The sequence below is a fragment of the Varroa jacobsoni genome, unplaced genomic scaffold (genome assembly GCF_002532875.2).
Source record: "Varroa jacobsoni isolate VJ856 unplaced genomic scaffold, vjacob_1.0 scaffold_656, whole genome shotgun sequence".
NCBI lineage: Eukaryota > Metazoa > Arthropoda > Arachnida > Mesostigmata > Varroidae > Varroa > Varroa jacobsoni.
This window is the reverse complement of record NW_019213558.1, coordinates 27,840-88,598: the sequence shown is the minus strand read 5'-3', so window position 1 is coordinate 88,598 and position 60,759 is coordinate 27,840. Positions and strand designations below refer to the sequence as shown.

Sequence of the window (60,759 nt, the reverse complement as noted above, 5' to 3'; positions counted from 1 at the left end):
TGGATTCAAGAAATGAAGTTGTCCCAGTTTAAGAAGCACAGTGACTGCTATGAGTAAGAACTGAGTTAAATCCGCATTGCTCTAATGAGCTGAAACGTGCATGTTTTTCAGTTTTCATATGGCACGGAGGTTATCTCGTTATTTTGATTATAATATATATAAGAAAAGATTATTTAAACTTAATATTTGGAACAGCTTCGATGGTTTGCAAGCACCACTATGCTTAAGAAGAGCACCTTTCAGAGAGGAAGAAGAAGAGGACTATTCTCGATCAATATTCAATACACGTTCAACATTGCTAGCAGAGAAAAATCTATTATAATTTTAGCCTAAGAACCGCTGAATTAATACAGCGTACGATATATCTAAAATGCTAACTGAATTATTTACTCCGATACCGCAAGACCATATCGCAAACCTCAGACAACAGTCTAGGACGTAGCGTTGAAGAAAGCTAAATCATTCTTTCACGCGATGGGACTGGACGATCCTGGAGAGTCAAAACTTTCATTTAGGTCGCTAACTCACTCAAGCTTTAATCTAGAAAGCGCATTAGAGGTCAGAACGTGGCGTTATTATTTCTGAAGGCGCAATTTATATCGTTTTAGATAATACCGAAAAAGTCATGGCTCTACGTTACGGCAAGTATCTACTGAATCACTCTTGGAAGCACTATTGTTCACCAATTGGTGAAAATTAATTTTAGAACGATTGGACCCACACATAACGGCCAGACGGTCATAGTTAACGCGAAGAACTTTTTTTCTGCATGGATAATTGAAGCGCGCCACAGCAGCAGCAGCTTTTCTTGGAAGTACTGCCACACATTCAGAATCAGAATCCTTTAAAAGACAAATTGTAAACGCATTGTTAGACATGTCGATCACCGCTGAGACGTGCAAAAATTACATGCACGAAATGGGCGGCCGTCTATAATGCTTTGGGTATCGGTTTCCACCGAAGCTTTATCCAGGCTAGATCGACACATTTAGCCAAGTGCCGTATCGAGTATGAGAATGCTTTTTCATTCACTACAAGCACAGAAGCCACACTAATGTATAATGCATGCGCTATACGCATTTATGTATTTAGAGACATAGAGAATTTGGCCGGGCCGTGTTTATGTGGGATAGATTTTTTGCCACGAACGAGCCTGACCATTTTCGCCGAGTAGGTCTCCTAAGGTTTTCAACGCAAAGGCAGGAACACTGGTGCATATTAGTTGAGGCTGCAGCAGAGAATTTGAGTTGATCCTAAGAGGAGCTATAGGTGGTGCTAAAGAAAATTTTTAATCGTCGAAAAATCAGCTATTTTGTACAATTTGTGGTAGTCAGAGATTTGTACCAAGTAAAAGTCATCTGAATTCCGTCGATGTGATTATGATCGTAGTGTATTGGGGTTCAAAGGGATAGATAACGGCTGAAGAAATTTGGCATGAAGTTGAAATAATCATAAGTTACCATAATACGATGTCGGTACTTTACCCAAAAAGCCAACGTAACGCTCTTTTCTATAAGTCTTTAAAATTTCTCATTAGAATTAGCAATTTCAACGGAGCCGATAAATCACTTGCAGACTTTGCAGTAAAGCAGTTTTGAGAAGAATAACAGGAAATACTTGTTATATTCCTTCGTTAGGTGCTGGATTGGGTTCATCGAATTGGGCACTTGAAACCGATCTGGCTTCAAAACGCGGTGCGGAAAGTGGTCCGTGACAAAACTTACGCTGGACGCTTACGATAGATTAAAATTGGTGGCAAAATCACACTTCAAACAGCCATTTGACGACTTACAGAACAGTTCTAAAAGAGCTGCCCATCAATATGAACTCGTTCATGAGCAGTGAATCGACCGCGGCTGAAATTAAGCACAATGTCTCGATCCAGGTAGGAGAACCAGCTAAAATCTTATCAGCAATTATCTCGTAGGATAAGGAAATTATGGCTATTATTTTTGAGGCTGGGTCTTGACCGTTCATACCGATTACCTGACATGCACAATGGCAAATACTAGGTAAGTTACAAAACACTGTTGCCGCGACACGGTTACGGTTATGCACTTATGTTACGGTTATGCCTTTAGATCAATATAAAATATGGTGAGCCATTAAACTAGATACAAATCGATACCATGTCTAAAGCTGTAGCTAAATCACACGAGACTCAAGCTAGCTATAATTCAATCTATTGCTAACACACTTGCCAACTATGCCTGAGGTAAGAACTTGAAAATAATGTATAATACATACAAATGTCAACGGGAATACTATTCTTAACGAACTATGAACATGGGAAACTCAAAATATGGACGTCGACACAAATACGATATCGCTCGAAATGGGTCTTATCATGCCACAAGAGGCAAACGATTCTTTTTACCAAAGGTTCTGCCGTTAGGAAGTATTATAGTGGCCTGGCCAGAGTAATTGCTACGCCACTTTTTTTTACATGTAGTTTCGAATTGAGGCATCATAAGAACCGCCTTACTGTCACATGGATCTATTGGAAAAGACCCAGACAAATCCAATAAGACCAATGTTCTGAAGACAGTTCGATAATTCTAATGGTTGTTCTTCCCTTCCAGCCGAGAGCACCTTCGTTACCCTTGATTGATCGAATCTCCTTGTTCTCGCTAACAAGTCAGTGGTCAATACCGGGACGGCGACGTGGAAGTCTGGAACAGACAGGAAAGGTCTGATACAGCGATACTGCTGAGAGGTGTCAACGGTTATAAAATCAAACGCTACGAATATTTAACTTGCCCGTAACTATCCCCAGGGGCCGTATATATTGTGGTAGTTCATGATAGCGTTGAAATAACAATTTAAAAGCCGCAATGTCTATATTGTAGAAAAATAAGCATCCCTAGGTTCAGCAAAAAGACCCCGCTTAACGGGATACTGGGGCTACGCTTCTTAAAATTTGTCCAAGAAAGAGAGCACTTGAAGGTACACTGATGAAGAAAAACACTTAAGTAATTATCGAGACCTCGCTAATACATTTAGCATTGAGATCAAGGTCCTCGGCCGAAAAACTATTCAAAATTTCTATAGTGTCGAGTTTTTCATATACAATAGACGCGCATCCATTACAAATACTCGTATATCTATAGCTTGGGCAGCAGATAATTGGGATCCATTGTAGTAGTTTAGGCAATGGCGTTCGCCATCATAGATTCTATGGTGGAAGATCGAAGGAAGTTCTCTAATCACTAGGACAAGCACGATATTTTGCCGACTCTCGGCATTGTTTTTCGGCTGACTAAGAATCACGAGAACGACACATTTTATCACGGTCACCATGGCCGGTTACCAGGTCTGCTACAGCTGTCTACTGATGATAGTGCTAAAACGATGGACTAATCTGTTGATGTTTCCACCAAAGAGGCCATCTGTGGTGGCAGACATGCATCGCCGATCGCCATGTTAACCATCGCCACTGGGAAAAAGGTTCTCACTGCGCTGCCAAGTCGGATTCGGTTCCTCCTGCAGAAATACAATTGTGCCAAGAGAAAAAGTGAGAGAGTTTTTTTTTTTTGGAAACGTTTTGAAAGCGAATCTGTCCAGGCAAAATGGCATCCTCTCCATCGGAGCGGTTAGAGCGATCTGAATACTCTTGCTAATTTAAATGTTTGAAACCTTTTGAAATTCAATGTTCTTCCTTAAAATCCTTTGAATTGAAATGTTGCGGCCTTCAGTTGATGTTAACTGGGTTTGTTGTTTGCCAACTGTAGTGTGAAAACGGCGTCTGGAACAAACGGCCCTGAGATTTTTAACTGAAACTCTCAATAAAACGCTTCTCTTTCAATTTTTTAATTAAATCACACATGTTGCAAGTTCGATTTTAGAAAATTGAAAAGATAAAGCCCAACAGCACCTAACAGAAGTAATTATTATCCGCTATCTTACTATACTATTTTTTTCACTTGTTTTTAACAAATCACAAACGAAAGTCTATTTGTACTAACCGGCCAAAGCTCAGTTTTTGGTATTTCGATATCTGTACATCCGCCGAAATCAAGCTCATGTTAAATCTCTTGGTGGTTTTGCAGAACACACGTACGTTGGCGCCAAATTTAAATAAACGCTTGTCAGGCACACATAAATTTAGCCAATTAAACGGGCCTGCTAGCCAATAGCATTTTCATCAATACGAAAAATTCCAAATATTTTTCCATTGAACTGAAGGAATCATGCGATTAAACTGCCATTTTAGCTCCGGTTAATGAGCTCGGTAAAGTTCGTTCTTAATCAGCTAGAATATAAAATCGAATGCCGAAATAAACCTGGAAACCAACATTTCAAACACACAATTTTCTGTCCTGCCGTAATAGGAGCTATTACCTGCCTTACATTTAACGACCTCACCAGTCAAATTTTGCTTTATTCAAGCATATAATACCGCTTTATTTATTATATTACCGCTAAGAATAGTAATAGGGAAAAAAAATATCACATTAAAACCTCCCGGTCATAGAACTCCTCCATGTACTCCACTTCGCATTTTGCGCACTATATGAATTTTATATAGTACAACGATTCTGTACAATGTACACCTAGATCAAATAGAGCAATTTTTTAAGTTAAGGAAAAGACAGAGATTTTGAATATCGTATGAATCGAATGACAGCGGTTTAACACTACTCCCTCTTATTTGTTTTTACCTTTAGGCTTTGCCAAATAATTAATTTCTCATAGTATATGGTAAAGTGACGGGGTAAAAACATGAGGGAGCTGCTTTTTTCAGAAAGTTGATTATTGTAATGGGACATACATAATAAAGTGGGGGGGCCTCATGTAGTGATGTACCTCCTCGACCGTGAGCGATATGTGTATCTAACTCTTTGGATTGGATGGAGGGAAAAGATGTCTCTGTAAAAGGTTCATTTTTACCGCAACTAAATGACAAGTAAACGTTTGAAAACAGCCATAATATAGTGTTTATTTGCTATCGGACACTGCGTAATGTTCCACAGTAGAAAATAAAACTGCTTCTTTAAGAAAATACGAAGAACGGTTAAGCTCAAGTAAAAACTTATTCCAGAGATACTCGCGTGAAGACGAAGGTAGCCCCGAAACGACTGACGAATGACGGGGTAGTGATGCAAATCTGGTGTTATATTCTCATCATTACATCTCTGCAGAGTAAACGTGAATGTCTGATCAAAACTGGCCAGCTCATCGAATTCTTCACAAGAACAGCTGGCTCTGATTACGTTTACTGAGCTATAATCTGCATCCCTTTAACACACCGCTAACTTCCGTATTGACAGCGAACTTCTATTTTCTCGTTCATGAATAACTCGAAAGGACACACACGATAAATGATTATCTATGCAACTTACCTTTATATATCTTAAGGTGCTTTTCACAATGCAGTGAGGGAGTGCATAATCCTCTCTATGGAGGCGATAAATTCAGATTTAGTCCCTTCAAACGCAACCTCAAACGTACGTAAGTAGTGTAGTATTATTACGCCTCCAAGTGAAAGAACCTTGACAAAAAATAACTTCACTAGTAGCTACTTTTTAATAAATGTCGACCATCTTTGGGTTGGAATCGGTAGCAGGAGTATGTTATATCTCTGCTCCACGGAGCAAACGAGCTCATTCCAAATATGAATAAGTTAATTTGAATTTGACGGGCGTTACGGCCACAGTCGTCCCGTAACTTAGCACAGCCGGCGTAGGAAAAAACAGACGGAGCCCGTAAACACATGTTAACTAGATATATAAGGACAGATATTGAGTGCTGAAGAGACGAGAATGCAATCGAACCGATTGTATGAGTCAGTTAACTTTATATAGAGACGATAATTAGGTTACGGTTGCGAATGATACTATTCTCTTGACGATAATCGGCCAATATGGTTTAGCTTTGTAGAAAGAAGAACTTGTTTGAAAGAAAGAACGAGGCTGATCTTGGCGGTAAGACAGATCTTTTTTAGCTCTTTAATAAGCTACACTCTACAGGGACAAAATAAACTCACAGTACGGTATATGTACAACTAAGTTAGGTAAACATTACAAATATTTTCATTGGTAGGTAGAAAAAACGTGTGAATTTAGCCACCGCGAACTGATTCAAATTCGCGACGGTACAGGGGAACTAAGGCAACGTGTGGACTGCTAGAATTCAGTTATTAGAACATGGAGGTTTTTTTGGATTTATGAGTATAAATTTAGGTTTATGACAATGTCACATGGCGGTACAGTCTCACCGCAATGGCTACATTTATACGGGTGGATCAGAAACAGAGAGAGGTTTCTGAACATTGACTGATGGAACAACTATTTATGCTATGCCTAAAATCGTCTAATGCTTCTCTTCATGAGCAGTTCAAGTAATAGCTACTATCAAGATTGTTGCTGTGAGTCAACGCTGTCATGAAGTGTTGTGTAAGTACACAGCCAAGAACAATGACGCCAATAACCGTGTAGACTCTAAAAGCCTTATACTATCATCGGTCTAACATAATTGCAAAAAATGAAACTCCAAGATCGATAGACTCGGCACGAACGAACGAGGGTTTTTCACAAGAGCAGAGGAATATGGCGGGTGCTGAACCGTGGTAAAAAAAAACCTTGGTAGAAGTATTAACTCTATGTAGAACGGCTCCTTGAACAGATGACCCAGTATGGGGTCGTGTAAGTTCAGCCTATTCGGCGAAATTACTATTAAAAAAAAACTGCTTTCCTATTTTCCGGATAATATGATGACACGCAACGTTTGATAAAGGTACGCTTGATAGGTCGTTGGCCTACCCAAACTCATTCACAGGTAATAAAGAATAACTAATTTAAGCTTAAGTTAAGAGTCTGCAAAAACATATTGCAGACGATTGCATGGATTATATTCAAGCGTGAATCGTAATGCGAATGAATGTCACGTGCTTGAAATTATCCAGGGTTTCGTTTGAAGCTTTAGAGCTAGATCGTGCTCGCGTACAAATCCGCGAGCGTGATCCCGTTTTTGATGCTACCTGACGTCGACCTTATCCTTTTTGAGTTATTAGGACAAAAGCTGCTTACAAAAAGCCCGATAAACTTTAATACCAGGTTCGTCTTGTAGGACCAGACACAAATACAGAGCAGTGTGTCGATTTGAGGACAAAATTTATTTCATATGATTAAAACACATGGTGGCATGCTGCTTTGCATGATGCATTGAAGGAGATCACAGAACTGGGTTTCCCTCTTTCTTCCGCGTTTTTCCTTATGCTTTTATTATCGATGAGAACGATCGTAGCATTAATGAAGTGTATTTGAAACGTGCGTTATGCTTTAGTAAAAAGTATCTGTTTAAAACAGTAATAATATTAAATATAAGTTACCGAAGTTAACCTGATCGGTACAACAAACGAAAAGCGATTTCCTCTTAAAAACACTATATTAAAGTACGCAGTGAGTACCCAGTTAGGTGCTCATCTAGAGGATGTGTGCACTAAAAGTGTCTATTTGCCCCATCGTAAGGGGTTCGCTGATTTTTACGAACGTACGGAAACAAAGTAATTAATTACGTAATCTAGTGTCTGTAATATGACTTCCATAGAGGATACGGTGCCCAGCAGTCGTCAATCATGAGAAACCGGTTTCGATTGTTATCAAGATCACTTGTGCTTTAAATATTATACTAACTTATCACATATATATATATATATAGATGTTTTAAATTTTACCGATCAAGGTGATTTAGATTACAAATTCGGTAACTTGCTTTGGTACTATTGATCGAAATATACCATTTCATTCAGTAGTAAAGAGTGTTGTAGATGAGAGTTTCCAGTCCTTGTCAAAAAATTTGTTCAATTGTAATCACCCAATCATATGGACAAATTCATTTGCTTCTAAAAATATATCCATTGTCGTAGCCCATATTACGAATATTTCCGTGAATGATACGTGGGTTATAGTGCAGCTCATTAATAACTCTTTTCTGAACTGTTACTACCACCCATCTGACAAATATTATCAAACACCTCCGTATCTTTTGCGCTACGAGCCCTTGACGCACAATTACGGTCTAAACCACTATCGGTAAATAGTTTTTGCCTTCCCATTTTGTTAAGAACGTCGCTTTGAGTATTTCATATATTGACTATCAATGGAACTGTCACTGCAGTCACTGTCCAAGGCTCCGAAAATGCTCATACCGGCCTCGGCCTATCCGCAGCGTACACTTTCATACAGAAGGTTTTGGAGCCATCCTTCCACAAGATTGATAGAAAAATGAAGAAAATTCAGGTTATTATTATTATTATTGAGTTTATGCTAGAATTCAAGTTTAAGGTAAAGCTGTGTGAATTGCTAACAAGACTATTTTGGCATACTTTTGTGACCTGGCTTTACAATAAATATATCAGGAAAGTCCTGCTCATGCGCGTTAGTGCATGCTAAATATCGGCTTATAGCTCAAACAAGCGGTAGTTTGGTATATATACACTAGGTCCACTTTTATAAGGTCAGGAGCGAGCTTCAGAAATACGTAACGCTCACTATTTCCTTAATAAACCTTTGCAATATTCGCTGCATTATAATATCACACTGATATGGATTTATATTACATGTTATGCTTCTTGAAACAATAAAGGTTGCCGGCCCATAAAATCGTATAACTTGCTCGAAATAAGATGCACAAAGTCGCCTTCGACTTTTTCCGCTAAAGCTGTTCTTTCAGTACGAGCGCCTCCAGTAAAAGCCTATTGGCTATGCGCTGTTGCAGTAGTTCGGCACCGCGTCACTTTCAACTCAAAGTAGCTTCGCTTTCTGACGTTATCAATTTTGACGGCTGTTCACTCTGAAGGGGGGGGGGGGGCGGTATTTAATCTACTTTTCGTTCGCGGTAGGAAGCAGAACAAACGTTGGTCCCAAAAGATCTACTCACGCATCTCCCTTTATCTAGACTTCGGTCTCTATGTGTTAGCCTGTGTGGCTTAGCTGAAAACATTTCATTTATTGGTGAGTGAATTCGTGCGCCAAGTACACACGCCTACATGTAGTAAATTACGCTGTTTGCTCATTGCCCTATATATACACTGATGACGAGGCGACGGACCAGTTTCTTTTAGATGCGCCGACACCGTCTTTGACACGGTCTGGGTGTAGAACGCGTACAGACGTCGACACCCGTCACATTTTGCGGGAAGACGGAACCCATTTCGTCGTATCCTGGCATGAGCGGGAAATATAACGCGGGGACAGCGTAGTTATTCGAAACACAGAAAGTTGTGGTTTCATACTAGTATCGATAGGTAATAGGTTTTTTGTACTGTTACAATGACTCAGTCTTGTAGGGAGAGTACAAACGCCAAATTGCCTTTTGTCCAGCGCAAGAAAACTTTCTCTGCAAAGCTCTCCATGTCAATACACTGAACTGTATAACGTCTTTTTTATTTTGCAGGCTTCAACAAATCGAAAAGGGCCGCTGAGGTTTAATATTCCACTGCGTCCTTTTGTCAAAGTCTCCACATCTTCACTTTGAGCGAATTATTTATTTCTTCAGGCATATGATAGTCTGTTTTTTAAGAGGTACTGCAAGTGCTGAATTAGCCATAAGTGCAGCATCGCATCTTTTACACTTCAGTGCAGACTGCGTTTAAAATTTAGCATGAAAATGAGTAACATTTGGGAGAAATCAAAGTTAATATATTCGTTCGTGAAGCAAGGTGCTTTAAAACCTTTACAATCTACATATAAATCAATATCGACCGGAAGTTAGTAAAGATATTTAGATAAACTCTATAGTAACGTAAACGCTAATTAGACGCAGGCAAAATATCGCTTAACGTCTCTATGCCTTTCAAAAAGGAACTTGGCCTTGATGGATATCGTAGCTATTCGACAGAGTGATTGAGGCATTCGACTGCTTATCTTATTATCTGCACGCGTGGGGTTCAAGTCTCGCTATTGTCAATATATTATACCTTCGTCGTTGTTTGAGGCTTGTCTGTTTGAATAGCTTATTACAGCAGGGAATAGATGCAGATTGAAATATCTGTTCTATAACTTTCTATCCTAACGAACAGTTACTCGCCAAGGTGTTCCTTGTTCTCCAAAGTGAAATCACGAACGTTATGCCATCATCGTTGTTCTAATTTTAATAGATAAGCTGTAAAATGTATGTTCATTATATTTAACAGCAACTTCCTTTTTACTCAAACATGTAACATGAAAAAAAAATCCTCTAACCTTCCGCGAAAGATTTCAGGAACACAGTTTGTATTCAGTTGTTGAATGTGTGGGATTACAGACATCAGTCGTTTATAAATACCGCCAATCTGACAAGAAAGCAGCGTTAGTCCATAGATCAAATGGGTTTATCTGAATACAGTAGCTGGTAGCGCACTTATTATCAATAGCCTGTTTTATAGTCTTAAAAACAGATCGGCCAAGATACGCAGGAAGTATGTAATCGGACGCGGATTTGTGCATTCTCGTTTTGCTTACGGACGCTGTTTTTAGATCACTGTCTACGACAGGTGGGCCGTAGCTACGAATGAGTGCCGTTTAATATGCAGAGCGTATGGAGCGCTTGGTTCTCGGTACTTTGTCTCATGTGAAGCATCATACCACTCTCTGATTGAAGCGTCGAGTTGCGGATATCGGCTAAATATGAAAAGTCAACGAAGCTTAATTTCACTTCGTTGGAAACGGTAGAACCGACAGCCGATGTGACAGCACGAAAAGTTACAATTAACCCTGTTTCAGGCTTTGGGTTTGTAAAAAGTCAGTCCAGCTGGCGCCACGCGAACCGGAACTTCCTAACCCACTTCAACTCCATAATATTTAAAATCAGGATAGACCGAGCGCTCACGCTGACGTTCCTTTTCGTGTCCGATGTTTTGCACTTTATTGTGACCGGCTGGTTAGGGCTGGCACGCCGGGGGGGGGATACGCAGTCCATTTGATCTCAGCGTTCCGCGAGAATCTCGTTGGCTTGCCAAGGTGTGGATCTGCAACGAACTGTGACGCGTAGCACTAATTCGAAACCTTAATTAGGCTGAATATGTTAAAGCGATCGAAACGAGAAGAAACGAAATCGTTTTCGTAGTTTCGGATTGCTTTGTAATATTTGTTTGGTCTGCTATTATCTCGAGCGTGAAAATTGATAAACGGGGATCTTTTTTATATCAGGCAGCGATGCCACAACAACACCTAGGGGTGTTGTAATGCCGATAACATATTTGCATTTTTGATTTTGTAATATATTTTTTGTTTGAGCGCTGACTTTCTCAGATTAACATCTGTTTTCGACAGGTATAATATTATCGATCTATTGAAAGCAATCACAAATAGAAACAGAAGACTTGAAAAAACACTAGACGTATGTAATCTAGCTGTCAATAACAAGTTGCAATATAACGGTCACCGTGGTCAAATTGCCAGATTAGCCAAAATCCTGAACCCGTGCTTTTTCCCTGCTGCTTTTTTACTTTCTCGGCACCATACTGTTGTTTAGGTTATGCCCGACAGGCGAACTTGCAGCCAGCTGCTTTTTCCAGGTGTGCCACAACTTTCTAGCTTGTTTACAGGGAAAATACTGCCGTCTGAAAGGTAATTGCTGTTTGCTCGCTGACTGTTGTCATCGTCCTCGGACGGGTGACTCGATCAGTTGCCCGTTACTCGTATCTGAGTTTGCCTGGGAAAGCTTACCACCTTCACAATCTTACATTTTCGAACTTGTCGAGCACAAAATAGTGCGCGCCTAGCTTCTTGTGTTGGTGCCGGCCTGCAGTGGGACTGTCCTTGCCCTAACTGATTTACATGGTAATACAACCCCGTCGACTGAAGCAAAAAAAGCTCCGTTAATGATCAGTGGAGGAAGTTTTTTTATTTCGATAATGTAAAAGCAAAGATTATTTTTGAATTTTCCTAAAACTTCTAAAATTCACCTTTGATGAAATAAAACCTTTCTATCGCATTCAGCTACGTGCTCCTAACCTATAAAAATTATTTTATTGGATTATTCTTCTCGATAAAGTTACGAATTGGTAGCGGGTAACCAGTGTTAATAAGTAAAAACAGAGGAATTATAGAAACACTCTGGTTAATAGCAATTTCGATTTGGAATTAACTTGCTTAACCTACCTAAGCAAAGGACAGTCATACTATTGCTAGCTAGTGCTCAGGCCACTTTTCTCTGGTAAGATAGTATTTCGGAGTCCGGAGAGTGACATATTGATTTTAATGCACGCAGCCACCGCCCCTGAGGAGGGCAATACCAACACAACGACGTGCTTGCGCCCGATATGTCTAACGAGCCTTATTTCTTCTGCCTTTAAGCTCTGCCTGCCATTAGCAGACATCAGTACACTGGCTTCAAGGACACCTCAGCTTTGTCTCGGCCTTAGCAACAGTGGCAGGCAGCGTCTATTAGCTGGCCAACCATCGTGTGCGGAATTAATGAAATGTCACTCGCGAAGCCAGTTAATTACACTGCGACGGCAACGCTTTTAAATAGCCAAACTTAATTGAGAGATCTGAGTCCACATCAAGTTTAAACAGTTCAAATCAGAAGTACTAAGTGCAAGATTTGTGGTCACTTTTTGTTAAATTTTCGAATGATTTCGTACTAAAACTAAACAAGGGTTTAGTCTGGTGTCTGGCCGTATCTTTGGATGATTCAGTTACTTATGCCATGTGCGTTGTACTGCCAGAATTTTCAACTTGAGCTGCCAGACTAGTATGGGAAGACATTAGGGCCTCTTGGCCTTTGCAACGCTCCCACAGTAAATAAAGTTCATACGTATTGCAATGCAGGATGTCCGAAACGAATTTAAATAGATGAGTGTGCAAATCGTTCACGAAGTGATAGCGATGGAAACGACGGTCTTGCTTCGATGCCTTTTCACTAAGGTCGTCTACTAACGATTAAACGAGAGGCTGACATTTTCTACGAATGTAAATGTCTTAACATGCGGACGCAAGATGACTAATTTCTGGTTATTCCGTCAACCTACTCTATTAGAAATATCAGATAAGTGATCGACCGTACGTCTGAATGTCGGTACACGTTAAGGATCGGAGTTAATACCCCCATTGAATTTCCGGACGGGGTAAACACGACCTTATTTGATAGGATTGATAGGCCGAGGCGGGTCCATTCAATGGACTGTCGATATTCATAGGCTTCCAACGCTTACCTTCGCACGCACTCAAAGTCCGTTGTCAGATCCTTATTAAGGAAGAGGCGATATTCCATCCAGTGACGAAAACGCGAATGCCACGTTACTTGACGCAACATAAACCCAAACAGAATGTGGAAACATTAACTTTAATTTGAAGTTTAAGTAAGTGTCAATACCACGAACACACTGCAGTCATCGCCATCTGATACTGCTACTGGGTTCAGATGACAGATGTATTTATATACCGGCATCAAGTGGCAAATTTAGCTAGTAGGTACTATGGAAGCGTGCGTAGATACTATGGGAGAATATACTGCGGAAGGGCGAGTATATATCCATAACGATATGCAATAAAAGCAAGCTATATAAATATGTGAACGTGTTTAAGGTTTTGGCGTAGGCATGGCAACCTTTTATTTTCAATCATTTGTCGCGTGCTATTCGCATCTCATAACTTGCCAACCATTAGCTTCGTTAAGGTCTTGTTGCTCTATTATGACCGTTTATTAAGATTAAGAAACTACACAGAAGGTCAACCTGAAGCGAAATAAATTCGTTATAAGATTTTGAAGATAATCACTTGAAACGATCGTTAGGAAGCATCATTGTCGCTAGATCGACAAACCCTTCGGTATTATAATATTATCTTATCTAATTTTGTGTTCGCGCTAAACGAATGGTCTTTATAACTCTAAATCCATCCGGTCAAGGGGGAAAAAATACTACTAGTAATACAATGCGTATTTGCTAAACCTGTGAGACGATGCGAGTATAACGATAATGGTTGATGAGATAAGAAATTTCTAACGGATCAGTAGGCACCTACGAGTATGAAACCAACAAACGTAATGCAGCTGGCAGGCATCCTTTGCAAGATATATCGTAAATCGCAAAAAACGCCACGGGCTGTAGCATTTTTTTTTTTTACTATTTTTCGCGGTATAATTGCACCATGTCGCGTTAGGGGATATCTATAATAAGCTGAATATATAAAACAGTTTAAGCATGCCGCAGTTACTAAGAGCCTCAAATGAACCATATTGTAACACAAAAAACTTAGCGAGGGGCGTTGAGCATAACGACCTCTACAAGTTGTGGTCTAGTAAACACTGCCTAACCTATCAGATGGAGCGTCGAGAAAAGCGTAGCTTGGTCAATTTATAATAACGAGAAATGACTCAGTATCAGTCGCGTTGTTTCAGCAGCGACTTCGACAGCGGCTATCATCTGAATATAGTTCATCCCTTCCGTCTCGACTGAGTTGAAGCGCTACATCAATATGAAGAGCCCTTGGCAAATGTGACAGCAGAAATCCAGTTGCCTACTTTTGCTTATAATCGTCACTGTCTGCACTTTCCTTAGACTACCAACACCTCGTAACAGTCATTCTCTCTATTCTACTGCACAATTTTGTTGCGGAATAATTGTGGGATCACAAATGGTGGGTAATAACGAACAAACATTAAACTAGTCTGACCCACACAAATAATTATACGCTGAATATGAGTTCCGGGTCTCTGGAAGAGAGCACCAAAATGCAAACAAGCGCAGTCCTCTAAAGCGTCTATATGCACATACTTCTAACGACGGTTTCAATGGCCTTATTGCAACACAATTTCTCCCGTATTTCTAGTAATATAGAACTTGTTGAAAACCTGTTCCCGCGACTATCACTAAAATTGATGCAAATTATTAGGGAGCAAACGTGAGCGTATGCAAGGGGAGTTGGGAATGCTTAAACGCCTCTTCCTCAAAGAGAGCTTTGTAGAAATTAGTCAATGAGCGAAGCAACTCTGAGGGTTTGGTGAAAGCGACAGGAACAGTAGATTGTACCTGGTAAATATGCGTGCTGCAGTGAGAGTTTCCCGGTAGAGGCTCTGAGGCTCTTCCGAATAATATTAGGCAGAGGTAGAGGTAGAGTGTTTTAGGACGGACAAGTTATCAAAATCAAAATTCTACGGAGGGTTGCTACTATACGAAACTGTTATGAAGAAGTTTGTTTCAACGTGTTTCTGTATTAAAAACAGAAAAACAAAGAAAACTTGTTTGAATGAGCTTCAATGACTAGTTTGCTTTGCATCCATTTTTGTGACTAGGACACGGTTCATGTCTCATTTTTAACGACAACCCTTTTCGTTCGCTGCGAGACGAAATTATATTTCAAAGCTGATGGTGTTCGCTAATCAACAGCACCACTCAGCGAATGATTTTTGCGATGATAGTTGGTAGATGCAGCTTTAACATGTATACAATTATTTATACGTTCGCGGGTAAAACCCCTGTGAGGGTTACGTGTGCCAGTTCGGAGTAGAATTATATCTATAACGGTATTCAAGTTAGGAAAAGTAACATGTCGATAGTGGAAATAAACGAGGTTATGCTGGCCCGGTGAAAACATAAAAAAATATCAACCCAATTAACAAATTTGCAGAATCTTTCTATTGAAAATAAATTTTTTTCATCGGCCTCAAGCAACGAATTAATTTATACAAACTCAGCTAAAAATAGCTTGTGCTAACTAGTGTTGATTAATTTCGTAATTATATTTAAAAAAAGATCCAGAAGAGTCCCTTATGCGAGATGATGCGTATTGGATGTCATTCTTAGCCAACGAGGGAAACAGATAAACAGCAATTGTGTGTGTATCTCGAAGCTTTGAGTTTTCAAACAATTGCCTTCAACCGCATCCGTTTGTTCCTTCCAATGATAGTCACATATTTGTTTGTGCCCGGAACATCAGACAAGGACTAGCCACTGCCACAGCCTTGACACTGGAGGCCATTACGATCCAACATATAGCAACTGAATACAATTCTCTAGTGGCGAGGTTATATAGTATTATTAAGTGATATGTACTTGTTTGCAGCTAACTAAAGATGACAATATAAGAAATCCAGCTGGACTTACAAGAGAAAACAGCATCCGAAGCTAATTAGTCGGTTACTGGTATGCACGGTTTAACCTGTTTGTGTGCTCGGGTCAGCGGAGATTGGATGTCACACCGTGATCAACTGCCATATCATGGAAGCAGTCTAGTTCACAGACACGTTATAGGACTAGCACGATATATGAGTCAATAAGATGAGGAAATTTATAATACGCGAATTTCGAAAGAAAGGGCAGGCAAAATTCAAAAACGGGCACCTTCTTCTCTTGAGGCAGTTAGCAAAGACTCAATGTCACAACCCAGTCTATCTAAAACCTGTTAGCATCAGTCTTTCATGATAAGATACCATTAATCTAGTAACTAAAAGTTCACTGGTTCCCTTAATAATCAACTGAGGCTTATCAAAACTATTAGATCACTTTTGAGTCTCCGTTATTAAAAACACCTCTAATTAAATCAGATTTAGGTCAAATCGTCTTTTCGCAGTGCTCATCAGGGAAATCTATTCTAAACAAATAAAGTTAAAAAAAAAAAGAACTTTTTACCATTAACTACTATAGGAATCGTTTTCTTAAAGGAAGTAGTGTTCTCGGCTATAGCATTATCTATCAGCAGGTACGGATGCATTATTTGTACTCAGCTCGTGTAGTTATGGAGTGTTTGTTCCAGTCTGGTAGTCGCGATTTAGGCGGAATATACGCATAGTCATTTTCAATGGAGCAGGACTCTAAAAGGTTTTCTATGTAGACCTAAATATCACTTGCTTTAACAATTATTGTTTTCAGCTCTAGTGCTAACGACTTGGTCTGGCTAAGACACAAACAAATCGTGAAGAGACAGAGGTACAAAAGAAACATAAATATGTTTCAATCCAACATCCACCTAGTTTCTCCATTGTCATTGAAATCCAAGTTGATTTTTCAATAAAACTAGATCAATTTAGATCTTAGTGCGGCGTGAGAGCTGGGACAATTCAATCATGATAACAAATGGACCTTTTGTGATAATAACTCATTTTCTCAGCTTTAATTGTAACCTTGTTTGTTTGCTACACTAGCGGCCTATTAGCTCATAACTGGAGAATTGTTTTATCAGCCTACTTCGCATAATCGAAACCGCATTCAATATCGCTTAGATGATAAAAAAGATCGTCTGCTAGAGAATCTTTTTGGAGCTACGATCGCTTAAAAATATCCTTCGACAGCAGCAGATCATAACGACCTCTGCCATGCGCGCCATTCACATAGAGCGCGAAATCTACTAGTTCGAGTTTTATAATAATGTTTTCGGTCATTTTTTAAAATTACTATAATCTTCACGTAAATCTGCGGCGCAATGAAAGAGCCAGGAGTACGCAGTTTACTAACCTAAATGCATGACCTAGTTGAATCGTCTGTATTGATGTAGGTGCCTACATATTAGTGCAACTCCTTCCCTACTACAAGGTTGACTTTTATATGTTATTGATTCTTGCTATTTTAGATGCATATCCTTTTTAGCTGTGATCATCGAATATGTGATGTTAACCGTAGAATCTGTTATACGTACTACTCATTGCGATGAACGAACCTGTACACGCATACTCCTATCTACATTATGCACAAAAACTTTGACCTCGCTGCTCAGCTACAATGTACCGTCCCATAACTATACCGTTATTTGTCCACGCACGGACAAGTGAGTCCGATCATCTTTGTATGACCAGCGGTTACTCATAGAAGCCTCACGACCTTGGCGATAGCCACAATTAGACGAAACGCTGCGTTAAGTCGACCCGTTGCTGATAGCTAGTTGATACCGCGTATCAATTGTATGCATTCGATTGTAAATAGCAGAAACAGACGCGAACGTATTTTAATGCAAAGAGCGTGCATGGAAGAGCGTGCTCGTTGTAAGGACACATTGCAAACAACAGTATCCTTCACTATCGTACATCACAAGAACATCTGCTGTATCCATCCATGAGACTTCATAAATCAGAGGATAAAACTACGCAATACTGATAGCGCATATATACTACAACAAGTAGAGACATACGCCAAATGCCTCATATTACTGTGATAGTATATCCCAAAACACCAACGGAGCGAACTTTCAACGTGTTTTGTAGCGAAACCATAGAAGTGCCGAGAATCCACGACAGAGTAGGCAACAGTGTAATGTCAATGGGCTAGCCGTAAGCTTTTGTATCCCTATAACCCCACAAGCGTTCTGTTCACACAAAATATGGGTACCCATGCGTGCATGTGGGTCGGAACACTTCTATAGCATCAAAAAACGGCGCAGCCTACAGATATATCGAGAGGATAAGGAAGGATCAGTTCAACTGATGGCTACACCGAATTCGGGCATAGTAAAGATTAGGTAGATCGCGAGGCATCGCCAGATGACAAACGGATCGACAAGAAAGTAGTAGTAGCGAAAGAAATTGTGTTCTATTCGTATCGAAGGGGGCGTGGCGAAATATCGCGGTAGAACAAAAGCTGCTCCAAGCCTACCGCAATGGGTACGTAGAAGGGCTCTCCTTCTCGTCCTAGATTGCTGCCTTACGCCACTCCTTGACATACACTCACACATTGACATACAGGAGCCAGAATAGTAGACGTTACCGGCCTTCTGGTGAGTGTTTCGCCCGGTCCTTCAGACGACAGTTGATGTAATAAGATCTCCGACATGACGGCTGAGCGGCTTACGATAGGGAAACGGACATACATAGATCAAGGTCCTTCGTGAATAGTCGGTGTGACTGTTTTTAGCGTGGCAAGGTAAAGCTTGCGTGCTTACACCTGTTGGTTCAAGATATAAGACAGTTTTGAGGGTACACATCGAGTGCTTATGACCTACTTGCCTCCCAACTTAATTCCTTCTTAGTTTATTTCCTAACAATGCGACCAAATCGATTGTGTGCATTCTACCTAACCTGAATTTACCTGTAAATACAATAGGTCGGTATATAGGTAAAGTAATGCTGTTTTAGAGTTTGAATTTTGGAGTATGTGTATGTGTATGTGTAACTAACAATGGCTATTTGAACTACGCCTAAGTCGATGAGATTCTCTTTAATTTGAGAAGGACAGATTGAATTTGTCTGTACCGATGTGCTACGGACGAAAACTGTCAGATATTCATCTTCAGGCATGTCGTATCGCGGTGACAAATGGTAAAAACAAGGCTATTGTACGATGGTAAATCTACGGAAAGGCTAATGCGATCTCTCTTTTCAAAAATATTCGCATTTCGGTATAGGCGATTGTTCAGTGTCGTTACCTTTAACATGGCTCCATTGCTAAGCCTGGGCTGGTTGCTGTATCATCGCAACAATCTAACGCCAAAATTTAGGACTTTTGTTGCCTGTAAGATTCTCCTACCTTAAATCGTTAATATAGTGTAAACATGTATATAAGCAACACCAAAATACAATTTTTTAACTTTCACTACCTTGTTACATATTTCAAGTGTCTAGCAAATGATAAATCATTTAATTATACTAACAAACACTAAAATAAATTCGCCATAGGAAAGAATTAGAAGAGAATTCTAAGGTGGAGTGACTTTTGGTCGTGCTTCCGCTTGATTTTTGGAGAACGTAAATGGCGTACCAAAAGGCACGTATCGTGTTTTGCTTTAAGGACAAAATCAGGTGCGTACAAGTGGCGCAAGTGACTTCTGGGAACATGCCTATAAATAATGTTAAGTATATAATTGGTACCATGATGGACGAAGGATCTTGGAAAACAAGCTTCGTTCTAGGCTACTCGTTACAGCAAGTCCTGGGCAAAAACCAAACAACTCATGCGGGATATTACCTCAAAAGTGGAGCTAAACTGAAAACAACTGCAGGATACAATTTGAAAATCAAGCTTCCCCTCACCGTCTTTTCAACTTTTGGCATGGCTGCATTATCAGTATAGAATAATACTTATAAAAGTTGGGAAAATTGCGTAATCCTGTCTACAAAAATGAGCCTGCTCCTGTGATAAGTCGCAAGTTTTGGGCCGCGATAATGCACCAACTTATCCGTAGGTGCTTGCGCTGCTTTATTTGAAAATGCGATGTCTGTATTATCTCAGCATGGTATGGTCCAGATATACCCCTATGTAGGTTTTTAGTATTTCCAAAGCTCAGGAAATAGCCTAAAGCGAAAGCCCTGACACGATAAAACGAATTCAAAGAAAAACAAGTGATATAAGCCTACGTTCAAGTTCGAAAAAACCATGTTTTAGCTGTTGGAAAAACTGGAAGCATACGTGTTTCGAACGAATGGGACAATTTGGGTTTGGGCAATAAGGACGGCTACAAATGGCCCATAGCCGATATCACGATACGATTTTTACCCAATAGTATAGTATTTTTGGTACAATTTATTTACATTTGTGGTTGACGGTTTTTTCAGTTAACCCACCTCAAACGGACAGACACAAAGATATATTCAATTCGAATCTGGACATAGAAATACAACAAGCTGAGTAAGCTAGGCTACCTGGATAAAGATGCCAAAAACATACTAAATCACAATATGGATTTTCGATATTTATTCAACTAAGAAGGTCCGCCCAAGTAGACAAACGTTAGAGTGCTAACTCAGGCTGAATTTCGCATCAAATATATAGATTTTATATCGCATGCATTTATAATAGTACAAACAGTATTATGGTGCTCAAAATGAGCGCGAGGTATCCTAAGCATGGGGAAACGATTTACATTTGCCGTCCTTGTCGGTTCATTTTTTTTTTAACTTTATTCCCTGATTAGTAGCAGTTCAGATGTGCAATACGTTTGTCTGAAATAACCGCATGCCTCCTCTCACTCAGCAGGAATATCAGAAAACAAGTTGGTACTGCAGTAAATATTCGATGTATTATTTTGAGTAGTTTCTATATCGTCGAAACCGTCTGAAGTTATTGCAGACGCTTTAAAACGTCTTGAAAATTCAAGTATGCCTACCTCAAATAAGACTCGTAAGAAAAATCCGTGAGACAAAATCAGCTACATGTACGAACACGTGTTTACCTTGGTTGGATGGAGCTGCGCAGACAAACGTATGCTAAGGACGCAAAACGTATGCCAGTGAACGAGTTCACGGCTTCGATATACGAAAAACCGGTTAGAAAAGCGGTGGGCTGCGACGTAGGAAGTATACTCTGGGTCAAAGTAACCAGTGATAGGGAAAAGTTTACTTGGGATGTGATGAGGAAAAAATATTTACTCGAAAACGTGTACGACCCATCTGAGGTAAGCCTGAATTTTCAATGGCAGACGTGTCGGCAAATGAGCTAGCTGAAATGTATATCTATTTAACGTTAACTATATAGAAATCCTTTTTTTCGTTGTTATTCAAAAATTTACCACCTTCTATTCGGAATTGCCATGCTGGTTTTTTGACTACCGCGGCATCTCAAAGTTATGCTGAATATACCAAACTTTATATTTTATATAATTAAATTGTAATAACCACGTCATAGATTCAACTAACATATTGTACGCTATTTTGAAGGACCTTTTCTACTTGAATTCTTTAGTCTTGGTGTTACACAAACGTACCAGTTAAGCAAGCTTGTAACATACAAATAGTAATATGTCATAAGGAGTATGTTGGGCAATTGCCGTGCTGTAAAATCTATGTCCGTTTATATACTCTAATTGATTTTACTGATCTATCTGATTTATAGGACGACGCTCTCAGTATCCTGAATTCAACGCAGCGAATCAGGACGAAGTAACCTAGTGATGGAAATAGTCTATAGAAATCGTACATTTCTTTTATGATATTTAAGATCTTTTCTGTCAACCGGTGCAGTGCAAGGTGTTAGCGCCTTTAACGGCACTGAATTTACACTTGCCGTTACCTACTAGTTATGCATTAGAAATATATCCGCGCACTAATGATCCCGGAGCCGAAACAACAATGCCAAGGTCATCTGCGCTTAATCGGAGGATATACTTATTATGTCTGTCTAGTGATTTGGAAGAGATAAGCATGCCTTCTAAGGTCCTCAAATAATGAACCCATGTATCATCCCAGGTCTACCTGAAGATATCGCTAAATATAAGAAATAACTGAAAATGGCTCGATATTTTTTTTCTTCGGTCGTGCGAAGGAATGCTACGATGCATGGACCTGTCGAGCTAATTAATGACCCACAGCCGAACATTGTCCGTTAGATGTTTAACTAAGCTTCGAAAAATAGCCGCGAGCAGTGATACCCATGAAGATCATATACTTTTAGTCAAATGAAAAAATCGGTGTGCGTCGATTCAATGGCATTTGTATTGATCTTATTGACTTTCAGACTGCCCCGTTACCAAATAGCTCAAAGTCTAACACGATTTAATTTATTAATTACCTTTTTTTTATTACCAATTTTTACAAGTAAAAGTTGAAGGTGACTAGCTCTAGCGTCTACTTTAGAACACGAATGCTCTCAAAAACCTATTGTAGTATAATAGAATAAGACCCTTTCTGGAAAGAGAATTTGCGGACCGTGGCTCCACCCAGCAGCTATCGGGACGATAATCAATTTCTTTTTCATCCGTTAAATTAAAATATACCGATGCATCCATGACACTTTGACCACTGGCTTAATCGCTGGTGTCACTGTCGGTTTTAGAGAACGAGGAAACAGCATATGGCCAAGAGATTTCATACGAAAGCGTACCTGAGCCGCCCGGTAAAACTGCTAATTCAGTGAGCCGCCATCTTGCAGACGCAGCTGCGTTACTTGGGTGTGTTCTGCCATGTCGATTGCATTTACTCCCTGCATAAGTTTGCTCATCGTTGTGGCCTCTTTGAAGGCTATGCGCTAGTAGGTAAGAATGTAGCGGCCAAACACTTTTTGTGTGGATGTTGTGGGTGAACTGAATTATTCACAAGCTCCCTTCACTTATTTTATTTCATTTAAGAGATGCAGAAAAAAAATTCAACGTGAGGCCAAGGCCCTCCTGCGTTCATTCGGTTTCTTTTTCTCTCGTTGTCGATCATGGATTAGATGGGACGCACGCGGCGCCTACCAGTCATTAACAGTCTTCTACGAGTTGATGCAAGAAGATTACAGTGAATATATATCACGGACAAGCGTGATTAGCTTTCTGCGATGGGCTGGCTTCACCTCATCTCCGTACCCCGTATCACTGTGGCACTACAGCCTGTTACATCTTCGTGCCGTATTCATCTAGAAGTTGTATGATATCGTTTACTTCTGTGTGCTACTTTATGTTATGAGTGCTGAGTAAAACAATCCGTCAGCCGATGTTGTAGGATCGCCTTGGCCTTTTTTGCTATTTTAATATATATCATTAAGAAGGGTACTTCAGAAAATTTTAATATGGAGCAGTTTAACTCATAGAGAATTTGCAGCTATCACTAATGCTATTCTTCATCGATTACCCTACCATGTGTCCTTTCACGCCAGTCACGTGGGTGTCTTCCTCTGCTAAAATTATGAATCAGGGACTGGGATGCTGGCGTTCTTCACAAACAGTATAGTGGCACATCTATAAAATAAAACTCGGTTTTTATATAAGACGAAATTTATTCTAACAAGTGCCAACAAGGAGAATAGTTCAAGTCGTAGCGTATGCTCTGTCACGAACTGTTTTGATTATTTATTCTATTCGAATGAATAGTTACGCACGCATTGGTAATTCTGGCTTTGTTTCGTTGGTGACGACTTACTTACGTGCTGCCGGCGGATGTAATAATAAAGGAACGTTCTCCAGACACACGGGTAAAAGAACCTGTTCCTTTATAGGTAGCCACCAGGACACTTCATGCATAGCACGATTTTCTCTATTTTAATCGGATATTTCAATGTCACCTGACGATTATTCTCATACCTAGAAGTACAGCCCCAGTAAGTCAGGTTGTGTGATAAAGACAGGTTTTTCAGCCAGATTTTTGCTAAAACAAAGAATTGTCTGAATCGAGGGCCTGGTGATAGATTAGCATCATAATGTGGTACGTCCACCTGGTTTGGTTCCGTAGATTGTATTCAGCGACCAGCATGACTTAATGCTCTATGCAGTATAAACCTTTTGGGCGCGAATTGCACAGTGTTTCCGTAATGGCGCATAAGGTAACGTGTCTGCCCAGTAAATCTCACGAAGGTAAGTAAATCCGCCTAGTATCCTTTGATCGAAGCTCAATATTGAAAGCGAAACTATTTTTTTACGTTAAGAAGGCTACCTATTTGACGCAACGCCTGCCGACAACAGCGCCAGATGTAGAACCTGAAACATTTCGCAGAACTACGTACGACGACGACGGCAGGTGACCCACGGCTATGATTCGAAAAACTGACTAATTTTGTTTACTAGCTCGAATCATCATAGCGTTTCTATATAGGAATTAGTCGGCTGAAGATCTCTAGCACGCTTGGCGATACTCGCCTGAGATGGGATTTGGCTTACCTTTAGTCTCGGTCTTCTCAAACGTAGTAAAAGTTGAACATAGCAGCTTGCACTTTTGTATCACCCGAAGCTGCTCGAAGGATTCCGAAGGACCTGAAAAGAGTTTTGTCCTTTTTTTCAAATGCAAATTATAATTATAAGACAACATCAAGTACAAAAACCCAAAAGCTTTGTTGTCTTCATTTTGTCAAAGTATAACCCGGTTGTTGTCATTCTGACTTTTATTTTTCCACTTCGCTGCATACTATCATCTTTGAATAGCCGCTATCTTGCTCCAGCACAACGCCCTTTTTATTATATGCTTATAAGATACATGGGTTCCGGAGCTTTACTTCATATTTTGTCACAGTTATCTTTTTCGAACAACAGAAGTAGTAATACTAATAATACTACATATATGTTTCTCCTCTATTTACCATAAATTATACATCAGTAATACGTTTGTATTTTTACTACTATTTATTTATATAGAATATAATTTTGTATTTTGGACAACCTCAAGGATTGATCTATTTGCTAACAAGTAGCGTCATCTCCATAATTTGCATATAGTTATCGATATAACTATCATCTATTGCATACAACAAGGGTGCAATGAAGCTCGTTAGTTAATGTTGTAGGAGCAGTAGTGCAACGATATGACAAAAGAACTATGAAGCGCTCGGACTTGAGTTCAGGCCAAGAAGGTCCAAAATGGCTTTACGTTAAACTAAAAATTTTTTCAGTGAGAGTTTTCGGGCAAACATAGTTAAAGCAAGATCAAACATGTGTGCACCTGATCATCCATAGCCTTCAAGAATTCGTACAGGAGTGGAACGACTTATTAGATCGAGTAGTTACAGCCTCAGTTCCGATATTTATGACTAAAAAAAAGATAAAGACGATTTAAAGTGCATGCTTGATTTCCCTGTTCCGTTACGTGCAGCTATTAGAGACGTCTCTGCTCTTTTAAATGAAAAGTTCTTGAGGGGCCCGCTGAAGACTTCCCTTTCACAAAATATAATCTAAGTTCAAGTCTCGCCTTCTTTTCCATTTGGCTCTTCCTGATACGAAGCGTACTCGACGGTAGACTTGCCTAACGTTCTGTTGAGAAAATGGCTAGTGATTGTGGATGCAATCATAATGCGCTTTCTTAATTGCCAGCGCACGTAAAATGATTGGAGTACAAGTTACTGGATGTGGGAGGCCGCTTCTCTAGACCTGTCAGCCCATATATAGCCATGCGCATGTTACCCAAACAGAGTTAATCATATGATGACGTAAAGGTATTAGCGAACGTATCGTACCATACATACAAGACCCGACTAATGAGATTAGAGCGTGAAAATGGGACAATATGGGAATGTAACCTATAAAGCTCGTGCATCGATAAGAGATAATCGGCAAGGAGGCATCGGCTGCCACGTTACCCTCTTGCTGGCTTTTCAGAATCGGTCAATAGTACCATCACTAAATGGTTCGACTTTAAAACGTCCGGGTACCACGGTTAAGCGTCGCATCGCATCACAATGACACTATCGTTCTCACTAATAATCCTGTCTATTTTCTTCGTTAGAGGAACTAGTGACCAATGGTTTATTTTGGCCGTCTAAAATCATCTGACCATTTACCATGAAATAAGCAACGATATCAACTCTAATGCTATGTTTAGTCCCTACGGCATTGACTAGTACGGTGACTATTGGTGCCGAAACGGGATTCCAATTGTACTGCACTACCCCTGTTGCATCCCGTCAGGTTATGAAATCCTACTGTTATGTTACTTATTGACTGGCACAAGAAACAGCTCGAGTTGGTACTTTTTTTATATTTTCGTTAGCCAATGTAGCGTTGTGTTATTGCGTAACGTTTTCCGGACGACCACATCACAACTGAGAGGAAAAACTGTTGAGTTATGAACGTTTAGAGTGTTTACGTGGAAACCGACGCCGAAATGTACGTCAGACTTAACAGTTTCTCCTATAGTACACTTCAATGCTTGCTTTTGGCAGTTCGCTTCTTTATCAGGCAGTGCTGGCAAAGCTCGCGTATTACGACGAAGTGAAATTGATAATGCATTTAAAGTATCGTTTTAGCATATAGTGGTTTGCATAGTAAAGAAGCGCAATAAGAGCAATGGCAGTGTGTCACATTCCTGTTATTTGAATTTCAAGTACTGATTTAGCGACAAAGGTTCATAAAGGTTACATAAAGTAGATATGTGTGTAAGGTTTCAAGGTACGCACAAAAATTAGGTTCCGTAGAAGAGATTGATCGCCTGTTGTTGATTTCTAACTTGCAAGAAAGAATCTGGATCATTATGTAGTAAATCTGCATTTTCGCTATCCACTTCCTCAAGCATGATGGCGTCGCAGTGTGACGGGAATGCTGATACTTTATGACGAAAACCTTCCTATCTCGTAAGTGCTAGATTTTTTACAACGCAACGCAGTCACGTCAGCCTGCAATGGCTATCGCGACATGTCTGCTATTTGACGTCAATATCCTAACGCTTTCCCATTTATACGACGTCTTTCGGCGTTCGCGTCTCGCGACTCGCATGACTGGATGCGTGTAAATTAGGCGGATGGCTACCCCCGTTTGCAGGCCAGCTACTGCATCTCAGTGGGTCCTTGTTGAAGCTACAACAGCTCGTGTTGCTTCAAAACTATTTACACTAACAGCAGTATATATCGTTCTCTATAACGGAACATATATATATATATATATATATATATATATATATATATTGGAACGGAACACCTGGCGGAACTTTGCTAAGAACACAGCCATGTTGTGGCGATTGCCAGTCTGTGTTGGCTTCTGAGGTGCTATGAGTCTAACGTTGTATAGATGTATTGGTGGGTATATAGTCAAAAATTTCGAAAGCTTTCGCTCCGGCACATGGTAAAATAATCGTGCTCATTTCAATTGTCCAAATCTTGCTAAAGTGATGTGTTGTTAATCTAAATGCTTAAGGTTTACACCGTTAGGCACTCCATCATACGCTTGGACTCCCAGCACGAAACGAAGCGTGTTCATGCCTCGATCTGAATCGTGATCAACACGAGCCTTTAAAATTATCAAGCATATATGTTACCCACTGAGCTATCAGGGGATCAGGAAACGGAGAAATCTAAGCAAGATGTAAATCTTGATCTAGTTTGTCTAAGGTAGATATTTTTCGTATTTTCATTTTTGTATAATATATAGTTTTCCCGTTAAATAGTCCTGTTTCCGTTCACTCCTTCTCGATATATAGTTATTTGATAAGTTCAAATTATTCACGATTCTCTATACGAACGGCTATTATAGAAAATCAGTTATAAGATCTGATTCTACTATGACTGTCTCGTTCCGTGCTTGATTATGTTTTGCATTTGTCTTAGTAAGTAATCCGAACTATGAAGTAAACATTTGAACAGGTAAACATCTTTCAATCACAAGCAACACCATTAAATTACATAGAAGAAGGTGAAGCTAAATAGGAACTGTTGTATTGGCCGTTCCGTTCTCGCTTCTAACAAAACGTAACTTCTAGATTATTATAGAATCCGCATTACCGAATACTTCTGTGTAACCAGACTTCAGAACACAGCACCATTTAGGAGAGGTACTCATTTCCTTCACGTTTTATCGAACTTCTGTTGACAGACAAAAAAATTAGTCAAGCCATTTTTACTAAAGCTGCGTTGTTGGCTCAGATTGACAACAGGTAACGTTTTATAATTAAATGATAACGACTACTTTGGAAATTATATCGGCTAGCATAATTTTGGGTAGACGCGCGCATATATATGTATACCGTAATCTTATATTTGAGCTTCGTGCTCTAAAATTGTTTTTAAAGAAATTTTGACGACTGCATGTTCATAATGCACCGTCCATAAAACACGATATCACGCAAAAGTATATTACGTTCGTATATCCTTTGTTGATCAGAGCTAACCTCGATACGTCTAACATCTAATTTACATGCCTTTAAGGGTTAGAATATGATACCCTTTAGGCTGTGCGGATGTGCTTGGTATTTTAGGTTCATCTATCGAACTGATTCGAGAGAACTCATAACTTCTATATTTTCATGGCGGGCCTGCACAGTATCGTTCTTACGTACGCTTCTTCGTATATCATATTGCTAAACGATTTGGGGGCTTTTTGTTGACCAGCTTTATATTATACGCGTCAGACGTTCGCTCGAAATAATCCGCTTTGGTGGTGTTTGTTTTCAGTTCATAGTTTACTTCTTACCCCCCACCTTTCGAAGGAAACAGCGTAATGATCCGCTGGTGGTATACCGAAATGGCGCGTACTAGCTAACGAAGATAGCAGTAAGGCCTTAGGAAGCCACTGTGGCTACTGTAGATCGAAGCGTTTCGGTTAAGAAGGCAGTGAGTAAGTGAGATCGGCGCAAGAATCTGTGGCTTCCAGTGCTTCAAGTGAGGCTAATTTAATAGACTTTTATTAACACCGTGTCTTTAATAGAGGCAGTGCCTTTTCAGCAGTACACCTGTCCACTGTGCAAAGATCCATTAGTGCTTAAGGCGAGGCAAATTAGGTACGAAAGCAACTAAACATATACGTATCGCGACGGGAATAAATTCGCAATGCAGGCTTCATTGTGAGAATTAGTGGACAAGGCTTTTAGAGGTACAACAAACTTTCGAAAAGAACCGGTCAGAGCTTGTTCGATGATCCAGAGCTACAACTTTACCCCTTTAAATATCTTTCGTCTAGGCTAGGCGTCACTTATTACGCCAGACCTTTTGAGACTGATTGGACCTGAGGGAATGCGATGAGTGGCATAAGTGAGCTCACCAAAACATGGAACCCTCGTTACAATGCTTCGCTTTGCATCGAGAAGCGGAAATACAGTTTCGCCATGCACTGCACTTCAGGGAACAATCGAATGCACAAATTGGAAGCGAACAAATTGGAATTTGCAACGGCTCCGGTGTTCATGCACTTTTTTCGCACCGGCCGAACTAGCTACAGCCCACGGACGTATTAATCTTTGGGCAATTCAACTCTCGGCTTTAATGGAGAGATCGGGATTAATGACCAGATTGGTAAAAATTTCCTAAGGTGCATTATTTACAATGACAAATATCATTAGGACGTTCCGGAGAATATGTCTTTTTGCAGAACAAAAACATCGCGGAATCAGTAGCACAGGCTTATAGTAAGAAAATGCTGCTGGGCCACCACAGAGTGTGGTTCCTACACGATAGCCATTCATTCCCGGAAATGAAGAGTCTGTTGCGGCTGTCTCTATTTCCAATTGCCGTTGCAGCGTTAGAGGGTCGTAAATTATCCATTGCTCTTACAAAGAAGCATTACTAAGCCGATTTTCGAAAATATATGTTTGTTCATCATAATGTTTGTTCTACAGAATTGATGCTATCAATATTATGTTCATTTAACTATCAATATCTGTTTACTTTGCAAGGACAATTAAGTGAACACGATAACAACGATATCTAGATAGATCAAATAGACAGCTCTAATTCGCTTCTGCGTGTAGCATGATTAATGGCCCATATGTTCCATTTCTAGTTTACATGATCCGATCTTATAGAGCTATGTAGGCCAACGCCACAACTGTTTTTTTTTTTTATTGATTATTTTCTAAAAATTAATGAGTTATTGTTGCCAATTTTAGGCAGTGAGATAAAGAAGTTCTTAGCATGCACACTGATACGATTTCTTGCATCTTTGGCAGCGGTGTTCTTTAATGGTAGCCTCAAGCGGACTTGAAACACCATGACGTATCCGTCACGTTTCCCTACATGATGACCAGGAGAGTTGTAACAGCTTTCAAATATGTGCCTTATTCATGTTTTGAATTAAGACGCACCAGCTTATGGATCACTTAGATATAAGGTCCTTCAATATAATTACTCTTAGTTTATCTAGCTGCCGGGAAATCGGATCTGCATAGTTATGCATACACTTTCCAACACCCGACCCCTTCGGCATAATTAACTGGTTAACCATTTACGGTGTTTGATTGGCTTTATTGTCTTAATAATACTATTTTTCCTGTTATTATGTACACTGTCAAATAGAAGCATTAAGAATGTACGCTTTAACAGACAACAACCAAAGCTATGCAGGGTTCCTTTTGCTAACAACAGTTGTAACTTCACAGAAAAAAAATTATTTCCTTGGATATCAGGTATAAACATATGACGGAAGCTAAATGACAGGTTTCAGGCCGAGCGACAAGATGATTGTCATGGATGGTCAACAAAGGTGGTCAGATCTCAGGTCCACTGTTAACCATTTTCAATGAAGTGTATTTATGCGACCTCTAACGGATTAGACTAGGCAATCTCATAAGAGAAAAAAAAAGGAAGAAAACATTACGATCAAGTGCACAGTTGCTTTTTACGAGCTTTCCGCTACAGCACTTTCGCTATAACGCTTTTTGTCCTAATTATGTCTTTTTTTTAATTAGAAATATATTCGAATATTATTCAAGAGCGGTAAATCAATGGGAGAAACAGCGGTCCTAGTTGGCCATGTCTCAATTCTCTATTTACGTACGTTTTTTGGCCACATGAACTGTTTGAATATATGTCTACGTGACAACAACAAACACAAAGTGGAAATAAACAGGCAAGTTCTGCTTGCGAGGGAAGATGAGGCTTCTATATTTCTGGATGGTACAGGCTTCTATTGTTTCCGAGCAAATCTAAAAAAAAAAAAAAACATTGATATTAAATCGAAACGATAATAAACCGCTAAATATAAACAACTTGTTAAAGTATTAAAGCAGTTGAAATACGGCTTGGAAACAATCGAGAAGACATATCGAGATACTCAAGCAAGTCGAGGGTCGAGGAATATGTGGTCTTATTTGCACAGCGCAGCTACTGACAAAAAAGAGTAAACGCGATAAACCTCGAAGAACACAAATTTTTCACCTCGTATTGGAAATACCATACCTAAGCTAAGTAAGCTCTACCTACTTTTATCTAGGATTCTTCCCAAGACAGTAGCGCTTATAAATTATATTACTACATGTATAATATCCATAAGAAACAAAAATCATCACTTTTCTGTGGCGTGCCTTATCAGGCTATTCAAGGTCTTTATATCAAACCGTGTCTACTGCGAGAACGATCACTGGTAACATGCAGAATAACGGGGACACCCCTTAAGACATCAAATTAGTAAATAGAATTGCTTGATTAGATCTAGAAGGACTATCCCGGGCGTCCTTATACATATAAACGATGGATTACAGCGCAGCTTTATTATTAACAAAACTTGTTTCTCTTCAGAGAAGAGAATAGGCTTGCTGCTTCAGCGGCTGCTAGAGTCCTGAACCGATTTTTTTCCAATACAATTGCAAGCTTATTCTTCTTATACTTGAACCTTAATCTCACCTCGCTGTAAGTCTATATTTCGTCGCAGGTATCTTGAGCAAACTTAAAATAAATAGTTAAACGCTACTTTTGATCAAAGCTGTCGTTAATTATAAAAAGTTAGCCATAAAAGAATCATCATTACGTAGACATAAGCCACAGAAATATTTTCAAAGAAAAACATTTATTCATCCAATTGGATTCTCAAAAAACAGCAGTGTGCTACGTACGTAGGCTACAAACGTCACAGAAGTCCGCTATCCTGCTAATTTTTAGACTTTCCGTTTAGGCATTGACATCACACTCTTCAGTTCCAGCCAGGAACCTCGTGAAAGGGCTTAGTCACCCCTAAGAGTCAGCACTGCAGTTTTTTTTTTCGCCGAATACTCGAAGATTAGGACAATCTTCTTGTGTAATGACTCAGTGACCGATTTATTGACGGATCGTTGCATGAAACAGTGAACATCGCCGTCCTATCGCCTATGGCAGTTTTGGAAGTTGAAGCCAGCGATAAGATACTTCTGTAAACCGTAGACAAAAACCGCATGTTGAGCTATTGTTCGATCATCAACATCCGCACCAAACCCTTATATCTCAAAGCTGAGTCTATTTCAATGTGACAGCTTGCTCTTATCTAAATTTATTTATCGGGGTAGCATTTAACTCTCTGTAGTCTAGAACAAGCCTAGAGATAGCACGCATGGAACCTTGTCAAATAATACTGTATATTTATAGTTGATTCCGCCTTGAGTCGGTTACACGTCACGAAAATACGGTGGTTTATGGTTAGAGTTTAGTTCGAATACGAAAAATAACTCATCCGTTTTCAAGTACGTCTTAAGTTAAAGATAAAAGAGCAAACTTATTATAGCGCACATTTCTATGCAGAGCGCATCTTTACAGAGCAACTACACCGGTGAGTGCCAGCCTAATACGAGTACAATCAACAGCTGTTTCTGTACATTCTGTCAATTACAAATACTTCGCGAATAAAAAACAAGAAGAAGCTTCTAAAAACTCTAACAAGACAATTCGCCATAAAATGAGGCGTATTTAAACAACGTTTTTCACTGGACTGTCGTTTTCGACCTGCAGATAACACCTGGAGCTTCTTTCAACATGGCCGCTTTCCTCAGGTAAAAAAAGTACGGCAGCAAGAACTTTTAGCAAAGTTCTTGCTACCGTACTTGGATGCACGAATGCGTGTCAGTGCCTGCTTGTGTGTGTGTCTGTATGTTTGTTTTCAACTATAGGGCATGGTACTAAACTCTGAGTGTCCATACCCCTCTAACCCAGCGTTCCGCCAAAAAGCGAAGGGAAACAAAGTCTTGAAAGTGACTGCTAATGCATATAAGGAACGTTGTGCAATTGTAGCATTTTTAATATCTTTAAAACTATGGCACGGAGCAGGCCCCTCAAATGGTCATCCAGGCGCTAATAGTGATTAGTGGATGCGTGTACGTCATGAAAAACCACGACGAATCCAGCTGTCACCCTTCACGTCGCCAGGTAAAATGAAGGCTTGGGGTGTTCCTTCTTTATGAGCAGCTTGTTTTGCCGGGACAATTTCAGCAAAGGATTTATGCTATCGGGTTAAGCGAAACCCTGTCAATGGTTGCAATCGACAGTACTAACGAACAAGTAACAAAAATGCTCCGTTCGGAACCCACGAAAGATAATAATATTATCCTAAATTTCTAAGAAACCAAACGGCCTATCGTTAGCTTGTGAAAAAACGTTGTGAGATCTTATTTAGTGGTCACGTCGACCATTGAGGCAAATCTATTGTTAAGTAGAAACACTATCAAAGACACATCTGCAAAGGTTATTTTTGGATGGCGTCATCTTAGCGCTGATATGAAATGCATTCTTGCATTCCCGTGCTTTGTCTACCGGGGTCGTAATGTCTCTGAGACAGTGAAGTTGTCTACGAAATTGCTAACCATTGCTGGAAAAAGAATTTAGCAAATGAACAAAATTTTAGCTTATTATACTATAAAATCATTTTATGCTATAGAGTCGGGTTATTACCGAACAGATCCAAAAAGCGGATACTGCTAGTCTATCTTTGTTGATAATAATATATATTTTGTAAAACTTACTCAGCGATTCTTATTTCATTATCTGCAGGACCAAGCTTCAATTCGGTAGTCATTTGTTTGTAAGCTCATCTCCTTTTTCATGAATCAGACGCCAGCCAGAGCAGAAGTTCTGAATCCAGGAGCGGTTACTTGGTTTGCCTTGTTCGTCTCGACGGATAGTGCAAAGGCTAGGATAGGAGACATACTGGGGCAACCCACTACATGAGAGTACACCTAAGGGATCCAGTTTCACCAAACAGGCTCCATTTTAAACGGCAGCTTCGTCTCGTTCAGGCGCGTTTACCTGTTGAAGTCAGCAACGGGGATCAAAGGTCATCACTTAAAAGATCCAATTGACTAAACAAACCGCTTAAAGCTTTTTTTTTTAATGTGGATCAATAAACTATAGTAATAGCGTATCTGGCGCCTGTGTCTTGTGAAGACTACCGTTTCGACGCCGTATGCACTATTTAGAGCAACCTGCGGCTTTATTTTTTCATTGCTTTGGCCAGAAACACTTTCCAGCACAAACACTCTTGATAAAGGCCAATTGTATTATCATTTGATTGAACAGTATGCTTTTAGAATGCTACTAAAGGGACAACTGGTATTTTTAATATTACCAATAAATATTACCAAAAAAAAATGTTAATATTATTATTTTAAGCTTGGCTTAAAGTTTGGGATGTTCGTGAAATGAAGATGGTACATGTATTCAAACGAAAAATGGTTTGTCTTCAATTAAAAAAAAAAAATTAAAAGTCTTCAATTAATTGTCGTCAATAACTTCTTGGTTGATGGAAACCTCGTTGACCAAAATATAGATGGTTTTTCTCTTATATATATATGTATGCATATATGTATACTCTTTTGTTTACCAACAGGGGTACGGTGTTGAAGTGCGAATGGTCAACCCATTTGTATGTGTCCAGCCCGACAGTTGCTCAAGGCGTCAATATCTATTTTGATGATAGGTCGTCTGCTATTCTGCCCACTTCGATTCGGTGGTAAGCCCAATATATATAGGTGGAACTCGACTTCTAAAAACTGCATTAGGAGGCCATTCCTAAGTAGCTATCGTTATTAATCTCGACACTTCGTAGACGCTAACCCGAACACGACCCTTTCGTAAGAAATTATTATAGTACAAAAATAGCTTAATACATTATGTGATTAGTGATGCTTCGGTGCAATTTCAAGGAGCGTTGAAAGCGTTCCTGAAAGTAGAAATGGCATTCGCTAAGTATACCCAGGTTGCTTAGCCTCTTGGAAAACGTAAAATCATCGACGTAGCTCTTCTTCACGCAGGGCACTTTGCAGGTACACAAAATGGAGCACTTGAATGAAATTGCTTTTTGCAATCATCTTCGACCACATTGGAGAACGGTAATCCTTGGGATGACGTCCCATCAGAACAATAGAGGATCAGAAAAAAGCGTTCGTTTAAAAAACCGTCGTTCATTAATCTTTTTAAAGAAAACCGAAACAAAATCTCCAAGTAGCTTTGCAACAAAAGCAGAATACAATTAAAGAAAGTAAAAATAATTGAAAATCGGTATAGACTTAGCCTGTTATCGTGGATGAACAATATAAATGGCCAGTATTTTTGTCAGCCATAGTCCGGATTTCAACGATGCTGCTGCTCCAAGAGTTTATGACTGGTGATGACCAGCAGATCCTTTGCAAAATAGCGGAACAACTCAACTTTCAAATAAAGCTTTCAGTTTTAGCTGTGAAACCGTGTTAGCGTTGCGTCAGAAAATGAGGTAAAAACGAATATAACATGTTTCAACTGAACGGTACCACGAGACTGTTGGGATTTCCTAACCTGGATCGCGATTGTCATAGCAGTTGGGAATAGATGATACAAGACATCCATATAATCATTATACTGTTTTCAAGGCTCTTGTTCCAACTTTCGTGTGAGGATAGGTTGCGAGATCCCAAGCTTTACTTTGTCTAATTCGAATTTATGAGCCATATTAGGTCATGCGATGCCCAACGCTGCGCTATTCTGTAAAACTCAGACCTACTAGTTGCTATTCGTATTGATTTCAATGAGACCATCCGGTTCTTCTATGATATAGATAACCGTCCTTTCATGATCCAACAGCTACATACTACGCGGGCCGATTAGACTCATTATACTACATAGAATACTTAATTCAATCGAAAACAACGACATGGGATATTTCTGATAGATTGAATGAAATACAGCATCAGCTGCGGCCGATTTGAATATGTGTACGCGATCTTCTCAACAGATGCTAACTTCATCACATTTGATAACTTCCAAACTAGTATGAACTACGAAACATCTTCGTCAATTAGTCGTGACCCGTTAGCGTACCAATAATTACGTTAGACAAGGAGCTCTTGAGAGTATTCGGTACATATTGTCCTGTACAATGTCGTGCTCTACAAGCTCATCACAAGGTTTTAGTTCGTATCGGAAAAAAAGTGGCAAGTAGTCATGCAATTTTGCTTTGATACTTTCAAGTAACTGCTCTGTTACCGAAGACATAATGCCACCGAGTCAGGTTTGTCAACGCAGTTTCCAAGCCTTCGATGACCAGATCAGCCTACACATCGCCATAAATTCATATTACGTTACTCATTCTCGGGTCTTCGCATAGATGCTGACTGGTATGCAAAGCCCATAATCTCAGCCTTTTTACCGAAAGAACATAATTGAGTATGAGACGACCCAGTATGAATAATGTATTATGCAGTGTGCATGTATATTCGTGCGGAATAAACCTTGATCAAATCAACGTTCCCAAGAATCCCGTAGGGGATTAAGGCGTCTTTTTGTCGCAAACGGGAACAGACATGTTCATTATTCAATTCATAACATTTTTTGATAAATATTGTGTCAATAGAGCAGGAGGGCATACGCGTATAAACGAGCATCTCTACTTAAACCACAGGGATTAATTTAATAAGGTAGTTTATGGGTCATCGATATGTGTGGGGCCCGTCAGCTCTGCAGTACCATACGTAACGAGATTTAGTGTGCCAATGAAAAAAAAAAACGTAAGTTTTTCTTAACGATACGTACGTATGATGCAACCACACCCCCGGTGGCGAACAGACTTCACGGGGTTGCCCCCGGTGCCTCTGAGCATCGCTGGGAAGCCTGCAGTAACAGAACCACTTGATACTCAACTAATTGTTGCATATTAAATCAGCGGAGAATTTCGAAGTGGGTGGAATTCGTAGGCAGAATCGGCTTTGTGACGCACCAAAAACATGATACTAAAACTATGTCATTATAATAATTCTATAATGAAATAGGGCTAATGTCATTTTCCAATTTATCAATTAATAACGCAGATTAGCCTGGGGTTAAATATGCAGCATTGCAGGGTTGTTACTAAGCAGGAATCGTGATAGTTGAAAGGAGCTGTAAACAAAACAGGACCCACTGCAAAGACACTGAACGTTCACTGAAGACGTCTAACTGTAATCATGGTCTGATTATGGCGTGGAGAAGGCTACTACCCATCGTCTTACTTTACGCTTCGAGATAAACTGCGTGAACCAAAGGAGCGTAGTGGACAATATTACGGTTTGCAGATAGACCAAAGAATAGACCTCTTAAGCTTCCTGAAATTACTTCGACATCAAGGTTTGTTGGTAGGTTATTTTAATGGGGTAGAGAAAGCATTTTATGCCGTCTTGCTTATTCACAGATCCCACGTACCTCAGAATATACGCAGCTTTGACGTATACACGTCAGCACTGCAGAAAGAACGGTTTGTCTAGAATGCCTTTGACACATGCATCCGATCATTGGCAAACAATGTTCGGTAAGTTGCGTGCTAAATTCGACCGATCCGAAATTATTAAAGGGGAAGAATGATATAACGAAGCTTCGATTGAAACACAGCTGTTAGAAAGTTATCTGTATAACGGTTAAGAAAACTTATGACTATTGTTATTTCTCTATATATTTATAATTTCGAAAATATTTTCATCGATCTTTCTAGCCTGTTGTATATGTGTGATCTAATATACAGCCCCGTATGGATTGCATTGTCCTAGAAATAAATTGTACTCGGCACGAAAGCAAACCCTATGTATTTCGTCAGACTCACGTTGCTAATTATAAATACTACATTTAGATATTTTTTAGCCCCTTAGTGCTTGGTGCAAATTTTTGTGCGCGTATATATTAAAAAAAATCGTTACTATACAAATGCATTTTTCAAAGTGCCGATATGCGAAACTTAATTCAAACACAAAAGCTTCCGTTTAGATCAGCTACGAATTAAATAACAGTCTCATGTAACAACAGGGGCATTTACAGCAGCAACGACAACAATAAGACCGAGCGATCGACTTTGTGATTTTCTATGTAATAGCATATAGAATGGCAAAGAGTTCCATACGTATATGTGTTGATAACTCGAAGGTTCCAGTGCGTAGCGCAGCTGATTGAACTTGCAGCGTCTTGTGGCGATTTCCAGGAGATTGGCAGCGGCCGAGATTGCGGTGACCGACCACAGCGGTGGTCTGTGCACTAAGCAGTAAACTCGAAGCGTATCTTACCGCCAAACAGTAAAAATTTCATGCCTATTGAAAAAACTGCAAGTCTCAGAGTTACATAGATCACTGACATCATATTTAGATGCTAGGAAAAAATTACAATAGCAGATGTCATTAACGGTTTCAGTAAGAGGTTTTTCTAGGCGTAGCGTTTTAACTGTAATTAAGGGTAAGTAAGCCATACGAAATCACATAAGTCTCGTATTATTACATATTACTTATATATTATAAATCGGCCTTATTGACAATTGTCGTTCTTGAAAAGGAAGCGTTGTCGCGACACCCGGCAAGTTGGTCCGCACTGATGACTTTTGTCGGTCAACAAGGCCACAAGCTCAAGCATGTGGGCCTAAATCCCTTCGCTGTCGTCTGCTATGCACTCGTTAGCCTCCGCAGACGATGCCAGCTTAAAAAGAAGATGGCAGGCGATGATTAATACGATTTTCGCAGCTGTGGAATGCCCCATACTTTTGTACCTAACTATTGCAAGATGCGATTCAGAAGTGAAATCAGAATGTCTCTCCAGCAAAAATGTATCTTGTTCGTCATTTAAAAATCACTGGTCAGTAACCTGCCCAGCGCTTCCCAGTCCGCCATCCGCCATTGGGGCCCAAACGAGAGAAAAAAAAAGCATCGAGTGAAACAGAAATGGGCCGCACTAAGTAAGACGTATCGCATAATCGCGAAGATTTCCGGGGCCGAGCGGCCCCTGGAAGACAAGGCGTGGCCTGAACGGAGGGCAAGGCGATGATAGAAGGTTGCAACCGCCGCATGCCTCTTACCACCTCCGTGGATAGCCAAGTACCAAGTAGGCCCATGCGCTTCAGCAGGTTCGGCGCATTAATGGAGCGGTAGCCAAAGAAACAAACAGATCGCTGAAAACTGTGTTGTTCTGGCGCATTGTACGGCGTCGAAAATCAGTCAGCGGAACGGCGAAGTGTATTGCGATCGTTTCAAAAAGCACTCTTAAATCAACGACGTGAAAGTTTCTCACAAGCCGAGTAGCGTATACCAATGTCAGCTGTCCGACATCATGGTTTCATCTATTGAATTCATTCAAAATCTCTAAGATATGCGCAAGGATTCGTAACGCGTATTCGAATCCGTACAACAGCTTCTTACCATCGAGTAAAGTCGAGTGGAGAATAGACATGTCGTAGTTGAGGAAAGAATCAAACATATCCAGATGAACATAACTATATGATATATTTGTTATGCACACGTACAAAAATATCCCGAACTATCAGACGAAAAACGGTCGGAGAGAAATCGGCGCAAGGAGAATTCTGAGCGACTCGGAACAAATGGGCGAAATCAGATTGAACGTTTACTTTAGGTCAGCCCAACATCTGTGCACGGTCTCTCTTCCGCTTACTTTTTTTTCATCTCATAAACAGCTCATGTTAACACGAATACTATGGAAGGGTGACAGATAATGCATTGTGACGACAACCAAAGAGGGACAAACCTATATGTACTCTCTCCCTCCCTCCCTTTCGCACACAAAGTACCACACTTCCTTCTGCATTGACGATACCGTCGCTTCAGTAACAAGTAGTGGCGAGCGACAGTTTCAGAACAGCAGACAGAATCTGTAGGACAGGGGCATCTGACGCAGTGTTGACATTGATACCGAAACCTGGTGCAAGATGAACAGCGGACGTGTTCGGCGACGAACCCTTGCCTTTCTGGCGCCAGTTGTCGTTGATGCAAACCTACAACCTAGAAAGCGTGGGTAAAAATAGTCGGGTTTGAAAATATATTTTCAGTTGCTCTTGCCCCTGTCATAGCAAGGTACCAAAAGCTTCTCTTGTAAGGTCCAATCCCTTGTTTTGAATTTTTTCACATTTTGTCGTAACGGTGCGACCGCCTGAAACAGTGGGCCGGCTTGCATTAAGACTGAGTATATAGGTGGGTTCTGGGTTCTACACTTTCCAATCTAGCATTCTTATGGATAACATAACGAAAGTGATTCTAGTATCTATGCTACATATGCATTATATATAAAGTGAAGATCGTAGGAGCTTTATGATTCAATATAGTTATTCCTTAAAAACCTGTACGGCTCAAAACTAACGTATATTCTCGAATCCTCGCATGATCGCCATAAGATCAATTATTAATTTCAGCCTCAAATGTACATAAATTATGTGTTCCCTTCATTCTCTGCTTGCTTACGAGACAGCGTAATTACATTTAAATTTACGACTCATTATCTAAACGTTTCGGTGTCTTTGCACTTTATTTTTATTGTTGCATTTGTATGTTTATTAAGTTATCCTCCAATAGACACAGCTGTTTTCTCTTCTTAACTTGGGCAACTTAGCGGTTTAGCACACTGATTATGTCTTGTTAGTTCAAACATGTGGACGAGGCGGGTTTGAAACTTTAATAGCTACCAACTAAGATGTGCTAAGTTCCTAGCAGCGATTCAGCATCAACGTGTTGAAGCTTTCTGAGCTTCTCTGAACATGGATAGGTATTTCACAATTACTAGTGATAAACGCCGAGAATAGTCAATGAGCAGTAATGTCGTTTAGATGTGCTTTAAATGTGTGCCTGTAATTGTTATAGCACATGAAGTAATGGCAATATAAACGAAACTAAAGCTTAGAATTGAGCGTTACTCGTCAGCTCCGATAGATGTATATATGAAGGTATATATATAGATCTGGTTTTTGGAGTCGGCATGGAGTCTATGTACACATTGACGTAATAAACACGCAGCAACGTTTATTAAGGCTGTATAGGGCGCCGAGAGCGCTCATTTCAACATATGTAGCATGTACTGAACGTGTACTAATATTTGTTCGAACTTCGATCGTCAGTGCTATGTAGCAACAGTATCGCCTAAATAAATCGCATTTTGTTGGTGCCAGTGTGTCCTCACTACGGCTAATAACAGCAAAAGGATAATCGTACAACCTCGTTATAGCAAAGATGGTTTGCAAGATCCAATAATGCTATTTCGGTGCTGGAAAATACTCCTCGCTCTGGCTACCCATCTGAGGTCGGGGAGGGCTACCATTGAATCTATTCATACATTAGCAATTGAGATGTCCCATGAACTACGTGAGGAAAACGTCTAGAAACATCTAGAGACAGCTAATAACATAGTTTTACCCATGCCAGCGATGCATCCACGTCGATGCGAAGCAGAAAAGTTAAAAAAAAAGCGCTGAAAGATTCGCCTAACCCTGGGCTCAAATCAGATAAATATTCAAGAGACCATGATTTTTGATTTGTTGGGTTCGGAGAGGTCTAATACAATAGGAGATGCTTGTGGAAAGTAAGGCAGTCAACGAGGATCTCTATAAGGCCTACTGTTGTCAATCTCAGCTAGTAAACGAGTCTATTTACCCGCTAGACAAAGCAAATCAATCGTTCACCACAGCCATACCAGATAACATATGGCGTGCATCGTTGAGGCTACTGTGACCGAGCTCTAATGGATCGTTGTTTGCACTAATTTTACCTCTTTCCAATAGCGGCGAATTCACCTCGTAGCAATACATTTGATAGTGAATATCTCAAAAAATTAGGTCTCAAACACTTCTGGCGGGATCTAGTGATTCGCCGTTGTTAAAATTCGAGTAAAACGCTGTTTTTGTTGGGTGAAACATTCCATTATTATCGATACATGCTTTGAATGATTATAAGTTCTTAATTACATATAATTAATGTCTAGACTATTATAAAATAATTCAAGAATTATCGATCGCAGATTTAGTTTTTAATTAGCGCAGATACTTAAAGCTATTATCATTCTCGCCAATGCTCTGCTTCGAAATGTTGTTTTATTTCGTTTCACTAGACATTCGTGCTTAATTGCGGCTTTAAAATTCCCCTGTGTCATTGGGTTATCTAGTGTAAATTTTTACTTTAAAGTATCTCCACAAGAACGTTCTCAGAACAAGAACGGTATCAGCTCTGAGAAACGGCAGGGTGTTCTATGAAACCTCAGCCTTCAGCACATCTATTTGGTAGGTCTTCGTCGATACACGCTCTTTCATCACGATAATAACGAATAGGCGTTCTGTCCTGTTGGAGATTATATTTGCAATTGTTGCCTAAGTCCTCTCGAATGCGTGGTAAAACAAATGCCAGAATAGATTCTTTTATCAAGTATTTAACACCCGTCACTGTCAAAGCAAAAACATTTTTTTGCTTTGAAAAAAAAAATAATTTTTTGAAATGGATGCCCAGCTACACTGTAGTTTTCCACTTCTAATAAGCTCAATGCTCTTGCATAACATAGCATGAATTAACAATTGCCCGGTTAGTGCAATTATATTAGCTAGTGGTATCACTTAATTCGGCTGTAACTTCAGCGCTTCAAACAATCGTTTCCGAAAGATGTCTACATTTCTTCAAATACGAGTCGTTTTTTGGGAGGTTCGGATCATCATCACCGCAATGCACCTTTTTCATTTGTAGTCCTATAAAATGCGACGCTTGATTTGCTGCTGCTATAATTTTTCAGTAGTGCTTTAGCGGGCAAAGTTCGTTGAGGTCTCTTGTTTTCGGACACATTGGCTATAAGCACCCTGAACGATTCGATTGCTTTTTTTAAATCGAGATATAATCTTTTTTTTGCATTTCAAAACAAACATTATTAATGTAAAAGTTAATATTCCATTATTATTTTAAATTTATTTATTTTAAACAAGAAACAACAATCAGACAGTTATGACCTGTTCAACACTGTATACATTTTCCATGTTGACGTATAGACGCTACTTTTTATTACCCGTGACAATTTCGTGCAAAAGTTGGTCACTATGACCGGGAGACGTTCGATCCCGGACGATATGGTGAAACGTAACCATAGGTCACGATTTCTTGTTAGGTTCAGAGAGTTCTCAGCTCCTACGTAAAACCAAAATAGTTGATCTGATTAATGACGATCTTGTGGCTACAACCGGTTCTTTGACGAACTTCCTTGAAATTGTTTGTTAAACGTCATTTATCAATAGCGCTTTCAAATGGTCGTCATTAAAATAACTAATTCTCGGATACTGCTTTCCGACTTGGCAAACAACCCTTTCTACGATAGTGCCGCTGTACTTCACAAGACAAATGTTCCGAGCTGTTTCGGCAGCGTCTTGGCCTGAGCAAAATACACAGCACAGAACGTGTGGGAAATGTACTCCTGATCGATTTGAAACACCTGCCTTTAAGGAGTTTTTCGTCCTTGTTAACTAAGTTACTTATTACCTAACCCAATACATCCATGTTATTGGCGTTCTGCAACAGGCGCGACTTGTTCTATATCAACAGTTCGAATTTATGCAGCAATCTCAAAGGCCATCCTAACGGTACACTTTGGTTGAGGTTGGCATGCTAGGTTTTTTCCTAGGCCATTTACATCGTGACGACGACTAGAAAGATGACCCAGCGGCTGAATATCTAAGGTAACTTGCTTCCTCCCTTCGGAAGCAATGGCATATTTTGTACATCATTTGCATCCAGTGTCCATAGTGGCTCAAGCGGGAGCGGTGGGGGGATGGCAAATCGCAGTGTCACGAGTGCCTGTCCGAATCACGACAGATACTTCATCATCGTCATCACTAACGAGGCATCACTATCTTGGGCTCTTCTCCGGCTCGTCGGGGGGGGGGGGTAGGGGGGGAGAAAGGCTGTATGGCTCTTTGCTCGGAGAACTCATGCTAACGTACCTGAATAATTGCCGAGTTCTAGAAGGCAACTGACGTTAAGGAAAGCAGTCATAATAAGCGTTCTCGCTTTGTATTTTTCAGTCATTACCGACGAAACGACATTTAACCCGGCCAGTTATAGCTATACCCATACCGAAATAATTGTAGTGGATGCGACCCAAGATTATGTTTACCACCTTTTCACGCAGCTGGCTCATGAATATGGATGGCGTGCGTATCTGCTTAACATGTTAAAATATTCCGCATGTTTACACAGAAATATATTGGAATTTGTAGCGTATAACACTCTAACATGAGCATCACTAATAGGCGGCAATATACTACTGCATGATATTATGGGCAGTACTTTTCATTAGGAAATGTGTTTAAAAATCTAATGCAACATTATAATTTTTTAAAATCCTTTTTTAGTATTGCATCTTGATGAATACTTCGTAAATTTCGATCGTGTTCAAATAGCTGCCTCGGTAGTTCGTTAGATAGGGCGCCGAACCCTCTAAATCGTCTTTCAGCTAAAACCTACAAATTTTTAAAATAATTAGTTTGGAACAAAGCTCTATTGATTTTCAGCTCACCACGTAGATTGAAGTAGCGTGAGTTTTATCCCACAACCTATTCGTAATGTATTTGAAATTGGTCCCTAGGATCTAGCCAAGGACAGGGCAGACTAACACCGTTGTTTAACGGGTTTATTTATATTTTAATTAGGTAAGGAAAACTTATCGACTCTCAACAGTTTTACGCTACGGTGCTTTGAGTGTACTTCTCAATATGGTACCATCAAACAAAAATATCCACCAGCTTCTAAAATAAATTGATTTCAAAAAAATGAAATGAAAAAAAATTCGATGATATAGTTTAAACCGGCTAAATTTTCATCTCGTTTAATCAATAGACAGAATAAATCGTTCGACTTGCAAATTCGGCAATATATATATAGTGAACAGGTAGATCAATTGACTGTTTGATAATGAGACAAACTCAGTACATCCTGCGTAGCACGCACGTATTTGTGTTTTTCGTGTTTCAACAACTATTTTCCACTGTTACATTGTATGTGTATGTATTCAATTATTCGATTGAGCCTTACTTTATATTAACCTTTTCGAAGCTAGGCCTTACTTCGCCTGATTTATTTTACAAGAAACCTTTTCTTAGAAACGGAGAATACTTCCGTTTATCTATGTCTGGCCCGGTTCAACATCACCTGCTTGCCATTATTTCATCTGCTTCTCCATAGACCTTCATTTTTTGCTCACGCATTTGAGCACCGCAAGTAACAATACAATATTAGGATGTTATATAATTTTTTTGTTCTAGAGCGAAAAGATCATTACTCAATCTATATCCTAGCGAAATACATGGGCGAAATAGTAACAAAAATTAATATGTACAAGCTGCAATCAAATATCAGAATAGATAATATGATAGTGGTCATTTGACAATTTTCTCTTAATGATGGACTCCTCAGCTATCCTGGAAGTTCTTCTTTTAGTTATTATAGATGCTTTAGGCAGGCCAAACATGATCCAAACAGCGTTCTTAACTACCACAATCAATTTGAAAATTGTAGAATTATTCATAGATTTTACACCGAGTGGGCATTTTGGGCTAGAATTAGATATGGATCAACTTAGTGCGATACGTTATCAAGAGGGGCTGTTATATAGGGCGAGAGGTTACCGTAAGAACAACCTATAAAGCTACAGTATGCAGAAGCATATATAAAATGAGTTTGAAAAGCTTGTACGAAGCTAGACAAATTTTTACTAGAAACAGAAATTTTTGTAGGTGAAGGAAGTAGAGTAGAAGAAACAATACAGTTATTCGATTATTAATTACTTCGCTGTAGTTTATGTAAAAGAAAAGTACGAGAGTTCGCTGAAAAAAAGCTTGGAATCGATATTGACTGGTGTAGAGGCCTTTATCAAGTATTAATCGTAAGACATTCAAATCTCTTCAGTAGAACTTCTCGTTTCAGCTAGTAGACGGCGACCACCGCAACAACGCGTGTAAAATATCTTTTGGTATACGTACTAAATCGTCATCTGAGGGTCAATACGTTGTTCTTTCTTGGTTGCATTTTCCTTAGCTTCACTTCGATTGAGTTTGCGGGCCGTCTCTTTTACCCCTTACGACATTGGCTGGTATCGTTTTAGGTACAGCACCATAACAGCGAAAACAGGACAAGCCATTGACAACAACTACCTGTTGTGAAGGAAGAAAACGTAGGAGGGTGGGCGACAGTTGGTGGGGATATGCAGTTCAGTTTCAAGACATAGTAAGGTAAGATAAGATACAACATAATTTCTTCTTAGCCCTAGAAGCATGCTAGGTTCTAACTCTATGCGTTATTGCTACTGTTACTATTGTTGCTACATCTTCCATTTCCTCTTTGATGAAGCTGGTACGCAGGAGGGTGGTGAGAGCGGGGGGGGTTGTCAAGAAAGGGCAGAGCTAAACACCAACAACGCGAGGCGCGACAGCTATTTCACTAGTCCGGCAGCTTGTTATCTACAGGAGCTTACATCAGCAGTCTTTTTTTGCAATTTTCGATGCCGAGTTTCTTCGCGGCCATCTGTGCCTGAAGCTGGTACCCTCGAATGTCCTGAAATGCCCTAAAACTTGTGGTAACCTCCTCCCTAAGTTACTACTGATTTTGCCACTGTTGTATGCCTGTTGCAGATACAGCTAGTAGTGGGGCTTGGTGGGACGTTGACAGCTGACTGCTGTCTACTAATTGGGCGTACGCTCGTTCTCGGTACTAAGAAGGGAAAAACTCGTTTTCTAGTTCCGGCGACGAGTGGGTTGGTTTGAGGTATCTGCTGAAGCAAACGATGCCGGCAAGAAGAATGAGCGCTCTCGTATACGACGCCAATACCGAAAAAAGAGAGTGAAAGAAAAGGCCAGAGTTAGAAAAAGAATGCTTTGCGGCTCGACGAGGGCATCATTGTATGCAATGGAAAAAACAGAGGCGAACAAAATACTTTCTGAGGAAGTTCTCATCGCAAAAAAGGAGAAACGGATGGTGATAGGCACGCAAGGTTCGCGGAAGTGGTTAGGTGTAGCTATCAAGGAAATTTTGGGGGACAGCCAAAGAAACGACTCTGACAAGACCCAGGGAAAACCTAGCGACCGCGCCAAAATTCAAAAACGAAAAGGCCCTAAAGACTAGAACTACGCTGGCGGAAATAATCATTTGAGCCTAAAGCAACGAAAACTGCGGAACTGACCAAGATCTCAAGTCATCAAGATCTGCCTGTTTTCCTCAATTCCGTACTATAGTGGTGGGCGATGTGACCTTCAGCATGTATTAAGTAAGTGAATATGATCCTCTACTTGCGATTTTTTTTAATATGTTTATATTATTACTACTGGACGGTTCAGTATCCGATACATATTGACTTGTTTTTTTCTGTGACAATTGGCAGCTCTAGTGTACGCCAGGATATGTCGGTGCAACGTAGGAACTAATAAGGCGTAAATGGTAATATTGCTTATCTTGCTATAAATGTTGTTGTGTCCTCAACGCACCGACCAGCTCTCCTTCGTCTGATTCAGACCACCATGATGGGTCTTTGGTTTAGTGAATAACAGCTTCGATAATCAACAAACGCAACAGCTTTGTTCGATAACTTAGTCCGTTATTTTTTTCATTCTCAGCAGTTCCTTTGTCGACATTGTACACTGCCCATTAATCATAGGCGGAGGCGACTATGGCGACACAAACAAGCGGTCATCGACGCACGCGATTTTTTCGACTCGTCTGTTCTCGTTAGGTCTGACGAAGTACTACCGCCGCTGCCACCTGAAGTGCTGCTTCGGAAATTACGGAGAAAGAAGTCCTAAGTTTTTTTGGTCTCTTTCCCTTGCTTGTTTTCTTCTTGTTTATCCTTCTTTCTCTCTTGGCGAAAGAATTTTGCCCGTGCAGACACTGCAACGGATGACTAAACAAGACAGGGCTCTGTTAAGTTGCACCAGAAACTCGAGTGAGGTCTATTTCACTGCAATAAGAGCTGGATACAAACGGTTTCCCATACTGCTCGCGGCCAACGCGAAGCCATGCTGACATCGCAAACAAAGGTTTCGTGCTACGACAACGAACTGGCAACACAATGTACCGCTATGTCAAGCTTACATTGACGCCACAAGCAATAATGACTCTGTAAGAAAGCGAAAAGGAAACGAATAGCAGTGTCAACCAATAAAACGTAATAGTACATGCACTTTTCTGGTGAAGAAGGTAAAGGCTTTTGTATAGGTGAAGAATGTGAAGAGGCTCTACGTAGTGAACTGATTCTAACTGAACCAAGTGACAAGGATAGCAAAATCAACCGGAAGTTGCTGGATAATAGCAGCATCAGCAGGGGACCACCCATCAGACACAGACGAAGTGCAGTACCGGGACGTTCTTCCAGCTGGGCCCTTTAAGGGCAGGACAAAGAAATAGTCAAGGTGTGGCTGGTTGCTGATGACCCTTCCGCTTATTTCCGAATCCTTCTTCTCACTCGTAGAAGTTAGAGGCTCTGTGTTTTCAAGGTGGTGGTAAATAGGTTGGCAGGTGACAAGCTGCACAGACCGGAAGTGGACAGCAATCGTCGGCATAAGGAAAAATCGAATGAAGTTTGCTATACACGACATACAGCTACAGGGCAATCGTAGTGGGAAACTCTGCTTCTATAAAACTGACTCTTAGCTATAACAGTTTGGTAATATATACTCTAGCTTTTTTACTCGCCAATTGCACGCACTAGAGTATCTCGTTTAGCTAATAAGCCAGTCCTCTTATAATTTTGTTTACATAATCACAATTATAAAAAAAAAAAATTGTTCTATGTATTTTATTTTACGTGATTCAAAGAGGACCGAGTACATGATAGGGTTCGCTATCTGTTAAGATCATAAAAAAGCCACTAACTTTTCATTGCAGTCGTTCTTCACGTTCCGTTATATTCTACGCTGTCAATGGTAATCGTCCATATATATATGTGCCACCCAGATCGAACACCGATTTCAAGCGGCATACGTCTGTCAATACCAGTTAGTAGGCTCTTTCGCCTACGCTGACGCTGACTCAAAAGTGCATGTTCAGGAAATATTTGTTAAGCTTAAAGGGGCACGACATTCTAAAACAAAGTACAAACTGCACGTAGGCATGATGCGACATACAGAAGACCGTCCTTGCATCGCACAAGCGGCCGTTCTATACCTACTAGTGCCGGTAGGAAGTTATGAAGCTTGAAAAAAAAAGTAAACAGAGTCTTTTTTTCTTAGAAATCCGGTTCAATTTAACGTCGGCAAAGTCGCTGATAATGATTTCTACATCACAGGCGAGTGGGGAGTTAAAAAAGCTTGTAAGAGAGGAACGTTCATCCGGCACCAATGTGACAGAAAGGGCAATGGAGTGTAAAGATCATGGGGCAGGTGAACTTTCGCATTTAAACCCAGTCTTATTCAGCCAGATGCGCTGGAGACAGTAATAAAGCCATTAGGATTAGCAAACATGTCAGATTGTGTATGTGGGCTTTGTTTAAGCTAAGCATATTGTATAGAGTTGCCCCACATAACGATGGTATCTGCACTTTTTATGTTTTATAGTAAAATAATACTGTTCAGCAGGGTAAAGTGGAGACGGATTCAATATGCAAAACCATTTGCCATGACGTTAACGAAGAGTGAAGAAAGAAGAGATAGATTGTTTGAGCTTGTGGCTTTTTAGACATTACTTCACTGCTATTAGTCGCTTCGTTAAATATAGCTTATTCTATATAGATGCGAGAATAACCTCACAGAGTTTACTGCGGCCTGGATTCGTTTGAAAATTGCTATAAGTTAAATTTAATTTCACATATGTCATTTGTCCTTAGCTGAACAATAATGTAATGGGTTCTATAAAATGTGCTTTATTTGGTTTCCTGTTATTCGCTAAAAGTTCTTCAATTACGTCCGCTTAAAACGTGCCTGCAGGTGCGACTTTTGGCGTACACTATAGGATGTGTCTTAAGCGTACCTGTGAGGTATGTTTGTATAAAGCCGAACGAAATTCCGCTTTAAACGCTCGGCCGGCTTTTCCCTTGTGTCTAGGGCAGTTTTTTTTTTTTGTCTGCAATCTGCTATAATGTATGAAAAATTAATCTCAAACATATTGACGTATGAGCGGCAAAAAAAAATAAAAAAAAAAAAAAAAAAAAAAAAAAAAAGGGGATGAATAGTACCAGGAAGGAGTCATTCATTTTGAGAGATGGAGTATGGAAGCAAAATAAGGGTACAAATGCTATCGCTTAAAAAAATCGAATACTGATTACAAAATGAGATTATTTTCTGTTAGTATTATTTTTGAAACTCTACTGCATATACTGAAAAATTGCTAGAAATTACGAATAAGGATATTCGTGTGTATCATCTAATTTTCGGTCCTGCATAAACGTCGGTCCTCACTCGCCGTCTATACGTACTGTTCCATAACGACAATTTTAGATGTTTCAATTTAACCATCGTTATAGAACTAAGTATGCTTTTAATTTTATAGCTAGTTCTAAGACGAAGTGATGAATTTTCGTTAGCTAAGTACGAAGATATGTTTCTGTCAATATCCAAAAAAGCAAATCGATTTAGACAAAATATATTTACAATAGTATTAGTACATGTTTTAAAAGCTGCGAGTCAGCTATTTTAATTTATACAAATTTCCCTCTTAATTTTCTCGATCAAAGAAAGTTTACAGCTCTCTAGTCTATTCAAATGTTTCATTATGACGATTGTGCCGGATGTCATAAATTACACTGCTTAATATTATTTTTTTTCTTCTATTGTCACGTACAGTTCATTTCCTCGAAGAACTAGGGGTTCGGACGACCATTAACAGATAAATTCAGCTACAAAAACTCTTCGTATACACAAATGATCGTGTTTATTCTTGTTCCCTAACATATACTTATTTGTTGTTATCAGGATAGGTAAGCTTTTGGTTCTCAAACGAGGGGCCAGACACATTTTTTATAGCCTCAAAAATAGAGATTCCAAATAGTTTGGCATATCAAACAGTATAAGCTGATTTGACGTTAAAACGAGGAACTACTAAGAAACAACCTTGGGTATGAGAAGCCTTCTTGACCTAAATATAGTATGAATGTGCTACCTTTCAAGAAGCTTCCCGGGATTGAATAGCTATCAGGACAATGCGATACCGCTTGGTAGAGCTGAGTCCATAAATAGGCAACTGGTTCATTTTTAGTTAATGTTTTTAAGGCCCCAAATTCGAAGACTCCATGCTATTTTTAGAACAACTGGTATTTCAGCAGGTGCCTACAAACACATAGAAGACACGGTATCGTTCCCTCTTTAGCTCACTATCTTTTCAATTACAGACTAAGCATTTCACGTTTTATGTGCTGTGCCGCCATTAGGCGTTCCATCATACGACTGGCTCCTAGTACGGAATGAAGTTGCCCCGCCTCGAGTTCGAACTCAGACCATTACAAATTTAGTAGGCCAACAGACCAAGTTCGTGTTGGGCGGCCTAGAACAGAACGTGACGATGTGGTCTTTAGTCTCCTAATATTGCCCACTCTGACTCTTCTGATTAGGTACTGTAGGATAGCACAATACACAACTCAATGTCTACATGTGCCTGTTGCAATCACAGAAGCAGACTCACTTGAATAGTTCACCTGACAAGGGAGCAAGCAAGCCAGATTGACACAGTTACATGCTCTTAACGTCAGCCTAATAGAGAGACTGAATCTTATCGCTTACCTTAATGGACTTTTCCCGTAAATTTATTTGGAGAAAATCTTTTCCGCCTTGAAAAGCTATTCGACCAATCACTTTGAGGTACTTACCGGTGTTGGTGAAAAGGAAAAATAGCAAGCACTCAGTATGGTATTTGAGTACTATGAAGCGCGTAACTCGAATGCCACTGAAGTCTTAGCAAAAGTTGAAGCTTCAACGTCCAACGAGTTGAACAAAGAGGATACCTAGGCTCAAGCCTATAATCGAGGCTGCTCGTCTGAATGACAGGAAATAGCGCTTAGCAACGGTCGGACTAGTTTTCGAAGTAACATACTTTACGGGTCTATATTGTAACTCCCCATATTGCATACATAGAGCTTATCCTTAGGCTCATCGCACCGTCGAAAAGAATCTACTTATCATATGGATCCGCTTAATATGGGACGTGACTATGAGTGTTTTATTCTACGTCATCTCTTGTGACCTTCAAGGAAAGCATCAATGGCTCGGTGCATAGGACTTAAGCTTCAGGCATGCGAGTGGTTTGGTCAGACAAATGGTACTCAAGCAGTGAAAGACAGCAAATTCTATCAAGTCAGGCTATGGACAAACATGAACTTTCCTAATAAACTGATATCGTTTCGGTTAAATTCATAATATATACATATAAATAATAAAAGTTACGAACAGATCTCGTTAGTTTATTTTAGTTTATCATCTTGACAACGCTTTTGATGATCATTGTCTCAAATTAGTTTCGATGAATGCAAATTTAATGGCTGCTATAATATCAGGACCGCATTTAACAGCTTTATAGGTAAGTGGGACAATTTCTAGGTTGTTAGCATTTGAAGAACATGTTAAATTGGTTTTTCATTGAAACAACTCCTATCTAGACCAGGACATATTCACAACATATCCTGTCATTATTTCTTTACTCACAGAAAAAGTCATACACACACAAGCAAGCACAGGTCGGCTAGATGTCAGCGGAACTAAATATTCATTTTATTTTTGGACTTCTGTCATTCGTCGTAACAAGTGGCCTATTGGCTAGTATTTGCCATCCTTAAACTCTTTACGGCCAAAGCACCGCGCGTCGTCTAGATACTTTTGTGGTAGCGGAACTAAGAGTTTAGAGCAGAACTAATTTTAGACGCAAACGTTCCCTGGTATCGCATCGGCCAAAAAACCGGCTTCCGTCAACCAACGACCACATCGGCTGGAGATTAACCTGCTGTCTCCTTTGACATTCTCGTTCACTGTCATGACGAGCTCGTTCACTGCTTGCAGCAGCGTCCTCAAAATTCATGAAGTTCTTAGCCCCGACCTTTTTCCTCATCGGCTAATTCCCGCACCTCGACGGACAACCAGGCAGACAGGCCTGTATCATATTAAAAATGGACCTTGCAATAAAGAGTAGAACATTTTGATGCATTCCGACGACATTTTTATTTAAATGTTAATTAGCTGCTAAACGATATCTTCAAATGGACTTGTACGAAGCTCTTAGTCTTAGATCAGCTCCAACCAATCAGATTGACAAACTTCTACACTTTGCACACTCCACGGTAGAATTTGCTATAAAAAAACTTGAATTTTATCTGCCGCGGTAGGCTAGCAGAGTTTTATCAATGCAATTCTTCATGACCGTACAATGATCGGGTGATTATCCAGCTTTACGGATCTATCGATTCAGTTTATCTTTCGATTTTATCTTTCTGTCAACGTGTATGCGTCTCCCTTTGAATTACTCACATTAAGCACATTTTTTTTCTAGGCGAGTAACATTTCGTTTCCTAACATTTTCGGATGCGCTGAGTGTGACATTTCTCCGATTAATCAAATTATTTTTAACTGATAGTTGCTTGCCGCATTTAGATTAGTTTGACTTCCTTTAGGTAATTCATGCGGAAAGCGTTTTTTTGAAAAAAAAAAAAAATACATTAAAAAGTTATTGTTTCTTCGAACTTTGTAGAAAATGCGCGCAACATTAGAGCTTCGGAAAAAAGAAGACAGGCCTTTTCCGAAAATTTTGCGAGCGAAAAAGAAGCATGGTGGCTTTCGAGCAAAATGCTTGCTAATCCAAAAGGTTTGTCGATACAAAGGTGGAGCAATGGATTAATAGAAGAGGGCAAAGGAGGAGCACGTAGCCATATTACTACAGCAATATTTCAACGGGGTGCAGAAATGATAAACTGCAATAGGGCAAGAATTTCAGATAGAAACTCAGAGGGTTCCAAAACCTCCAAAAACAAAAAAAAAAAGAGAGAACGGAGCTTGATTTCACATTTACATGTAAAGCAAAATGTGTTAGATTTATATTGGTAACCTTCAAAGTCGTGTAGTAGGATACGTGCGCTAAGGCAAATTATAGATTGCGCGGGATTGGCGGGCTGGGCGTAATAAATTACATACAGGGTAACAGAATGACTGCGCCAAAGCATAAACGATGTGACTGAGGCGAGCTACTATATTATAATAGTAGAATTAACTACTACAGAATTATTTAGTCACTAAAAATGTAAGCTGTGACGAAACCTAATAAAAAAAAATGCAGATACATTTACGCATATACCACAAAGATACAACATCCAGCATGTCTTCAAATCGAAAATATCCACTTTGAATTTGCCCCTGATCACGTTCGCTGTTTTCAGGTGGGAATTGTTTATATAGTTATAGCGTATAAACGCCAAGGCAGCGGCCTTAATGCTCTCCGTCCTATTATTACACTTACTAAGACGAATGAAGGAGGCTTTTTTTTTTTATTTAAATGTTAAATGGAAAAACGTCGTACGCAGGCCTGACTGCTGTCAAGTTTAAAGAAAATTTCTGTATATTTACTTTAGAAACGTCGTAAAAATTATTGATTCCTAACCCGTTACCTCTGTCGTGTGCAAAATAGCACGTACGAAAGATTGCTTACTATGTTTCGATCCCCTAAATTTGATATCACGGGACGTTGATCGCCAAACGTGGGAAAGGAGAATGAGTACGTTGGAAGAACATGATTGATTTTTTGTGGGATTCTTGGAAATAAGGCGACAATAGAAATTATTTGAATGCATAGATAACAAAAAATGAATTAATTTGGTAGAAAATAGCTAGTAAATCTTAAGAACTGTGGCTTGGCAAGGCAACGAATACGGCCGCCATCCCGGTATCGTTACCCAAATATTATAGTCTAAACATTGTAGAGATATTTTGCTTATGATATATCGGTACACGGACCTGACATATGTACCTAAAAAATGGTTAATGTAGCTATGTATGTTCTATTTTTTTTTTTTGTAGTTAATCTACGTATTTTCACATTATCATTCTGAGTTAATATAGAGCTAATAACATTTGAACGGGTCGAATAATAGATTATATCAAACCCAACCCAGGATAATATAGCGAATAACTGTATCTAACACGGATACACGACACGCATTATCCATGCGTATTGGTGTATATAGAATATTTATCAATTATAATATATTCTTTAATGTTGAACTGTTTACTATTGATGTTATTAATTAATTTATATATGGTTCGATACCATACTCGAAAACATCATCAATCAGTGGACGTTACATGATAATAAACTTTAAGTTATAGTACTATCAGCGCGTGTGCATATTACATATGGTTGATGTAGAAAATTTTACCTGAGTGACGATCCACTCTCATAATAAACTGGATGCGTTGGCGCTAAATTCCGTTACTATTTCAATGATCAGTAATTGCTTTCGTCAGCTTCGTCCGTTTATCTATTGAGTTTAAGAGCCATGACAGCGATCACTGATTGATTCCAGAAGATTTATTAAAACCTACATTTGAAAACTGTGGACGACGCGCAAACAGAAGGCCAAATAAGTGCATATTACGCAAACGGATTGACGTTATCAGAAGGGAACAGAGCAGTTTCGAACAGCGGTAGGTTAACTCTCAAAACATTTCCATTGGTCAATCTATTCGCGCCTAAAAACGATCCGAATATTCTGATTCAGTACCCAGCATCAGTGACTAGACTCCTGTATCCTTCAGGTGTTTTGGTTATGTCAACACTCTCGTTTCGGGCTTGCTAACGGGTATACCGGCTGGCTGGGCAGTTGCGCTCGTTCTGCTGGTGTGTACCGTAGCTGCATTGCCACTGATCTTACCGGTTGTGGAAAGGGATAAATGTTCATGGGTCCGAGGCCTGTCGACCTGGCCAGCTACCCCAATGCGACTTTTACCCTCACCTAATCGGAGAGAGACCCTCCACGCCGCACTACATACGAGTTAACTATGTATACGGAAGCACATATACAACAACCAATAACTGCAAAGGTCGTAGCAGCAGCGGGAAGGAAAAGGCTAGCCGTATCCATCTGTTGGGCGAATCTATTCCACCAGTCCAGTTCCTAGCTTTAGCCGGCATCGACATCGCTTCTACTGTTACCCACGCTTTGAATTGACGAACCTCCCTCATCGAAGACACAGTACTATTGTTCGAACGTAAAGGACTCCACAGCATACCACTGCGCGCACTTAATACTCCTAGAGGTGCTAGCAGTAGTAGCCATCATAACTAACTGTCGTAGTAGGAGATGAGAAGCACAACAGGCTTTCTAGGAGGCAACATAGCAACACTTCGTGGTCAGCAGCCTCGGCGGTCGACCCACTGAACTGCAGGACCTACTCAGGGTAAGGGCTAGACAGACTACTGTTGGGTCCCCTGTTTCTAACGTCAGTGATGACAAATAGAAGTAAGGAAAGGAACGTGGGTTCCGTTGACTGATGGAAGAACAACGTTCGGATGTTTGTAGGGAGCACGGATGCCGGAGAGACAACAGGCTCTATTTACCCAGGGGCACCTGTGAAGGTGGCCCCTTCCAGTGGCGGTGGCTGTGGTGTACTATGGCCGAGTTGCGTTGGTCGAGCTGGAAGAAGACGGCGCTAGGAACTGAGGGGGAGATCTGCGGCAGCGGCAGCGGTGGTTCTATGCTGCAGAGGGCGTTGTGGGAAAGGGCAGACTATGCGGCCTCACCTGTGGATCGGATCGCGCGGCAGCGGAGGGACAACTGAACAGGCCGGCGGCGAGCTGAAGACAAAGGCCTGTCCGAGCTATTGCGATCATCAGCCAGTTGTTCGGATTAGTTCAGTTCAACTGAGTCAGAGAAGGCGAGCTTACAGCAACGGAAGCAATCACTGACTCTGTGACATCTTCAACGAAGAGCTCGTATTCCATTGATTTATTCGCGATTGGCTGAGTGATTTTAGAGATCATCACGACGCTCACTCAAGAAGAAAGCAGAAAATGGAAACACTGAAATAAATTGAGTGAGGTTCACGATTGACTAAACGACAGCAACTGTTCGCTCATTAACACGATCGACTGTTCACTGATTGTGGTTGTGTCACTGATGTTAACAACTACAACAAAAGGAAACACTGAAGCAGGTAAATAGATAACAGTTTTCGTTATAATAGATAATAGGCAATAAAAGCGCCATCTTTTTTTAATGGCAGTTATACCGCTTCTCAGCAAAAAAACAGGACTCATTAACTGGACCGCTTTCCGTTTTCGCCCCATACTTGAACGATATTTATCAGCGTTTGCAACGTAATTCAGCGGCTATAAGGATAACAGAATCATCGGCATACGCTGATTCAACGCCGTAACGAGATACGCCATCAAGTAACTATCTGATACTTAAAGTTGAAGTTTAAGCCGTACCACTGGTTCCGCTCGAATAACAACGCGTGTTGTCGCTCAACTTCTGTTCCCCAAAACATCAAGGAAAGGGTTATTTTATCGTTTAGTTAACTGATTGTGTCGGACGAGTGAGTATACGTAACTAAGAAAAGCAACAGTACCGGCGATAGCAACGTACAGGATAGATTGTACATGGCAGAGGCGAAGCGGCAACGAACTACAGTTCCTTTTGTGTTCATCTATCTAGGAATAAACAAACATAATTAGAAAAAAATCCGAAATAGTAAAACAGGCCAAGAAGCGGTATGCGTTATCTCTCCAGTGCTGTTGACTAAATGCACACTTTTGTGAAAGAAGATGAAAAACATACTGCAACAACAACAACAAGCTATACGTCTAGGCGTGTCCATACCTCACAGCTGGATTACGTAAGTAGCGCGTTATGGAAGTGACCGTTGACTGGTAACGTTGCAGCTGGGACTGTCATAGAAAAGTGCTTCTAGTAATTGTGTGAATGACTATCTATGTAAATCTTTCTATCAATGACTCTATGCATCATTCAAATGGCTTGGCCCCATTCGTGGTTTACACTGTGCACAAGGAACAGGAGCCGCATTCGTATTGCTTAAAAACCTCAAATGCTCTGATGGAGCGACGGTGTGATGTGTCGTTTTAATAGGCGAATTGTAACCTTATGGTAGATATCTAATAGGCGTTGAGTCGGCTCATTTTCCCAAAGAGACGCCCATTTATAATCGCATTGACTCGTCTCGCTCCCGGGCTAGTAAACTAGCTTCAGGCATAGCAGTAGTAATTAAGGAAACAATAGACTGTTTGGCCGCGGATGGACTCGACCCCGTTAAGCTGGGTTGTTGGATATCGGCGAAGAAGGCTGGTCGTTCGCAACAAACGGGTTGACCCAAAGGAACTCAGAACTATGGCAAAAGAGCCGATGGGACTACGGCACTCCCATGTTCCTGCATTCTTCTGTGATGAAATACAATCCTATGACAAGGAAATAGGCGATAGCAGCAGACAACCTATAACGACTCTCATAGCTTTAGGGGTGGAGTTGTCAAACAAGTTGACCAGAGAAGCTAGTTGTTATATATTTCGGTGTTATCGCATAGCATAACTACAATTTCTCGAGTAACTGTAGTTATGACGCAAGTTAAAACACTAAAAAAGACACGCGGACTTTACCACAGTTTTTAAAGTTCAAAGTAATGTTTTTCGTTCAAAAGCGAATATAGCGAGCGAAACCCCGGACTTGTTGGCCAACCAAAAATTTAGTAGCTAGCTTAACCTGTAAATCTTAAACTCGTCGTTCCCGTATAACCCTCAACTTCTCTATCGATATAAATCAAAATACAGAAGCAGGCTTTTGTTGCATCCGTACGAATAGAGGGACTACCGGAGTAGGTTACTCATAGGGGGTTCAGCCTAGGTCGAACTATCTCATACCACGCCATGTGACAACTTGCCCTTTTGCAAGAGAGGCATGCATACGAAGCATGCGAGATCTACCTCATCCTTCCAGATGCGAAAGAAGAGGAAATAAAAACAAAAGCCGGTGCGCAGCCAAATAGACCGCGAAGGCCGTGTGCCAGAAGAGCTTATAAGCACAAGATGCGACGTAAGTTGAGAGCTTCTTTTTAAGGTACTGCGTGTGTGACATAGTCGTCGTTCTTTTGTACGCCTAAGCGAGGGATTTATGAATCGAAAGCTTAAGCTCCGTTTTTATGTTCTAGACCGGCGAGAAAAAAGTAGTAGACAAGGCATCTAGAAAGAATATCCACAGTATATCCAGCTTCTATTCAGCTTAACCCGTCATCTAAAAACGTCGAACCAGTTAAGCCAGAATCATCAAGTAGGCACATATAGTCGTTATTGACTTACTTTATATACATACATCTATACATACAGAGAAGTCGGCATCTACGAGAAATAGCACACAACAAGATAACGAGTCTGAAGAAAAAAACGCGTACATAAACGGAATAATCTATACGACCCAGAAAACTCGACAAGCCATTTACTTCAAAAAAAGAACAAAGGACGCTCCAACTAAACTAGCGTAAACCCAGCCGGTTATCAACCTTTATGAACAGTGAATCACGTGACGAGAAACTGGGTCATAAGCAGCGGTGTGCGCGCAATATATTTCTGTGTCTCTGTGTCGGTGTGTGCAGGTTCGCCAATGTAACCCGTAAGTACGCGAAGACAATCGATTCACAATAGACCAGCTTTTTTCACTCCAAACCCAGTATGCCTACCTCACTGCTATGCCTTGCTGCATGAATAGAGTAATAGGTACGAGAAAGAGGACGACGGAGCGAGAGGAGTTGATAGGTGAGGTGAAATCGCGCACTGAATACAATGTCGAGTCGCCTATATGCGCGTGTAGGTAACTAACGTTCAATGTTGGAATTAAGGTTGACAGTAAGTGGGTTTGTGAGTTGCAAAAGTAGTTGCATAAGAAATAGAACCATGGAGAAGGCGCCCGGTGTGTGTATCGAGCGACGTATGGACTAGTGCTTTTGAGAAGGAAGAGACATGTTCCAATTACACCGTGAGGTAGCGCTTCTCTGCTGAGCGAACGCATGCAATAAGGACTCGGCTCAGGCACAGAACGACTCACGAGTCGCCGCACGAGCACGAGCAACGCGGTCTAACGGAGTCATATTGCTTGAGACATAGTCCATATTTAGATCTGATTGGGCCGATAGATGTACCATGTGGCGGTGAGTTACTTAGAGATCAGCGTTTGCTTCAACGTAACACAACGCTGTAATTTCTTTGGCAGCCATCGAACAAAAGGGTGGTATCAGAGGGAAAAAAATAACACTGATTTGTGTCACTTTGATTAACAAAGGAAGGAAAAGGTTTTTAGCAGGTTCTCCAAACTCTTTGGAAATACAGCGTAAATTGTTAACACATTGCACATATATGTATGCATGCACGTCAATATCACAACGGCCGCACGTTGAGCTACTTCACACGTATGTGCGATCGGCTAAAATTGTATATACATAATAGGTTCGCCTCTTTAGTCCTTTTTGCCCACCACAAGAACGCTCGTTCTGAATAGCCATTCGTAAAAATAGAGGCCGATATGATTCCATAGAACGTGGACACCCCGTAGGTGTGCGTTGTGCGACGGTGAATTTTGAATTTCCAAGTTAATTTCTATACAAAGTTACTAGGCTCTAAATAAAGATTTTACTTACTTCGTTATATATCGCGTAAATGTTCGTTCCA

General features: G+C 40.2%; 3 long non-coding RNA genes across 3 annotated transcripts; 2 read left to right on the top strand and 1 right to left on the bottom strand.

Moving 5' to 3' along the window:
- Positions 1-1,672: 1,672 nt before the first annotated feature.
- LOC147753208 (uncharacterized) lies at positions 1,673-2,721 on the top strand. The gene is made up of 2 exons (XR_015311894.1): positions 1,673-1,885; positions 2,583-2,721. It is a non-coding gene; the product is annotated as an uncharacterized LOC147753208 (long non-coding RNA).
- A 29,243-nt stretch (positions 2,722-31,964) lies between these two features.
- LOC111262361 (uncharacterized) lies at positions 31,965-38,390 on the bottom strand. Its single transcript, XR_002681577.2, has 3 exons — positions 38,244-38,390; positions 33,871-34,153; positions 31,965-32,289 (listed from the first exon to the last, which is right to left on the bottom strand). It is a non-coding gene; the product is annotated as an uncharacterized LOC111262361 (long non-coding RNA).
- Positions 37,367-38,439, top strand: LOC147753207 (uncharacterized). The gene is made up of 2 exons (XR_015311900.1): positions 37,367-37,480; positions 38,322-38,439. It is a non-coding gene; the product is annotated as an uncharacterized LOC147753207 (long non-coding RNA).
- The last annotated feature ends 22,320 nt before the right edge of the window (positions 38,440-60,759 follow it).